Source organism: Oryza sativa, chromosome 2 (assembly GCF_034140825.1).
Source record: "Oryza sativa Japonica Group chromosome 2, ASM3414082v1".
In the NCBI taxonomy this organism is placed as follows: Eukaryota; Viridiplantae; Streptophyta; class Magnoliopsida; order Poales; family Poaceae; genus Oryza; species Oryza sativa.
In genome coordinates this window covers 33422986-33490916 of record NC_089036.1, presented here as the reverse complement: position 1 = coordinate 33490916, position 67931 = coordinate 33422986, and the positions used below count along the sequence as shown (strand labels likewise).

The 67931-nt window shown below is 44.3% G+C and overlaps 9 protein-coding genes, 3 long non-coding RNA genes and 1 pseudogene across 15 annotated transcripts in view; 3 read left to right on the top strand and 10 right to left on the bottom strand.

Moving 5' to 3' along the window:
* Positions 1-1243, top strand: part of LOC136355392 (uncharacterized) — a 2024-nt gene extending 781 nt beyond the window's left edge. The window contains exon 2 of the long non-coding RNA XR_010739632.1: positions 932-1243. This is a non-coding gene — a long non-coding RNA (uncharacterized lncRNA). The remainder of the gene's footprint in view (positions 1-931) is intronic.
* A 2114-nt stretch (positions 1244-3357) lies between these two features.
* LOC4330917 (uncharacterized) lies at positions 3358-4224 on the bottom strand. Its single transcript, XM_015769244.3, has one exon. It carries the CDS (start codon positions 4036-4038, stop codon positions 3652-3654), a length of 387 nt encoding a protein of 128 aa, XP_015624730.1. The 5' UTR covers positions 4039-4224; the 3' UTR covers positions 3358-3651.
* Positions 4225-7759: 3535 nt separating this feature from the next.
* Positions 7760-10356, top strand: LOC4330916 (subtilisin-like protease SBT1.4). Its single transcript, XM_015770661.3, has one exon. The coding sequence runs from the start codon at positions 7793-7795 to the stop codon at positions 10139-10141; it is 2349 nt and encodes a 782-aa protein (XP_015626147.1). The 5' UTR covers positions 7760-7792; the 3' UTR covers positions 10142-10356.
* Positions 10357-11787: 1431 nt separating this feature from the next.
* On the bottom strand, positions 11788-14616 carry LOC4330915 (subtilisin-like protease SBT1.4; annotated as a pseudogene).
* A 134-nt stretch (positions 14617-14750) lies between these two features.
* Positions 14751-18729, bottom strand: LOC4330914 (subtilisin-like protease SBT1.4). Its single transcript, XM_015768611.3, has 2 exons — positions 17875-18729; positions 14751-16023 (listed from the first exon to the last, which is right to left on the bottom strand). The coding sequence occupies exon 1, from the start codon at positions 18648-18650 to the stop codon at positions 17913-17915; it is 738 nt and encodes a 245-aa protein (XP_015624097.1). The 5' UTR covers positions 18651-18729; the 3' UTR covers positions 14751-16023; positions 17875-17912.
* An 8069-nt stretch (positions 18730-26798) lies between these two features.
* LOC9272552 (protein OXIDATIVE STRESS 3 LIKE 1) lies at positions 26799-29750 on the bottom strand. Its single transcript, XM_015768288.2, has 2 exons — positions 29410-29750; positions 26799-27623 (listed from the first exon to the last, which is right to left on the bottom strand). Exons 1-2 carry the CDS (start codon positions 29694-29696, stop codon positions 27137-27139), a joined length of 774 nt encoding a protein of 257 aa, XP_015623774.1. The 5' UTR covers positions 29697-29750; the 3' UTR covers positions 26799-27136.
* A 1299-nt stretch (positions 29751-31049) lies between these two features.
* On the bottom strand, positions 31050-33605 carry LOC4330912 (endoglucanase 8-like). The gene is made up of 4 exons (NM_001401989.1): positions 33274-33605; positions 32779-33189; positions 32602-32679; positions 31050-32511 (listed from the first exon to the last, which is right to left on the bottom strand). The coding sequence occupies exons 1-4, from the start codon at positions 33520-33522 to the stop codon at positions 31744-31746; spliced, it is 1506 nt and encodes a 501-aa protein (NP_001388918.1). The 5' UTR covers positions 33523-33605; the 3' UTR covers positions 31050-31743.
* Positions 33606-34191: 586 nt separating this feature from the next.
* Positions 34192-38191, bottom strand: LOC4330911 (fatty-acid-binding protein 2). The gene is made up of 11 exons (XM_015770401.3): positions 37862-38191; positions 36613-37204; positions 36281-36491; positions 36005-36080; positions 35800-35902; positions 35408-35476; positions 35256-35292; positions 35099-35173; positions 34974-35025; positions 34845-34889; positions 34192-34735 (listed from the first exon to the last, which is right to left on the bottom strand). Exons 2-11 carry the CDS (start codon positions 37125-37127, stop codon positions 34635-34637), a joined length of 1284 nt encoding a protein of 427 aa, XP_015625887.1. The 5' UTR covers positions 37128-37204; positions 37862-38191; the 3' UTR covers positions 34192-34634.
* A 2310-nt stretch (positions 38192-40501) lies between these two features.
* LOC4330910 (UMP-CMP kinase 4-like) lies at positions 40502-44014 on the bottom strand. Of its 2 annotated transcripts, NM_001416963.1 has the most exons (10): positions 43726-44014; positions 43498-43544; positions 42966-43020; positions 42662-42779; positions 42356-42512; positions 42109-42189; positions 41898-42005; positions 41576-41647; positions 41416-41474; positions 40502-40861 (listed from the first exon to the last, which is right to left on the bottom strand). In NM_001416963.1, exons 2-9 carry the CDS (start codon positions 43540-43542, stop codon positions 41466-41468), a joined length of 645 nt encoding a protein of 214 aa, NP_001403892.1. In that variant the 5' UTR covers positions 43543-43544; positions 43726-44014; the 3' UTR covers positions 40502-40861; positions 41416-41465. The 2 variants fall into 2 exon arrangements, with proteins under 2 accessions (NP_001403892.1, NP_001403893.1); NM_001416964.1 differs by lacking the exon at positions 41416-41474.
* A 757-nt stretch (positions 44015-44771) lies between these two features.
* Positions 44772-49908, bottom strand: LOC4330909 (protein FIP1). 3 transcript variants are annotated; one of them, XM_015770407.3, is made up of 15 exons: positions 49525-49670; positions 49270-49308; positions 48902-48989; positions 48568-48676; positions 48391-48440; positions 48190-48256; positions 47876-47948; positions 47631-47686; positions 47248-47350; positions 46621-46702; positions 46300-46362; positions 46102-46161; positions 45631-45723; positions 45456-45518; positions 44893-45380 (listed from the first exon to the last, which is right to left on the bottom strand). In XM_015770407.3, exons 4-15 carry the CDS (start codon positions 48617-48619, stop codon positions 45282-45284), a joined length of 861 nt encoding a protein of 286 aa, XP_015625893.1. In that variant the 5' UTR covers positions 48620-48676; positions 48902-48989; positions 49270-49308; positions 49525-49670; the 3' UTR covers positions 44893-45281. The 3 variants fall into 3 exon arrangements, with proteins under 3 accessions (NP_001403889.1, NP_001403890.1, XP_015625893.1); NM_001416960.1 differs by lacking the exon at positions 49270-49308 and having other exon boundaries at positions 44772-45380; positions 49525-49908; NM_001416961.1 differs by having other exon boundaries at positions 44772-45380; positions 48902-49904.
* Positions 49909-50433: 525 nt separating this feature from the next.
* On the bottom strand, positions 50434-61422 carry LOC4330908 (isoleucine--tRNA ligase, chloroplastic/mitochondrial). Its single transcript, XM_015770781.3, has 22 exons — positions 61264-61422; positions 60990-61149; positions 59673-59827; positions 59492-59593; positions 58991-59060; positions 58730-58842; positions 58469-58537; positions 58030-58137; positions 57418-57562; positions 56603-56834; positions 56226-56512; positions 55992-56128; positions 55412-55559; positions 54484-54615; positions 53712-53840; positions 53245-53372; positions 53004-53168; positions 52492-52617; positions 51918-51991; positions 51545-51794; positions 51025-51204; positions 50434-50951 (listed from the first exon to the last, which is right to left on the bottom strand). The coding sequence occupies exons 1-22, from the start codon at positions 61285-61287 to the stop codon at positions 50709-50711; spliced, it is 3177 nt and encodes a 1058-aa protein (XP_015626267.3). The 5' UTR covers positions 61288-61422; the 3' UTR covers positions 50434-50708.
* Positions 61423-61864: 442 nt separating this feature from the next.
* Positions 61865-62693, top strand: LOC136355067 (uncharacterized). Its single transcript, XR_010739133.1, has 2 exons — positions 61865-62211; positions 62281-62693. It is a non-coding gene; the product is annotated as an uncharacterized lncRNA (long non-coding RNA).
* LOC136355066 (uncharacterized) lies at positions 62591-63227 on the bottom strand. The gene is made up of 2 exons (XR_010739132.1): positions 63083-63227; positions 62591-62996 (listed from the first exon to the last, which is right to left on the bottom strand). It is a non-coding gene; the product is annotated as an uncharacterized lncRNA (long non-coding RNA).
* Positions 63228-67931: the final 4704 nt, after the last annotated feature.

Here is a 67931-nt window from a genome sequence, read left to right as displayed (position 1 = left end):
GGAGCTAGGCAGTTACAGCTAGCTGAAGTGAAAATCTAGTGGATCTCCTGATATGCAGCAGTTGATGCTGAAGGACATCATGTGATGCTTCTATTTGAGCAGTTTTTGTCATCTTACAAGCAGAGTCACTTTCATTTCAATATCTATTTTCATTTAAAATTACTGAGCCTATAGAATTTTTCACACCAAGCTTCACTACTAAACTTGACATTTGGCATAATAGAACCGCTTCAGTAATTAAAATGTGATGCCTATAACATCTTATTGCTTTACCTTGATCCGAAAATTGGTTAATTTGGACTAATTTGCCAATTCTTAGAGTGTGAAGACAGGTTGGGTTGTACTGCACTAATTTCTTTATTGTTGTTCCAAGCATAATATTCCTCTCACTAGATGTAATGCACTGGTACATATAAAGTACCAACTGGTGATCCTTGTCCAATTTAAAATAACTGTCTTGTTGAAAAGCATAACATGAAGTGACAGACTTGTTGCAGAGACATATGCATCTGTGTATGATGAGAAGTAGAGATGGAGCTTAGGGCTTCTTGTGTACTGCAATGAATTTACAGCATTCACTGCAATCACCATTGCTTATCATCTCCCTGGTTCCATGCCCTCTCTTTTTTGTTACTGTTAAATTCTGATGATCAATTGGCAATTGAGGTGTCTGTTCCTTTTGAAGTTTTTATAATTGATATAAGGACAACTGCTTGATATTAGTATATAAGCATCTCTTCTTGGACTTGCTTGTTGAATCTGTACCTACAACTTTCCTGTCTAGTTTTTGCTACAATGCTTTCATAGATGTTGTACAGAAGGGAAAATTTGGTTGTTATCCACTGCGCTTTTGCATACTTGTTTACTGTGAATACTTGTTTACTATGGAGCTAGTAGTGCCATCTTATTAACTATTGGTTATCCTTTTCAGTCACAGAAGGCTATAGTTCGTCATTTGGAGCAATCACTGATGTTGGATTTTATGTAATTAAAATGTGATGGTAGCAGCTTCATGAAGTACTTAAACTCTCATTTTGGGAGATCCTGGGAGAAGTTTGGGTTTTGTTGTGTATTTAGACTTAGCTAGTGCAGCCTGTTTTGAGTTTGCTATGTGAGATATTTGGAAAGTGAAAATAATTGTATTTATTACGCAACCCTCCTACTACACGAAGTAGTCTAAGAGGGTCCCATAATCGTATAAAAGTGGAGACACAAAGTTTAGGGGTGAGACTCTCTTTCACTATTCAATCATCCAATCAACTGTACAAATGAGTAGCCCCCTCCTCTCTTTATATAGTGCATTCCAATATATGGAAGGTTTGATGATAGGCCCAATAAGTGTATTTGGGCCAGGCCTTCATGGGCCAAGCCCAAAGTTTCTTAACAGTATTATTACCATTTGTCTGCTGACAAGACATGTTTGTGATGTGCTTCTTGCTTGAAGAAATAGACGCATACACTGTTATCTTCAGTGTTAGCAGTATTTTTCATGACATCAACAACTTCTGTGTATGATTTTTGCATAAGTCAAATTTAATGCGCTATTTATTGGAGTATTCAGCCGCTTCAGTAGTTTCTTGCTTGATTGGACTTCTCCATGGGTTAATTCCCAGCCAAAACCGAACACAGGTTTTAGGAGAGGGATTAGGAGAGGCAAAGGGAATCATCCCCACAGGGTTTGAGTGAGATGGGAATTGGGAGGGATTCACTCAATCCTAGGATCCCTTGGGGATTAATTCCCAATCAACCAAACAAGCCCTAAAGGAGATGTGTGAAAGTGCAAAACTCAAACCCCGGCGTCCGCGCGCGCGGCGCCGACGAGCGCGGAGCCCTCGAGGACGTCCCTGATGGCCTTGGCGTAGCACGCGCGCAGCCGCCGCAGCGCCCGCCTGTACATCGCCGCCACCACCCACCGCAGCCGCAGCCTCCGGAGCGCCCCCATAAACCGCCGCGGCCTCCTGCTGCCGTCGCCGAGCCGCACCACCGCCATCTTCCTCCTCCTCACCCTGCAGCTTCCGTGCAGAATCGTCAGAGTCCGCCGCGTCGTCGCGCGGAACGCAGCGTCTCGCCGCGGCGCCACAGCGACGTGGCCGTCCATCTGCTCCGGACTCGTGATCTCCAGCTTGTTGAAACGCTTGTTAATTTGCTGCTTGTGCTTGGTCGCCTAGCCGCGTGTCCACCTGCAGCTGCGACGACTTACGAGTAGTATTTAAGCGTGATCTCCGTATGAGTTGGTCTACGAGATCGTCGAGATGTGTCATGCTGATAGAAGTATAGAACTCGCGTCAGCTAGTAGCAGTTGGTGTAGCACGTACTGTGCAGGTGTGACTCGTGAGGTCAGGTGTAGTTGAAGCACCGAGCAGCTGTGCATGAATCGTGCGTTCATGCTCCTTCCAGCTACCTAATTACTGATTTAAATCTGCTTAAACTTTGAATTTGCCATTTCCGTCAGACACGCGGCCGGCCGATCCCGGTGTTGACGCTGGTTGGCCGGATGATCCAACCAAAACAACGGAACGCAGCAGTGGAGGCCCAGCTCGAAAATTGTTGGCTGGGCTGGCGGTGTAACGACGGCCCAGGCCCTTTTCTGTAACTGAGCCAGTCACGGCCTCACGGGGCCGTAAACACGCCATGAATTGATTGTGATATATTGGGCTCAGGGCTGTCTCGCTTCGTTGTCCTCCAGGCTCCAGTAGGATTTGATCGGGATTTTACTTAGCATCAGTCCAGAGAGTATACCACTATACCAGATCAGAACATAAACAAAAGCAACAAAACACATGCAAATCTTGAGGCGCAGTTGGACTTTATTAACGCCTGAACGTACGGTAGGATGTCTGCTCTGATGGGAATCATCTTAGACTGAAATTTTGTCCTTGTGTCCATCCTTAAGCCTACTATTTGCAATAGCTTCAGTGAGTTACTATTGCGTATTACTGCTGGCTACGAAAAGGGAAGTGACAGACTGTTACTTCATCCGTTTTACAATGTAACTTATTCTAGCATTTTTCATATTCATATTGATACGAATGAATATATATAGATATATATGTCTAGATTTATTAATATCAATATAAACATGGAAAATGCTATAATGACTTACATTATGAAACGGAGGGAGTACTCGTTATTATATATGCAAGCCAACTACGATTAGCGCTTATCTTAGTTCCAGCAGACGGCAGTTGAGAGTTGAGACGTGAGGAGGGAACAGAATCTCGACAGACTAATTATTCGATGACAAATTGGGACAGATGCCCAGATTGATCTGAACTCTACTGTAAGACATGTGCAAGGAGTAAAATTCGGAAGACCAGCCTACATAAAGTACTAATTACTTCATCGAACAGACTGATCTGAAGCAATCAAGCGAATATATTTTTTTCTCTTACTATCTTCTCTCTTCTTTAACATAATATAATTATTTTTTTCAGATCCGGAAAGTTGTACTACATGCTAGCTAATTACGAACAGGATGAACACTGATCATTGTCGAGAACTCGAGATCCATAAAATGAAGAGAGAAAAAAGATCAGCACTGGAATTCATCATGGACAGTTAACCACGTCTATACACAGGGGTGCTACTGCTCCATGGCTTCATGTTCTTCATGCACAGGCCAGAACGGTGCTGCAGACATGCACGCGCTCATCAGTAGCCGACGGCGACCACCGGCGCGAACGCAGTGCCGAACGAGCAGTCGGCGGCGGCCTGCGAGCGCAGCGTGCTCATGGCCGCCGCGCCCTCGAGGAGGTCCTGGACCGCCTTGGCGTAGTACGCGCGCAGCCGCCGCAGCGAGCGGCGGTACAGCGCCGCCAGCCACCGCACCCGCAGCCGCCGGAACGCACCGAACAGCCGCCTCCGCCCGCCGGCGCCGCCGCCGAGCCTCGCCACCGCCATCTTCCTCTTCCTCCTCTCGCCAGCCGGTACCAGCGGCGCCCCCGCCTCCTCCGCCGCCCTGGCCGGCCGCCGCGGCACCCGGAACAGCTTGACTCTCCTCGCGCCGGCGTGGCCGGCCGTGTGCTTCACATCCACCATCTCCTCTCTCTTCTCTCTTGCTCTTTGCTTGCCGATGAGAATGTAACAAGATGCGTTTAAGCCCGTGATTAGTGAAGACTAACTAAAGAAATTGTTTAGCTCGTAGCATCTTGCTTGCTTTTTATATAAGAAGTGATTACGGGAGATCGTGATGGCGATATCTCTTGGGAAAATGGTGAGAGGTTAGAGCTGAGAAGCTGACGTGCTATATTAAGCTACACAGTACAGTACTACTACGAGACACCCTTGCTTAGTTAATCAGTAACCTGTCATGGAGGTTAAGCTAAAAAAGTTTTTACTGTCGTCAAGAAGAGAGAATTTTCAGTCTACTCAGGAGTATATCTTTAAATGCACAGATGCAATGATGCATCACTGTTTCACTTATTGTGCTGCTGTTCTTCCGTGTGGAAAAGGGAAGATGAATATGTTTAGCATTTCATTTTTCAAGTTTGTTCGTTCACGGATTGTGACGGGTTTGTGGATGATAAAATTCTATACGCTAAAAAAGCATGGGCGCCAATTTATGTTGGTTCAATCCTAGCCACCCCTATAACCGTTTGAGGGACTGACATACTGACAGTGACAAACAGCTATACTTGATTATATTTTACCGACCATTCATGATCACCACATACTGATAATAATAGATACAATTGATAAATTTAGGAAATGATATCGTACGAGTGAGTACTTTGGAATTGTACATGGGCTCCTATTTACTTCCTCCGTCGTACAATGCAGATATTCTTTATCTATTTTCTTTTCGACTTATCATAATTTATATCATTTAATTTTACATACTCCTTAAATTTCTGCAAAAGTTCTACTAGCAAAATACTTAGATAGTCGATTCAATTGTTCCAAAATGGCGTAACTGCACGGCTACGTGAGCAAAAAAAAGCACGCAGAGGTCAAAGCTTATTACTGATGGATATGGGAGAGATGAGATTCCGCTGCCATCTGCTTTGTACTCGTGTCCTGACTCATCTTAGAGCTATCAGCACGGAAAAAATAATTGATATAAAGAAATTATAGGCAAAGTATGCGTCAGAGCTTACCTCAGCCGGCATGGAAGATTTTCAATTTGCATGCTACTACGATTCGCACTTGTGCTTATAATATTGGCCATTCGTCTCCAGAGAATCACAGGTTTTATTATATTTGGAGCACATAAATAATTAAGAAACACATGCTGTATTGTTTTATGGAGCAAAAATCAAGAATTCGTGTAGTGTTTTCTTGATTTGACGTCGGGGATACTGTGGTACAATCAATTCGTATAAAATCGTTAATTGGACCACCGAAAAAAGCATCAGCCCAAGACTGCCAAGTGATACAAGTAATCAAGACACTCAAGCTGAATTGGTTTGTTGATTTTCTCAACTCAAATTGTTAAAAGGAGTATTTTTTAAAAAAAAATTATATACAAAAGTTACTTTAAAAACTATATTAATTCACTTTTAAGTTTTTAACTAATACTAAATTATTCCTGAGTTAATTTATCGTACCGTTTTACGTGCGTATTAGTCTCAAGGCGCATTTCTTTTGCTAAAGTTCGTTGCTGTAATCCCTTCCCGGCCGGCCCAACTAATAACGGCCCGTAACTACGTAAGCGGGGATCCCGTTCCGACCCAATTTGTTGGCGTTTCATACTTCCATTACTGGGCCGAGTGGATCGATCAGCCTCCCGGCGGGCTAGCTTGATGGGCCAGATGCTATAAAACTTGGGATTTTTTTTATTTATACATTTTTTTATTAAAATATTTACAAAAATAATTTTTTTTCGAAAATTTACAAATCTAATCACCTGCCGCCCTGGCGGCAAGGGACCTAAATGCAAAATTTTTATTTGTGTTCAAACCCTTTCTACCGGTTTTAATTGCTTAAAAACTAATAATGCTTATTCGATACTCTAAATGATTTTAAATGAAAAAGTGATAAATTACAAAGTTATAGATCTCATCAAGATCTACAACTTTTATATAAAGTTTATCTCCATCCAATGTCGTTTGAAATGTAGATCTGAGATTTTTTTAAATGTGTTTTATATTTTGTAACGAATATTTGGATATCTAAAACATCTTAAATGAAAAATTTGTTAACTAAAAAGTTGTAGATCTCATTGAGATCTATAATTTTGATATAAAGTTTTATTTCATCTGACTTTATATAATATAATTTTAAATTGTAAAATCATAGAGCTAACAAGTTGTGCTGAAAAATTTACATTTAGATCCCTTGCCGCCTTTTGGAAGGGCGATTTTTAAAAATCCCAAAAGGCGGCAGGCGATTAAATTTGTAAATTTTCAAAACTAAAAACTATTTTTGTAAATATTTTAATAAAAAAATTCTAAAACTTGGTGCGCTTGCGGAGAAGATATACGGCGACGAAGCATGTGGCGCAGCAACGCTTCTGCGTGTGAAGATCGTGCAGCACGGATGTCGCTTGGGAAGAGCAGAAACGCTATTGCCTGAACTCGACATCCGGTGTTTCTTCCCAACTACGCCTGGACTATTGATGATAGATCGCGGTAGATTGCCGGTGACAACAAGGTGGCATAGTGACAAGGAGAAAAATCCGTCGCCGCTGTCACCACTGAATTTGTTGCCGTTGCTTGCAGTGGACATGAAAATGGACATATGTCCAGATACATTGTATGGTGTCCCATTCACTTTAAGTAATTTTCTATGTAACGGACATATAAAACCAAACTAATATCAAATGTGGCACATATCAATACTATAAATCTGAAAGTATATCTGTCTAAATTAATACTCCATCCGTCCCATAAGAGCAGGTACAATAGCATACTATTAGCCAACTATAAACATATTTTAATGAGATAAAAAATGAGAGAGAAGAGCAGCGGGCTATAGATATGTAGCTAGCTGCAGCACGGACTCCAAGAAGCAGAGTGTGTATGACAGGTGGGGTCATACATTAATAGTATAGTAAGCAATTATTGTATGAAATAGCTATTAAATCGGCTATAGATGAATTGGAGGTAGTAGTGGACTATACTATTAAACTTGCTCTAATATAGAAACCTAAGACCGGATGAGAAAATTCATAGCACAACGAATCTGGACAACATGTTTGGATTCGTTGTACTATGAAGTGTCCCATTCGGTTCTAAGTTTATATATTATGGAACGGAGGGGGTAGAAATTAATAGTACTACGGTGTGTCACATCCAATCCTAGATTTTCTTTTTGAGACATAGGGAGTACTACTCACAAAAACCCCACTTGTAGGTTTGTGAGTTTAACATTTGACCGTCTATTTTATTTTAAAAATTTATAAGAAAATTAGAAAAATTAGTCACGCGCAAAATACTATTTATATTTTATTATCTAATAATAACAAAAATACTAATTTTAAAACGTTTAAATAAAACAAAAACTCAAACGTTATATCAAAGACTGAAAATGGAGTTTCTATGGACGGAGTGAGAGTACATCCTGATGAAAACGAGCACGAAACTGGTCCTAAACTGGAGCAGCAGTCACGGATAAACCGGAGAAAAAATCGATAAAAATGAGATACTTAGACTTGTGAGGCCCGACGTGTCCAATCCGATGCCGCAAAAGTAACCCGACGACCGAACGGGTAAAGAATCCCACGAGCCCACGCCGGCATCGCCATTGGCCAATCCAGATCCAGACCCGGTGAAAGGGCCCACCACTTATTTAGTTCTCCAGGCCGCATTGGCGTCGAGTCATCGACCAATCCAATCCGCTCCCCCGGTGCGCCATGGCTACCCTCCGCCATCTCGCCGCCGTGCTCCTCATCCTCTTCGCCGCCGCGTCGCCGGCGGCGGCGGCCGCGAGAGAGCAGTCGACGTACATCCTCCACCTCGCGCCCGAGCACCCGGCGCTCAGGGCCACGCGCGTCGGCGGCGGCGGCGGCGCCGTGTTCCTCGGCCGCCTCCTTCGCCTCCCGCGCCATCTGCGCGCACCGCGGCCACGGTTGCTCTACTCCTACGCGCACGCAGCGACGGGGGTCGCGGCGCGCCTCACCCCCGAACAGGCGGCGCACGTCGAGGCGCAGCCTGGGGTGCTCGCCGTCCACCCCGACCAGGCGCGCCAGCTGCACACCACCCATACCCCGGCGTTCCTCCACCTTACCCAGGCTTCCGGGCTCCTGCCCGCCGCCGCCTCCGGTGGCGCGTCGTCACCCATCGTCGGGGTGCTCGACACCGGGATCTACCCCATCGGCCGCGGCTCCTTCGCGCCCACCGACGGGCTCGGCCCGCCGCCCGCGTCCTTCTCCGGCGGATGCGTCTCCACCGCCTCCTTCAACGCCTCCGCCTACTGCAACAACAAGCTCATCGGCGCAAAGTTCTTCTACAAGGGATACGAGGCTGCTCTCGGCCACGCCATCGATGAGACGGAGGAGTCCAAGTCGCCACTGGACACCGAGGGCCACGGGACCCACACCGCCTCCACCGCCGCAGGGTCGCCGGTGACCGGCGCCGGGTTCTTCGACTACGCGCGTGGCCAGGCGGTGGGCATGTCCCCCGCGGCGCACATCGCCGCGTACAAGATCTGCTGGAAGTCCGGTTGCTACGACTCCGACATCCTCGCCGCCATGGACGAGGCCGTCGCGGACGGCGTCGACGTCATATCCCTCTCCGTCGGCGCCGGCGGCTACGCCCCGAGCTTCTTCCGCGACTCCATCGCCATCGGCTCCTTCCACGCCGTTAGCAAGGGCATCGTGGTGTCCGCGTCCGCCGGCAACTCCGGCCCCGGCGAGTACACCGCGACGAACATCGCGCCATGGATACTGACCGTCGGCGCATCTACCATCGACCGCGAATTCCCGGCTGATGTGGTTCTAGGCAACGGTCAGGTCTACGGCGGCGTGTCCCTGTACTCCGGCGAACCCCTGAACTCCACACTGCTCCCGGTGGTGTACGCCGGCGACTGCGGGTCTCGGCTTTGCATAATCGGCGAGCTCGATCCAGCGAAGGTTTCCGGCAAGATCGTTCTGTGTGAGCGTGGGAGCAACGCCCGTGTGGCGAAAGGCGGGGCAGTGAAGGTGGCCGGCGGTGCCGGCATGATTCTGGTGAACACGGCGGAGAGCGGCGAGGAGCTGGTTGCCGACTCCCACCTCGTCCCGGCGACAATGGTGGGGCAGAAATTCGGCGACAAGATCAAGTACTACGTCCAGAGCGATCCGTCGCCGACGGCGACCATCGTGTTCCGGGGCACGGTCATCGGGAAGTCGCCGTCCGCGCCGCGCGTCGCGGCGTTCTCGAGCCGGGGCCCCAACTACCGCGCGCCGGAGATCCTCAAGCCGGACGTCATTGCCCCCGGCGTCAACATCCTCGCGGCGTGGACCGGCGAGTCTGCGCCCACCGACCTCGACATCGACCCGAGGCGCGTGGAGTTCAACATCATCTCCGGCACGTCCATGTCGTGCCCGCACGTCAGCGGCCTCGCCGCGCTGCTCCGCCAGGCGCAACCGGACTGGAGCCCGGCGGCGATCAAGTCGGCGCTCATGACCACGGCGTACAACGTGGACAACTCCAGCGCGGTCATCAAGGACCTGGCTACCGGGACCGAGTCGACGCCGTTCGTCCGTGGCGCCGGCCACGTCGACCCCAACCGCGCGCTCGACCCTGGCCTCGTGTACGACGCCGGGACCGAAGACTACGTCTCCTTCCTCTGCACGCTCGGCTACTCCCCCTCCATCATCTCCCTCTTCACAACAGACGGCTCCGTCGCCAACTGTTCGACGAAATTCCCCCGCACCGGGGACCTCAACTACCCCGCCTTCGCCGTCGTCCTATCCTCCTACAAAGATTCAGTCACCTACCACAGGGTGGTGCGCAACGTCGGCAGCAACGCCAATGCCGTCTACGAAGCCAAGATCGACAGCCCGTCCGGTGTGGATGTCACGGTGAGCCCAAGCAAGCTGGTGTTCGACGAGAGCCACCAGAGCCTGTCCTACGACATCACCATCGCCGCGTCGGGTAACCCGGTGATCGTCGACACCGAGTACACCTTCGGGTCGGTCACCTGGAGCGACGGCGTGCACGACGTCACTAGCCCCATCGCCGTGACATGGCCGTCGAACGGCCGAGCAGCATCCATGTAGAGTAGTGTTGGAAATTTGGGTGTCTTCTGGTTTGGTGGCAATGGGGACAGCTTGTATAGGTCCTTCTTGGACAGAGATCTCCACGCATGAGACCAAATCCTTCCATGAAGCTTAGTGCTCCCATGGCTTCATGGAAGGGATCGGTTGCCTGTTCATCGCTATGCACATGTGTAACTCACTGGATTGGAGTGGTGAATAATTTTATTTATGCTAAATTACCTGGATTCCCATGCTAGAAGTTATTAGACTTCATTTCATCAGATAGGTGTACTGAATAAGATGTAATTCCCTTCATTTCAAATTACTTGTCATTCTAGTTTTACCATAAATCAAACTGTTGTAGCAAGGGGTCACCACCGTCCCTCCATATTCGGCCCAAAACACTATAGAGGAAGAGATTGGGTAAGATTGAGTTTTTATCATAAGTATCCTAGTGGCAAAGGGTCATTCGAATAGGGAAAACGGTAAAATGCCATTCGAGTTGGAAAACACTGTTCGAGTCGGAAAATACCGTTCGAGTGAGTTCTTCTCACTAAGTCTCATTATCCGTTTTGGGTATTTCCTAAGTTAATAACAGGTCAGCTACCAGGTAAATCGGAAAGGATGATCGAGATGGAAAAGACTACATGCCATGGAAAAGACCCATGGTGGTGGAAAAGACCCTCGGTCGTGGAGAAAACCCATGGTGGTGGAAAAGACCCTCGGTCGTGGAGAAGACCCATGGTGATGGAAAAGACTCTTGGTCATGAAGAAGGCAACTTGGACAATAAAGATGCCAAGAGAATATTCCTGGGAACCACTCAACCACTCCATCTAGCTGGCACCAAAAACTATAATGACCCCTATAATGTACCAAAATGCCCTTAGAGTTTGCTCATATGGCATGGGCACGATTGTAATTTCATGTGGGCCCAACGAAGGGCACAATTGTAATCTCATATGTAAATCTATGAACTATATAAGGCTGACAAAAAAACCTGTAGCAGACAGGACATATTGGAATACTAAAAATCTTGTCAGTAAAAGTGTGTGTTTATTTTGTATTCGGGCTCATTTCTCAGGATAGGCGGGAAAAGGGTGTTTTCCCGTCTATCCCTAATCTTGTCCATGACCTTGGGTCACGACACAAACATTTTTATCATTGACAATATAAATTTGTCGAATTCAACAACATGCAAAATATAAATAATATGAAAGTTATTCTCGCGGTAAACTATCAATTTATTAACAATTGATGGACAGATATACAAATGATCGATTCAAGATAAAACTAGAATGCAATAATTTGAAACGGTGGGAGAAATAGTGTATTACTAGCAAATAAATGTTGGGTAGGCTGCCATTATCTGTGTTGCTTCTAGGCTGGACCATATGGTACCATGCATTTATTTCTTGGGTTCAGTTTATTGTCTTTTAACTCTTTTATGCTTGCAAGACATTGAGCTGGTACCCGCATTTTCAGAACGTACGCTTTTTTTTAAAAAAAAATTGCTTTCATGCTTGATTTTTGCAAAGTTGTAATAACGTAACTAAGCAAACAAAGTGTTGGAATAGTTACTTGAACAGTATAATTCGGCTGAATACTCCATTGATTTATTGATATATATTCTCGATTTTATTTATCATGCATGCACGATACAAAAGTGTAGGATTACACCACACCGGGATTATTGTACTAGCGAGGAAGCAGCAAGCTGCTTATTCGGAAAAAAACATTACACACTGCAAAGCAAAGCTGTAAACTAGATGGACATCGTAGCCAGATCATGCATGCGTATTGATCGAGAGGGTTAGAGCAGCTGCTCGATCAAATGGCCGCGACGGCGGCGCTCTGAGACGGCGGCCAGGTGACGGCGATGGGGCTCCTCACCTTGTGCGCGCCGTCGCTCCAGACGATGGAACCGTGCGTGTACTCGTCGAAGCTGCCGGAGGACACCGTGCGGATGACGACGTCGTACGTCCTCGTCTGGTGCTCCGCGTCGAACACCAGCTTCGACGGCCTGATGCGGAGCTGCGTGCCCGGCGGTGGCACCCCGCCGACGGTGTACACGGCGTCGACGCTGCCGCCGACGTTGCGCACGGTGCGTCGCACCGTGATATCGTCGCCGTACGCCTTGACCGCCACCGAGATGGACGCGCGGTTCAGGTCCGCCACGGTGGTGCTCGCCCGCGTCGAACAGTTGGTGATCGTTCCGTCCCTCAAGAAGATACCGACGATATCCTCGTCGGAGTAGCCGAGCGCGCACAGGACGTCGAGGTAGTCGTCGACGCCGGCGTCGTAGACGAGCCCCGGGTCAAGGCCGCTGTTCGGGTCGACATGGCCGGCCCGAGCTCGAACGGCCCGGCCGGCTTGCCCGTGGCCATGTCAGCGATGGCATTGCCGGAGCTGTCCTGGACGTACGCCGTCGTCGTCAGGGCCGACATGATCATCGCAGGGATCCAGCTTGGCCGTGCCATCTTGCGCAGCGCAGCGACGCCGCTCACGTGCGGGCACGCGGCGGATGTACCGGACAAGATGTTGAACTTGACGCGCCTCGTGTCGACGTCGAGTTCGGTTGGCGAGACGAGGCCGGACCACGCGGCGAGGATGCTGACGCCGGGGGCGACAAGGTCGGGCTTGAGGATCTCCGGCGCGGCGAGGCTCGGGCCACGGGCGGAGAAGGACGCGATCCTCGGCGACGAGCTGAGCACCGTGCCAAAGAAGAGGATCTTACCAACTGGATATGGTGTCCTGGCCATGTATCGCAAGATCTCCAATGCGGCAGCGTTAGGCACCGTGGTGCCTGGGTTGAGATGGGCAGTGGCCTTAGCATACTCACCATAACTACTACGACTAGACACGATGACACCGAATCCACCAGCCTGAGCAACGGCGACTCCTTTCTCCGCATCCAAGACCTGTCCTGCCTCGCACAGGACAATCTTGCCAGCGACTTTGGTAGCATCAAGTTTCCCGATTTCACAAGCGGCTGAGCCGGCGAAACCACCAAAGACAAGCGATTTCATGGAGCCATCTGTATCGCCGAGATAGAGCGATGTGCCAGAAAATGTCTGGCCATCGCCGAGCACAACGATCGTCTGGAATTGGCGGTTCATGCTCGATGCACCGACTGTCAACAACCATGGCGCCGTGTTGGTGACGGTTGATTCCTTTGGACCGCCGCTACCAGCGGATGCAACAACAACTATGCCCTTACGGACAGCATTGAAGCCGCTAATGGCCGTGGGATCTTGAGCAAAAGTTCTTTTGCGGTTGACAGCCAGCGAGAGGGAGATGACGTCGACGCCGTCGGCGATCGCCTCGTCCATGCCGGCGACGACGTCGGAGCCGAAGCACCCCATTTTCCAGCACACTTTGTAGACGGCGATGCGTGCACCGGGAGCCGTGCCCTTGGCAACGCCATTGGCAAGGCCAAAGAGGTTGGCATCCGACACAGGAGAGCCAGCTGCAATGGCAGCGCTGTGGGTGCCATGACCCGTCGTGTCTAGTGGCGACTTGGAATCCTCCGTCTCGTTGATCGGTTTCCCACTCGCACGCTCGTACCCCTCGTAGAACATCTTTGCACCCACAAGCTTGTTGTTACAGTAGATGCTAGCATCAAACTCTGGAGTCGACACACATTCGCCACGAAAGGTAGGAGGCGGTGTTGGGGACAAAGACGGGTCTGATACGAAGGACGCATGGTACTGTTGATGACAGCGATCACCGCATCGGTGGCACTGTTCGACTCCGCCTGTAGCCCGGAAGACGGCGAGAGGCGGAGGAACGAGGAGGAGAGGGTGGTGTGGAGCTCGTAGGCCTCGTCGCGGACCACGGCGGCGACGCAGGGGTGCGCCTCGAGGTGCGCGGCCTGCCGCGCCGTCAGCCGCGCCGCGAACCCCGTCGCGGCGTGCGCGTAGGAGTAGAGGAGGCGCGGCGGCGGGCGGGCGACGTGCGGGGGGAGGAGGAGCTCGCGGAGGAAGGGGGCGTAGTGGTCGCGGGCGATGCGGTGCGTGGCGAGGCGTGGCGCGTGCGCGGGCATGACGTGCACGATGTAGGTGGACACGTCGTCGTCTTGCTGATCGTCATGTCCTATCCATGTCGCTGCTGCTGCGGCAGCCACGGCGAGATGGCAGCATAGGACGAGCGTTGTTGTTGCTGGTGGTTTGGCCATTGGGGTGATCATGCAGTGATGCAAATGTTGGTAGTAATTAAGCGGTTTAGTGAGTTCTTGTGTGTGGAGATCAGTGGGAGGCGAGGGCCAAGCAAATTTATACATCTTACCGGCCTTGGAAGGCCTCTGGCTAGTAAGACAAGTAATGACGGTGGTGTGTGTAATGTGCTTAGTCCACAGAGTTGTTTGTACTCCCTTCACCTTCGTTCCAAACTACAAGACATGCGTATTTTTTATATTATATTTTAAACGTTAATTTCTTTCACAATATATTATCGATAATTAATATTAACATTATATGAAACTATTTTAAAATATGAATCTAAAGATATGATATGCATGTTTCTACATATACATATTATTAGCTTACTATTAGTTAATAGTTACAAATGTTATTTTTTCTAAAATTGTGGGCAGCTTATCTTTTGGAAAGGAGGGAGTAAGGCTAAGGGCAATCCCAACCCATAACACTAGACATGGTTTTCATAAACTCCACATCATCAAGAAACTAGTACTAGACACTACTCTTCCAATGCAAACACCACTATTCCATACTTCAATTTAATGCTATTTATCTCACATGATGTCTTGGATATTGTGTAGAAACCATGTCTCATGCAAGACATGATTTCCTTCTCTTTCCTCATTTATTCACTTGCCACATTATTTTTTATCCTAGGTGGTAACTTATTTAATGCTATGGACATCATCCTAGTCATTGGGTTGGGAATGCCCTAAAGCAGAATTGACAAAAAGCAGGACATTACCTGCAATTCACGGGTGTATTTAGACTTTCTTTTAATTTGGATGGCAATATCTTCTATTATACATTCTAAATTGGTGCCTCAAATAGAACCGTTCAAATATTTTTTGTTCCAAGACTTGATGCTAAAGGCTTAGGTATTCCCTTGACCTTATATTATCTGCTTTTGTTATACTATTAAAAAACATTGTGAAATTTGATCTAGCCATCAATCACGTCCGTCTTCAAAGGTGGAGGGCTTCTTTGCAACACATCAATTTTGTATTATTCTCATACAAATCAGTCAATTCCCGTAAAAATCCTTTACTCCAAAGGATGACTAGAATTCACCATCGATGGCATTCCGACGCTTGAGGTGCACAACAGGGACGGATCTATCATAGGGACAGAGGGGCTCGAGCCCTTACTTTTGACGTTGGGACTATAAGAGCCTCCATATAAGCCCTATCTTCCTTTTGTCATACATCCATAGAAAAGGACCGGGCTAAAGTTTTTCAAGTTTGTTCAGTCCCACATGTTATGTCTTATTAGATCCGCTCCTATGCACGATGATGGCAGAAGGCCACATTAGTGTTCCAATCAAACATGGTACATTGCACACAACTCGTTATCTTCGTGGTTAGTACACGTTACAATCTATTATATTACAAATACATGGCTAAACAGACGGCCTCACCCGACCCTGGGACGTGCCAGACCTGGAGAGGGACCAGATCGAACTGTCCCCCTCACTGCCATCACTAGCACCGCTGGCCATCATCGCAACAGGGGATCTGGCCTCTCGCACCAGAGAGAAACCTAGATCCCATCAGAGAGACGCCAGATCTAGACCTAGGGTGGCCAGATCTGACCGTCCCCCCCACCATCTTCAACGCAGCCGCTAGCCCGGGATGGGAGGCCGTTGGCGTCGGACGTGGGGAGGAGAGCCAAGCTCAGGACCGACGTCCACATGAGTCACCTCAAATCTGGAGAAAAAGAGGAAATGAGAAAGATAGGGAAGGAAGAAGGGGAAAGGAAGAGAGAGGGAGGAAAGGGGAGGAAGGAGGGGACGATGCAGCCGCCGGCCACCACCGCAGGGGGCAGCGTTGTCGGCGGTGGCGAGGCAGGCGAGCCGCGCTGATGAGGTGGGGGAGACGTGCCTTTGCTTCCCAGATCACCGAGAAATACGACATGGGAGTATGTCATTGTTCACAATCTCATTGTAGATTAACCAGGGAGCATGTAGATTTATAGGTCGTCATGTTACAAACTCTTAATGGGAAAATTCTACAGCTATTCCCTCCGTCCCATAAAAAACCAACATAGTATTGAATGTGACATATCTTAATAATACGAATCTGGACATACATATGTTTAGATTTATAGTACTAGGATATGTCACATCCGATTTTAGATTCGTTTTTTATGGTACGGAGGTAGCAGATATTTAGCATTTTTTTTTCTTTTTGATATTCCCCCATCCGCATCGCCAAATTCAATCATTCACTAATATTATTTGATGCGATATGACGCAAATAAACACGTGCTTGGAATAATAATCATTCATAGCTAGCTGACAGGCAGGTTGGTATTACTGGACCCGTCGGATTGATGATCTGATAGTGGGATTTTTCATGCGTGTCAATTGCAGATGGAAAATGCTACGCAGCCCTCCATTGGTCGCTGTGGTTGCAATCCTCGGTACAATCTACAGTGCGCGATACGATGAAATTGACTCGCAGGGACGAGGATATCTGGCCCTAAGTTAATTACTCGTGTGAAAACGAGTCGCCCTAAGTTAGAATTGAAATGGACTCGCGCATCAGAATTAATTTTACGTGCTTGTCAATCTATCTCTGTTGCTACAGTAAAAGCCAACGAAAAATGAAGGCACGAATGTGCGCGCCTCTACTCGTTGTAATCCTTTCGAACTGACAACGAACCAACGAAAAATCCATGGCACTCGCTTGTTCGAGTATTTTGAACGTGAACAGCTAATGACTTTTTGCTCCCCTGACGCGAAGAAACAACGACATGAACTGGCCAAAGAGACGAGTTGTCGTGTGTTATTGCCCATGTATGTGACCGTGAGTAGTACACTAGCAGTGATTACTTGAGCCTAGTGGCTGCATTATTATCAGGTGAAAATTTCTCAATATCTTCGGATATATCGTCTCTCCTAATCATCACGTTTGTTAAATAAATATAGAGATAAAATTTAGCCGGGCCTACCAAGTGAGATGGAGATGACATCAACGCCATCAGCAATCGTCTCATCTAAGGCCGCAAGGATGTCAGTGGTAATGCATTCGGGTATGTAATATTCCCAACATACCTTGTACATGGCTATACGCACACCTGGGGCCGTGCCCTTGGCAATCCCATTGGCCAAACCAAAGAGGTTGGCATTCGGGACAGCATGACTGTAGTGGAAGAAGTATGAGTGCCATGACCTATGGTGTCTAGCGGGGGGTTGCTAGCTGACGCGCGCGCGCCAGCTGCCCCCCCCTCCCCCAGCCCACAAGGCCCATCGGCCTTTTTTTTTATTCGCGATTTTTTTTTCGTTTTTTTTTATTTTTTCTTTTAGCTTTTTTTTTCTTTTTTTCTGATTACTTTTTTAAAATCTTTAGCACACGTATTTTTTTTTCAAAATGTTTTGAGTTGAAAGTTTTTTAATTATAACTTTTGAAAATTTTTAAATCTGATTTGAAAGTTTTCGAATCTCGAGTTGAAAGTTTTCGAATCTGAGTTGAAAGTTTTTAAGTCAGAGTTGAAAGTATTCAAATATGGGTTAAAAGCTTATACATATATGAAAAAATTCGGAAAAAAGAACTAACCATGTCTTGGGCCGTGTGGGCCGGCGCGTACGCGTCAATTAGGATTCCTGGTCTAGCGGTGACTTGGTCTGCACCCTCTCATCTATTGGCCCATTTTGTGCCTCGTATCCCCGGTAGAACGTCTTTGCTCCCACAAGCTTGTTGTTGCAGTAAGCGCTGGCATTGGAATCACGAAACGACGACACGCAACTACCACGGAAGGTGGGAGGCGGTGTTGGGGGCAGAGATGGGTCAGGTGCAAAGGACGCACGGTCTTTCGGATATATACCCGTGTCTATGACACCAATCACCGCGTCTACGGCGCCGTTGGACTCCGCCTGTAGCCCAAAAGACGGCGAGAGGTTGAGAAAGTCGGAGGACCATGTGGTGTGGAGCTGATAGGCCGTATCGCGGACAACGGCCGCGATGGAAGGCTGCGCCTCGAGGTGCGCGGCCTGCCGTGCCGTGAGGCGCGCCGCGAACCCCGTCGCGGCGTGCGCGTAGGAGTAGAGGAGTCGCGGAGCCGGGTCGGCGATGTGCCGCGGGAGGAGCCCGCGGACGAGCGATGCGTAGCCGCGGGTGAGACGACGAGACGCGCGGTGCGTGGGAAGGCGGCGTGGCGCGTGTGCGGGCATGACGTGCACGATGTAGGTGGACACAACGTCGTCGTCTGGCTCGCCTGCATGGCCTGCTGCTGTTGATGACGGCGGCGATGCTGCAGCAGCTGCAACGGCGAGGAGGGAGGAGGATAGCAAGAGTATGACTACGAGTGGTTTGCCCATTGGTTTGATGACCATGAGAATGTTGGCAATTAATTAAACTTAGGTTTGATGAGCTATTCTGTCATCTGTGGGGAGGTAGTGGGGAGGCCAGGGCAGCCGAATATATACAACTTACTGCAGGGTTTGCCTATCTGTGCGAGGGATTCAATTATTTTTGTTCTAGTACTATGTGTCACTGATACCATGCAAATATACTCCCTCCGTCCCATAATATAAGAGATTTTAATTTTTTGCTTGTAACGTTTGACCACTCATCTTATTCAAAATTTTTTAAAAATATTATTTATTTTATTTATGACTTACTTTATTATCTACAGTACTTTAAACACAACTTTTCATTTTTTATATTTGTAAAAAAAATTTGAATAAGACGAGTGGTCAAACGTTGCAATTAAAAACTCGAAATCTCTTATATTATGAGACGGAGGGAGTATGAAATATACGCCTCGTACTGGTTGGTAAGCAGATTTTTAGTAGGTAGAGCCTGTGATTGGATATCATCGTCATCGTAATTGTATTCACGTGTCTGAAAACTATTTATATATTGACACATAGTATCACTATCCGGAGATAAAAATTTATAAACCATCTCAATTATCACTCTTGTTTTAAAATTCCACCATCGGAGAGATTAAATCGGAGAGATTAAAGGGGACCGCGAAATAGAGCCACCACAGCGCTCCGGGGCTTTTTTGGCTGGCGTGTTCGCTTCCGGTGATATCCACGTCACCCTGTGCTAGAGCTGGCAATTTTGCAAAAAAACCCTCACTTTCTTTGATAATCATTCCTAACTGCCTGGTCATACTTCTCTGTATTTTATATTCTTACGTAGTGGTCCTCTATATACTGGTATTATTATATGTGAAAGAGAAGAAATTCCGAATATAGGGGGCGCGCTCTAAAACAAGAAAGTAAGAGGGTTTTCTTGCAAAAGAAAACATCCCCATCCTCCATCCCCTCGCTTCTCCGAAACCCTAGCCGCCATTGTACCCCACCCTTCTCTCGATTGCTCTTCCCCTGCCTTTGCGGCGCCGCCGGTGCTGCATCGTCTTCCCTCCCCCTCACCCGCTTCTCCTCATCGCAGATGACATCCCTCGCGCTCTCCCCCGCCTTCCTCCATCTCCTGGGCTCCTGGCGCTCCCCCCACCTTTGCTCCCTTCTCTTCCTCTCTCTGTGAGGTCAAGCAGGGGATTGGATGGTGCTGCGCTAGCTCCGAGGATGCTGTGATGGAGATTGATGGCGTGGGGATCGATCTTCTGGCCCCGACGCTTGATTTGGGAGATTATGAGAGGAGCCAGAGGCATCGGGCCGACGGAGGGCGCCGGCGCAGCAAGGCAGATGGCGGGAGGCGGCGGACGGCGGGAGGCGGTGGAGGGAGCTCGTGCTCGGTGAGGGCGGAATCCGTCCCCCCTGCGGCGGCGGTGTCGGGGCGCCGCCGGGAGCAACGCGGCGGAGACCGGCGGGCGCCCATCGTGGAGTCCCAGGAGGGGCAGCGAGGAATCCGGGCAGCGGCGACCCGCACACGTCGGCGGTGGAGGCGAGTCCCCCCGCAGCGGCACAGGAGACGGCGAGGCAGGTGCCGGCGTCATCCGGCCGGGTGGAGATGGTGACGACGGCGAGGCCGGAGCTCGGCGAGATGGGATTGACCGCAACGACGATGACATCCAGATCCGGGCGGCAGCGTGGATGGCGGAGGATGCATCGACGGTGAACCGGCGGCCTGCAGGCGTAGGCGGCTGCGGCGGGCACGAGCTCCCCAGGCGGCGGCGGCCGCAGAGGAGGAGCCGGTAGGGACGGGTTCCCTCGTACCCTGTGCCGCACCGATGACGCCGCGACGACCTTGACGACGCCGGCGGAGCTTGATGGAGATGGCACCGGCAGCGTCGGGGCGACCTCGCACCAGGTGAGGCCGACGACCAGCGGGCGGCGCGGCCTACCAACGACGTTGGGGTGCTGGTGGAGATCGGGTCGGCCATGCCCTCCAGATCGGCGACGACGATGTGGACAATATGATGCTACTGCTTGATTGCTTCACAATGACGCGAACGAAGAACAGCCGCATGTGTAGATCGACTGCAGAAGTCCGAATCACAAATCAGAACAAGAAAATTTCTCTGTGTTTTATTTTTGGCTTGGGATTGTGCACCGAATACCAGATATTCAAGCAGATATTAGTCTGAAAAACATTCTTTGTAAGCTTGTATGATTGAGGGAGATTATAACTGATAATTCAGTGGCTTGATGTAATCAAAGAGGTTTAGTGGGTGTTGTACGTTGTTAATGTGTATGTGTCCTCTATGCTCCTTTCAGCTTAAATATGCATTGTATTTCTATAGCTCTTCATCGGATATAATTTATTCTCTACAAAGGTATTGTTATGCATGTAGATAAGTGGAACCTTTTTTTAGAGAGTAATAAGTGCATCCTATTATAAATATCAAATCTGATGACTCCTTTTGTCTTATTCATGTAAAAAGGGTTGGTTGCTACCATATATGGTGCTCAGGTATGTCAAAACTATAGGGGGCATGTTTCTTCCTAATATGTGAAGTAGATTTGGCTATCTAGCAACCTTGTGGCTATGCTTTCTCATCTTATACTATGCTAAGCAGTTGCATTGCAGTTTAAGATGTATCATTTTATACCCAATCTTTAGAAATTTGTGAACATGATGTCAGATTTTGTGGCCACATACTCTTTAGGACACCCACATCTACGGTAGTTTAACTGATTACTTCTCACATTATATTTCAATAGATGTATTATCTTTTTCTTTTGAGTGAAAGAAGAGTTTTGGATGCCACATTTAGTTCTTTGAGGAGTATTTTGGATGATCAACTGACCGTTCTATTGCCAAATCTAGAAATCATTTAGTTTCTTGGGAATTATTCTTAGCGAAGGTTGTTCTATAAATTCCTTTATCTTCATTCACATAAGCGGATGCTTCTATCTTGGTATTCATGCTTTCAGCTACACGAGATGCAACATATAAATTTAGTTTTGCATATGATGGAACTAAATTAGCTTTTTTTAAAGAAACTGAATCTCACTAAAATCATCTTTGATTATATACATTGATATGTCTTTCTCTGTTAAGCATGATAAGTTTTCATAATTTCTGAACTAACTCTTTAGTGATTTCTATCTTGAAGAATTCAACCACTATTCCTAAAAGTGACACAAATGTCAGAATTCAGGTGTTGTGACAATCTGTGTTGGAATGAAGACCTCCAGAACTTAATATTGAATGATGTAAATGCTGTGACACTTTGAGCTGACCACTTACAATTGAAATTAATCAAAAAAATTATCGATTGATCTGAATGACTATCTTTGGACTTGATCTGATTCTAGAGGATACTATGAGCCTTATCATGAATGTCTGATTTTTCTTCAGGTTTGAATAGCATTGTTATGTACAGTCATAGATATGATCGTGGGCATATAAAGTTTGTTATGGTACTCTTCAATTTATATTAGTACAATATATACTTCTGGTTTATATTGCTCTCAATAAATGATAGGACGCTGTGAAGCAAGATGCCATTGATTTCATGACTAAATGTTGAGTGTCTATTTGTTGCTACCTCCACAAGGCAATTGGGATGACATTTCATATTTTTGAACAGGTGATCTTCTTCTGTTGCCTTTGCCTTTATTTTCTTTGCTTCTTCCAGATTTCCAAGTTCTTCTGTTGCTTCTTGCCTTTTTCGATGCAGCATAATAGGAACTTACGTGCATTTGTTCACATGAACATCATGTGATGGTTCATAGAACCTTGTCCTAAATCCATTATCCTTAGCTATCCTCATGCACATACTCCATGTTATTGCAACTGTCAGTGACTGTTCTAATGTTCACTGTTGACGTGATATTTAGCCTTTCTAAAAATTTACCATGGGTGCACAGTAGAATAAACTAATTAAGCTAAACTATTCATGGGAGGATTAGAGGCTGTAGCACCTGTACAGATCATTTGTTAATATGATAAAAAAAGAAATCCTCTTTTACTGCACGCACTTTATCATATGGCCTCATTTAGATGTCTAATTGATATTCTGAAATTGGTCTTACTTTGGATATTCTTCCTCATTAACTAAGTATTTTCTCGATGGGAAGGTCATATACTAGCATTACAAGGCCACCTGAATCATGGAACAAGAAGGCCATAACAAAGTTGCTTGACATTAGTTGCAAGATTGAAAGAACTATTGCAGAGCACCATATCAATGTTTCAAAGTAGGAGTTTAATTAAGTATGCAAGAAATGGTTTATGTGCTTTCATGCAATTATATTTAAGGGACTTACAATTTCATAGTTGCTGTTGATTTAAATCCAAAAAACTTCTTGCCTAGAAAACACAACTTACTCTTTTTTGCTGAGCCATTTATTTTGCATCATCCTAGCTCTGTTAAAATTACCGTCCTCATCGGCTAATGAAAACGTTGATTAATGTACATCACAGTTGTGTTTCTATGTACAAGAAGGTGAAAGATTGTTAAAATCAATGTTTTTCTCTTCAGTTTGCCTTCTACTCTAGGTGATACTTTGAAGTGTTGGTCACTAGATAAGTGGAATCTTTTTTCAAAAAAGAGAAAAAGAATGCAATCTAATTATAAATATGAATATCAAATATGATAATTGATTTTGTCTTATCTGTATAAAAAGGATTGGTTGCTGCCATAGAAGGTGCTCAAGTTTGCCAATATTGTAGGTGTTGGTTAGCTTGAAGCTCCGTCGGCCGTGCGGCACCACCACTGTTTAGCGATTCCATATCTGGTGATATTGGAACCATGTGTTGTTGCCTTGCCCAGGGTCCATTTGCAGTTTGTTTCCCATGGTCAATTTTGGTGAGTTAAGCCACAACCAGTTCCTTTCTACACTCACTTATGTATGCTTGGCATGTATCTTCCCTTTCCTGCCTCCAGTTCCCTCGCTAGCTTTGCTTTTTCATATACCATTATTCCCTTGCAAATGATAGTCTACCCTTTTTTTTTATCAAGAATGCTACAGTATTTCTGATTTGTACTGCATATCTTTTTATTTGGTTGTGTTTGTATATAGTTCCAACAACCAAAGCTTAGATGTTCACTTCATGAAACCACTGTGGGTCGCTCTGCTCCATTACATATTTTAAGGAGGTGGTCAGGACAGGGTTTGGATGGTTCTGCTTCATTGTGTTTTTTAAGGTGTCATCTAGCTGTTTGATATAATCTCAGAGAATCAAATGCAAAATCTGAATATTCATGACCTCTTTAGATTTCAGGTCAATCTAATCTGAATTAAGACTCAAATTACAGAACATAGAAAATATTTTCTTTTTTGTTTGGATTATGTTTAGTAACTGCAGAAGTCAGAATCACAAATCAGAACATGGACAATTCTCTCTGATTTTTTTCTTAGGCCTATGTACCAAATACCAGATATTCAAGCAGAGATTAGTCCGAAAGACGTTTTTTGTAAGCTGGTATGATTGAGGGAGCATCTAGCAGTGGATTTTAGCTGATAATTCTGGAAAAAGGGATTTACCATTATACCTAACTCTGCCATTTCCACAGTGTGCTGCCTGTAATAATCTCCATGTCACATTAAACGTGCGCGCGTGCACACCAGTAAAGTGTCTACTCAGCTTCCAGGATTGCTAGCAACTTAATTTTGCAAGCAACGAAAACCAGAAACCTGGTGCATACAAATTCTGAGAGTCCCCATGTGCGATTGAAGAATATTTATTTTCTTAAGTGATTGCAAACACAGTCCTTCACATTACAACTTGTGATTCATGCCCCGTAATGGAACTGAATTAACCTCTTTTAAAAGAGGATGAATGATTAAACCGTTTTTTAAGTACATTATTATACCTTTTCTTGCTCTTTTGGGTATGATAAATAATTGTGGTTTCTGAAATTATTAGGTATTTTTTATCTTATAGTATTCAGGGTCTATTTCAAATCATCATGTAACATCGGAATTCAAGTTATGTCACAGCCTGTGCTAGAATGAAGTCCTTTCGTACTCAACATTTACCAATATAAGTACATACATATTCTGACTTGTGATACTTTTTACCAATAACAAACGGTAGGGCGGCCCGAAGCGCGCCTAAAGTTCTAGTAAAACCAATTTGTTGCAAAAACCCACCCACCCAAACCCTCCACGTGTGTAAATAGCTGAGTCAGCCCGTGACTTGTACCCGTAAAAGACCAGACCAATGGGTCACGTTTGGTTTCAGGTGCATCCATTTGAACCTAGTCCTAGGTGTAGATCAAAGAGAGAAGACGGTCTCGAACAACGCGAGGGCTGAGGGTAGCGGCGAATCAGTATAGGCAATTACTACATCCGTCCTAAAATATAATAACTTTTGGCTATAAATCTAAATGTACAGTTATCCAGATTCATAGCTAAAAATGCTTATATTTTGGGATCAGGGGCGGAGCTGCAGTACTATCATTGGGGTCATTAGACCCTGATGACATTCGATCAATCAAGTGAATTGTTCATTATTTTGTAGCTAATGACCCCAGCAACAAAAGCTTAATGACCCCGGCCAGCCTGATAAACTGCTGGAGCTCAGGAAGGCTGAAACAATTGTACCGTTTATTTCTTTGGAAGCATAATTTGTTAGCTGTGTTATGCTACTGTCAATCCGCTACTAATGCTGCAATTAGACATATTTGATCTATTAACCAACTACTTATTTTAGCTATGTGCTATGTATATCAATGCATTAGGCCTGAAGTTTTGCTAATCAACTACTAGATGTGTTTTTTAAGTTACTCACTCTATCTCAAAATATGTTACTTCTAATATTCAAATTTGCTTTAAAATATAGCTATTTTCTATGAACCATCCCATCTCCAATCACAAAATTCCTCGATATAATTTTTTTCACCTACTTTTTTTTCCCAACCAATCACAATAATTTCACACCCTAACATTAATCTCTTAAAAAGACGTAGGTAGTTGTATTTTGAGACAGATGGAATAATAAACAACTTTCAGAACATACTTGTATGTCTGAAAAAACACATGGTTGTTATGCCCGGTTATATGTAGTCATAACTTTTAAAATTTTGGACCTTAAAAACCTCAGAAGTTCTTATAGAATAGACTTTAAATATTTATTTTTAGCAAAATGGAACAATCCCAACTTACTCATAGCTCTAGCTCAAAAGTGAGCTAAAAATATCTAGCTTCGAGAATAATTATAGTTTCAAACACGACATAAATACAAGTAAAAGCCATGACCCCAGTGATTCAAAATGCTGGCTCCGTCCCTGTTTGGGACAGAGAGAGTAGCTAAGGTCAAGCTCTGTTCCCCTGTTGCGACTACACATCAGCGGGGTCGGGCTGACTTTATATTCATGTGAAGGGGTTTGGTTGGGTGGGCCTTTGCAACGAATTGAATTTTTTAAGGGAGGAGATTTTAAAACGAGTGATAATTGGGGTGCTTTATACAATTTTGCCTTATCAAGATTTGTGGGCTTTAAGATTTAGTCCATGTGGTCCAAATAGTTAACTAAAATCTTATAAAAATTAAATAATACAAAGTGAAGTAGGTCTTAAATGTCCTTACACAAATATGAAAGATCAGTTTTGATCTACGCATAGAGAAAACAACAAATTTCAGCTGTGAGTGGGAGGTTCCGATTACCGAAGGCGTCAGATTAACGAGAGCAGCAATCATGTGCCACCAAATCGCTTGTGCTGCTTTGCAGCTTGCTCGGCTGTGGCGCAGCTGGGCTGTATCTACAGTACAAAGCCGTAGAAATTTTGTTGCGTTTGATGGAGCTGCTGCGGCTGCACAGCCACTGCAATCTCTTCCGAACACGAAAACAGAAGATGAAAGTACGAAACCGACCAACAGGATTTGCCAAGGCGTTCACACAATCTGCGTGTGTACTGCAATAGATTATCTTCTGCCAAAAAAACAAAATCCTTGCGCTTTGCACACCAGTACCCATAAGAGCAGAATGATTTATCCAAAACTATGTGATGGATCTGCATGTTCTAAAAAAAAAAGTGATGGATCTGCACAGATAAGTTCATCGGAAGAGGTTGCTGCTACTTGTACAGTTGTACTAGCAACAGAAGAACACCAACAGCTCAGGACATAATATGCATACTGATACAGTTCCAAGGGTGAGATACCACAGATCAGAGAGGTATACAAAATGTAATAGAGCAGGCCACATGATTGAATTATAATCGACAAAAGCAGAGTTCAGCATTTACAAGTCAACCTGTAATCAACGCATGCAGCCCACCAACTCAGGTAACGACATCAGTTTCTCAGGTTCTCTGTATGTATCCCAGTACATCAAGTATAAGGAGAACAGCAAGCTCTATGAATACGAGTCCATTTGACCTCGCAAAACACCCCCCACCCCCCTAAAGCATTGCACGCGCCCTACCACCACGACGGCATTCGCCACTGGATTCCGCAGTCTAAAATGGGCACCAGCGGTTGGACCAGACCGACAACACATCAAGATCCACCCTTCCTAGTTCCTCCTTCGCTTGTCCCTGGGAGAAACCATGGCGGTCGACTCTGTCACATCCTGCAGATCAAGCATCGAGTGTGATCTCATATGAGCTGATAACACCTGCGGTGGACGAGGTGCAGGTGGAGAAGCAAAGACACCCATGGCGGCATTGCTGGGCCTTCGGAGTGGCTGACGGGTATGCAGCTTCGGAGAGCGGTAGTGTTCATCATCACTGCCGCTGTTGCTCCCCGAACTGCTTGTTGCAGCTGGTGACAATGTCATTCTCCTGCAATTTGTAGGGCTGATGATCACATCATCTTCAGGGAATACCTCTTTGTTCTGTGGCTTGCCCCACTTGAAACTGAACGGAAGAAGACCTTTCCGCTTCCTAGGGGATGGGTTTTCTGGCTTTGGAAGACTTTTCTCAGGTGGAGATGGGATCACGGAATCTTGAAGCTTTGCAAAAGATCCAGACTTGCCATTGTAGAACTTGCATACCCCTTTCCTGCAATAGATAAGAACAGAATTACTCAATAAAACAGAAGATTGTAAGATGCTGGAGCAAAGACTTGGAAAACATCAGCAGTACACATGCTCCTCACAAGGAACAGACAAACAAGTTTGCCAGATCAACGATAGAGACAGGCTGCGGAATATTTTAATGTTGCAGATCAACAAATAATTACACATGCTACAAGATAGCTAACAAAAGCATGTGAAAAAGATTGTGGTGTCTGACTGATCCTGTTCCTGTGTTAATCATGTTAGCCATATTGAATTGTGTTCAAGACTTCAAGTTCACAATACCCAATCTCTGCTTCCATCATATGGCTAGAATGCACAATTCTATGCGACTACAAGTGACAAGGGCCAATAGGTACTTGGTAGTATGAACTACAAACCCACTCAGCTACTAAGTAGTTGTGCTAGACTTACACTAGTACTGAAAGAATTCAAATAGCAGTAGCGAAATTGTACAGTAGTTGTGCATGCTCAAAAGAAAAAAAAAATGTCCCTATGCAAAAATTATAACAATTCATGATATCTTCATGACAAAAATATTACTGCCTGAAGGTAATATGCATCAACTGATCTCAGAGCTATGCCTACCCCCCCTGTACACAATAGTCAGGTTGCAAGAACACAAACGAACAAACTCAAAGTCATTACTACGACCAACCTAGAAGATAGATTATTCATTGCTTTTGTCAAAGATGCACATATCTGCAATTTACACCATCTATTGTATTGATCATTAACAAAGAAACCCAACCATTAATACACCATAGAACTTTTTGTAATTCTGATAAAACCCGTTTTGTGTGATTTCATCCCATAATACTGCGCTTATATAGTCAATATCAAGTATCAACACATACCAAAGGAACTATGAATCATGGAAATTGGTCTTTCAGTGTTAGTACAACTAATGTGCCCTTCTGAAATTATAAGATGGCATGGACTTCAAATGAAATATTCAAGTGCTAGGATCCTTTGATTCCTCGGAGTAAGAATGAAGTGAAACACCAACAAAGTAGTACTAATCACAAGTCATTCTTGCTGAAGCCTATACAAACGCATTAGAAATTGTCTAATCAGAACCTTTCGTGCTCAGAACATTCAGCATAAAGATTTTAAGGGCATGGCAAGAACATTAAGGACTACTACTTACAAAAATATAATCGACCCCTAATGGGTTATGGGTATAACCCAAACATGAACCAACAATAAGCAAGCATGACGAAACCATACGCAAAAGTATCCCGGCATCCAGTGCATTCGCTGTATTCTTCCGACCTCAAATATCCCAGCTTCACGAATCGATCGAAACCCATGTTCACAAATTTGTTGGATGTAAGGCGGCACAAAGAATCACCTAGAACCCTAAATTAGCTCTTTCTTTCTTTCTTTCTTTCTTTTAACAGTTTGACTTCAGTCCGACCAATAAATCCCCCAAATTCCAAGATAAGCATCGACTCAAGGATAGATAACCAAACCGCTCCATACAAATTACTCCATGACCACTAACCGTCCACGAAGAACCAAGAATCTTGCCTACATTCCCCAACTAAAACCGATCAAGAACCAGTATTTTCCACTGCATTGGTCCAAACGAATCAAGAAACCCCCGAAATCTCTCTAGAGGAACACGCGCACCGGGGGATCAAGAACAGCGGTTTCTACCCCGCATTACCCCCAAATCACCCAAACGAAACGCAAGAACACCTCGGGACCGATCAAGATCCGTGGGGGTAACGACGAATTGGGCGGGGAGGGGAAGCCAGCCATACCTGAAGGGGAGGGCCTCCTGGAGCGCGTCCATGGTGTCGAAGGGCCCCTTGTACGAGCTCTGCACCTCGCCGTCGCCGCCCTCCACCTCCTCGCCGTCCCACTCCCACTTGGCCGCCGCCGCGGGGCTGTCGCTGTCCCTCCCCACCGACGACGAGCTGCGCGCCCCCACCGACGCCGGCGGCGGCGAGGCGGCGTAGGCGCAGCGGGCGACGCGGCCGAACCGGGGCCCGCCGCCGCCCCCTCCTCCTCCTCCTAGCCCGGGCCCACTCTCCAGTGCGATCGACATGGCCCCCCTCACCTCACCTCCTCTCTCTCCTCACATGCAAAGGAGGCCGCCTCCGCCTCCTCCTCTTGCTGCTTGCTGCTTCTTTCGCTTTCGCTCGCTTGCTCGCCTTCACACGCGCACGCACACCGAAAGACTAGGGAAATCGCGAGAGAGTGGCTTTTTTTTTTCTTTGTGGAGTGATGGGTTGGGTATTTATGCTGCAAAAGGAGGGCAGGTTGATTCCCTTTTTTATTTCCCTTTTCTGCCTGAGTTTGCAAATGTGCAAAGAAAGATGGAGTAGTAATATATAAGTAAAGATTTGCCCCGAACTTTTTTTAGCTTTAAATAATTTCTCATACATTTAGATAACCCGTAAAGAAAAACAATGATATGCACTCCATTTGAGAGATTATATATTAAACAAGTGAAAAGAGACATGACTCTAGATTGGTACCCAATAGCCGAAAGGACACGACTTTAATAGAGAGTTGTGCCAAATAACAACATGCCAAGCTAATACCGTTAAAGTAGAAGACGATGCAATTTTGGACATAGAAGCGAAATTGAACCAATCCCATCCAATCCAATAAATTCGTTACGACAAATCGACAACCAATCCCAATCATCCACCAATGAGTTAGTTCTAAAATAAATCGAGCATTTTTATTCCAACATCTATAGTTTGACTAAGCTCGGTCGAATAAATATATGTCTATCTCAGCAGAATCTAACGTATGCTTAAATCCAAGAGTTACTTACATTACAACTTAAGTGCAAACAACATATAGATTATTAAGAGAGTGATTGTCTTCATTGCTACCTAATGTTTTCTTTGCGGTACATTGCTAACTAATGTTCATCAAGGTCACCCACCTTTGTGATTTTAACTTTTGTAAGGATAAATTGGTACCTGCCTTTGCGCTGCATCACTGCCTCATTTACCACAAGTACACCTATTCCCCTAATGGTTTTGTTAGTGGTGTTGGTAAAGTAGGCATTATCTGGTGGTGTTGGTTACTGATCTAATGGTTGCAGATGGGGTTGATTTAGTACAATTTATTATTTGTGCTAGAAATGATAAAAATGAACTCAAAAAATGGAAGGTTATAGTTCAAGACAACTGGACAAGGACCCCTTTTGTAATTCAGAAAACCAATTGTCAAATAAATACATGTATTTTTTTTCCTTCTCTCCAAAGCTGATGTATAATAAAGGGGATATCAAGATATTGATCAACAATGTTTTTTTTAGATAATGAGAATTCGGGTCTTTACTTTAATAAAAGCTACAACCAATTATTATAGTTTTCACACATCATACACAATGTTACGAATAAATTAAAATTTTGAAAAAACGAGAAGGACACAATAAAATGATAGCACCAAACTAGATAATTTATTGTGCGTGTAGTATACATCACAAAGATATACAGCATCAGAGATGTTCTTCTTCGTACAAGATAGTACACCATATAGCTAGCTAGATTAATTAATTCATACCTGAGCACGGGATTTGAAGAACCACAAATACATTTATGCATTAACCAAACGTACCACGTACGTACTTGACATGTTTTATGTTCGGTCCAATGAAAAAAACACGTCGTACACGCTCACCGAAAAGCTCGGCTGCTGTACTACGTGTATACGTGATCACTTCATCACTTGGAAAAGTTCGTATTCGCCCGTGCGCGCCGCTCGGTTGATCGATCCATCACACACGCACTTACACACGGTTGCGCGCGCCTGCGTACGTACGTGCGTGCGTGCGTGCAACGAGAAATAAGCTGGCCAACCTAACGACCAGCCGAGACCTACCCCAACAACTCGCGCGAGCCCTTTCTCGCGTTATTAATTGTTCGTTCGTGTCATCGATCGATCGTGTGCCCGATCGATCACCTCACGTGTCCATGCATGCATCAGCTCTAATTTCGATTCCGATTAATCAACAAATTAATTTGTATATATCGTCGAGATTTAATACAGGGGAGGAGGAGTAATATAGTAATATACTCAATATCTTTAGTTAATTTAGCAGTAATTAATCAGTGTATAATAATGGTGATTAATTACTGGGTGGCGATGAGGTTTGGGCCACGGATGGCGAGGGCGGCGAGGGGGCCAATGGAGAGGGAGTTGATGTACGTGCAAGGCTCGGTGCAGGACGAGTTGCCACGCTTGTCGGAGAAGTTGTCGCCGCCGTCGGGGCCGCCCATGATCGCGCCGGTGAGCTCGTTGGGGTTGGGCCGGTCGGGGGTGAACCACTCGCTGAAGCTCATCCCGCAGTTGACCTGGTAGCCCGGGGGGAGCACCGGGGTGGAGGCGCCGCGGTGGTGCGGCTGCGTGGGCGGGTTGACGCCGAAGCCGACGACGTAGGAGCGGCCGCGCGGGTTGGCGCCGAGGAGGTAGTCGATCTGCTGCTTGGCGAACTGGAGGAGGCGGGCGGGCTGCACGGCCTGGGCGCCGCACATCACCGGCTGGTTGATCCGGCGGAGGATGTCGCTGTAGGCGACGAAGAGGAAGGCCGTGCTGGTGACGTACTGGGAGTTGGCGCCGTCGCGGAGGTGGATCATGCCGCCCGGGGTGATGGACACCTGGTGGAACGGGGTGTCCGGGAGCACGGCGCACACGAAGTTGTCGGCCTGGGACTTGAAGCTCTGGAGGCCGCCGCTGGATGTCATGTTGAGCTCCGCGAGGAGCACCTGCGCGCCCGGGAACTTGAGGTCCCAGCTGAACTCGGCCACGCTCGACGAGATCGCCTCGTGCCCGATGAAGTCCGCGTACACCTGCCTCTTCGTCGCCAGGTACAGCCACGTCGCCGCCCACAGCAACTCATCCTGATCGATGCAGTCACAATCACAATATATATAACGTGTCAAATTTTTTACGTTGATAAATTTTGCATGCATGCATATGCAGAGACGTACGTTGTAGCCGGAGTAGGAGCAGTAGAAGGGGCACTCGCCGTCGTAGGTTCCCTGGTGCGTCTTGGCGAACTGGAACAGCTGTGAATTTCCATTTGTCATCAGGTAGTAGCTAATTAGATGCAAATTAACTATATAAGAGAAATTAACAGATGAAAATCAATGAATATATATATGTACCAGCTTGGCCTTGTTGAGGAGGCGGCGGGAGTAGGGCTTATCCTTGCGGAAGACCATGGAGGAGGCGGTCATGGCGGCGGCGGTCTCGGCGGCAATCTCGGAGCCGGGGGTCTTGTCGTTGATCTGGTAGAGGGTGCGGGGCGTGGGCATGTTCTCCGGGCGGACCCAGCACTGGTGGTCGGCGTTGGGGTCGCCGACCTGCACCCACAGGTGGTCCTTCTTGGTCGCCGCCTTGAGGAAGTAGTCGGTGCCCCACCTGATGGCCGCGTGCACGTTCTCCAGCTCCCTCGCCGCCTTCAGCTCCTTCTCGAACGCCATCGCCGTCCACGCCAGCGTCGTCACCGTGAACGCCAGCGGCAGCCCGTACTTCACGTTGTCGCCGGCGTCGTAGTACCCGCCAGTCAGGTCCACCTGATCGAGTGATCCATTTCACAAAATTAGAAGATGCAGCTAGCGAGATGTTCGAGCTAGGGCGCGAGGCGAGACGACGTATACGTTGGCGAGCTTGCCGTCTTCCATGCCGGAGTCGCCGCGCCACTTGATGCGGTTGGTGGGCGGCAGCTTGCCGGAGCGCTGCGCCTCGAGGAACATGATGGACTTGGTGAGCGCGTCCTTGTAGTTGAACGAGGGGGCGCCACCGGCCACGACCGCCGGCAGGACGTCGCCGGAGAGGACCAGCGCCGCGAGGAGGAGCGCGGCGGCGGCGGCGGCATTATGGCCGTCGCGCGAGGAGCGGGGCTTCATATGTGGCGCGTCGTCTGGCGGCCGGGCGGGGAGACCGATCGAGCACCGGAGCAACGCGACGGACGGAGAAGGCAATGCAATCCAAGGAGATGGGGGTATTGACTATTGAGGAGGTGTAATGGAGGAGGGAAAAGGGAGGGACGCGCTTGGATTCAGGAGACAGGGAGGAGGCTGCAAAGTGTTCGGCCCAGAATTGCTCTTCAGTTTCAGGGTGGTAGCTGTTAGCTCTGTTTCTGTCACGCAGGCGAAAACGACTTAGGTTCATGTCAGAATTAATTGACAGTTGATTCGCACGTTTTTTTTTGTAAAGTGATTAAGTTTTTGTTTTTGTAGTATCTTCTTGAGCGGTACTGTAAATATAGTTCTAGAAAATTTAGCATTAGTCCTTGCCATTTGCCAATGTGACAGAGTAACTACAGAGCTGCACATATCTGAACCCGCCCCCGCCCCCCCCCCCCCCCCCCCCCCCCCCCAAAAAAAAGTGCCCCTAGAAAGCTAGCATTTCGTTTATATCTGATCTTGCATAATTCCTTCTGAAATGCAAGTTTTCTTCGATATAATATTCAGTTAACGGTATGGTTATGTTGAAATGGATTTAGGTTTTAGAAAGTTCAATCAATGCTGTAATGTAATCCTACGGGCCTCTGCAGTGTTCGCAAGCAAAATGGGTTATCTAGAAGCTAGTTTCTCTTTTTCTCATCAGAGAGATGTTCAAGGAAAAGTGACACTAGTACACTACTTGCTGTTTAATCTCAACACTAGTACACAATTTATATTCAGCACCACTACTATGGCCTAATCTAAACCAGCAAAGCTGGTGTCCCTCATTTTAGATGGGGGAAGGAAGCATTCTTTTACATTGTCTGGCTGGATCATTGCACATGATACAGTGGCCAGGAAATAGCCAAAGCCAACCCATATGAAAAGCATGGAGGCAATTGCTCCGGAGAAAGATGCTAAGGCTCTGTTTAGTTTACAGGTTGATCTATCACTATACATACAGTTCATCCTCTCCTCCTAGTCCTGTCTTTGTATATGCTTCCCCCTCACCCTAGTATCCTTGTATCGAAGAATGAAATAATTCCGACCAGTCTGTCGTTTAATTATGCCTTTCAATAACATCTTCTAATGAGTCCACCAACATTCTGTGCAATGTCTTGTTTGGTCTCGACTGAAACAGGTGGATCACCAATATACATATCGAAGAAAGCCCCTGTTCATAAAGACAGCATAAGGAATTTGCCAAATAAATAATGACAGATAACAGTAATTCTGTCTTTTTTTTTTTCTGGAAGTTAGAAAGAACGAATATATATACTTACTGCAAAGATCTTTGCTCTGGACAGCACCAATTTGTTTGCCATCAACTGCACAAAGACGTTCCATGTCAACATTTTTGTCAGGTGTAAAAATTCTAACCATGCAGAACCAATCAGGCATACGATACTAACTTTCAGTTATGAGCTGGCCATCAGAGGTTTGCCGGAAGTCGATCTTTGTACCCTGCAGTCATATTGACTTCAGTATCTTATGATGAGAAGTACCAAGTTAGGCCAGACGTAATATTGGAACTTACCGCAGGTATACAAATATCTTCACTAAAATAAGAACCAAACGTCTTCAAGCAATGATAATCAGTATTAGGATTCATCTGGTTTGAAATGGTACAGAGAAATTATTTTAGACCTATATAATTAGCCAAGAATATTTTTAGCTGCCGAATTAACAAGTACCTTCTGCAATCGGAAGCAAAGGGACTTCTCAAATGCACTGAAAAGAGTGTTAAAGAAAATGATTAGCTTGCATATTGAGAGATTGTATCTTCTGAACTACAGCTAAAGATAAGAATGTGCTGATATTAGCACAAGAAAACTAAAATACATACTCCCGCACTGTGCCAATGCTAAGACCATTGTAGCTAACTATCAGCCTGACTGTCATATGAATATTTTCCCTGTACAACATGACAGGTACAACACAAACCTGTTAGATCAGAGCGAAAGGAATGCAGATGGGGCAAAAATTAAGATTCCTCTTGTTTCTTATGCAGAATACAAAAAACTACTCAAATGAAGTCCTCAAAAGCACATCAAATGATTGCAGGTTTGGAATAGTCCCATTAACCTCTAGCATAAAACAGCCAATACTTTTAATGATCCATATAATTTCTGCCAAATTACTAAATGAACACCTGGCGTTACACAAGTACTGCATAGTATGTGTTAAGTGCCAGAACCTGGGAAAGATCTGCATAAAAGATGAATAGAGCATGCACACCTCAAAAGATCTTCATAGAAATCTGGGTGGTCCTTCAGTTCAGAAACTGGAACAGAAGCATACTTTGGGCTCAGCCTTTTGCAAATAGAATCTGGTTGTATATCTACAAGAATACAACATTAGTAACCTAAAGAAACATCGTTTATGTGGTATGCTAAAAGGTTCATAAGTAATAATATTAAACATGACATTTTATTATACTCACATAATCCAAAGGCATAGAGATTCAGGTTTTTGACCCTCATTATTCGCATGCTTCTAAAGCCCATCCCGACGAGCACCTGTAAATTTAACCGTTAGTTGAACTCGTTAAGGGCCTAAGGGGGTCAAGATCAAGCAACATTATGGATTTGGAATAAAACATTGTGGTATTATTTTCGAAATACTAAGTTGCTAACACAATGTCAAGAAGCTATTTATCAGCATTCATGAATAAGGAAAAAAAAAGAACAGATCAATTATATACAAGATTGAAAAATACCTCTGAAGTTGGATTTGAATTATCCTCGAGAAGAGTAGGGAACTTTATCCCAGTTTTTGGTTCAGTTGCGTCTTCTGGTAAAATTATTCTTGGCACAGCAACACAAGTACAGCCTGAATGGTTTTCCTCCAAAGAATGCTGATCAACAGGTTCTCTGGTACGACCATTATCTCTTCCCAATGTCATTGAGTCTGCAAGCATCTTCGGCGATCTTGTCCATGCAAGAAATGAGCAGTCGATAAAGTACACATAGAATGAAAACCAAAATACAGGAATTAGCCAAATGGAACAGGCATTGGAAGTACAAAAACAATATAAATAGAAGAACCTACATGTTTTCAAATGGTGGTACAGTAGCAGCAGCTAACATAAGAATGTTACAGGCATGGCGCTCCTCCACCTCGTTCCACAGTCGCCCAAATGTTGCATTAGCAAGCTTTGCTAAAAGAATTTGTATAGCGTGCTCTTCTCTAACTTGAGAACCAAAACGCAATCCGGCCAAATGCTGCATGCAAGAAGTCACTTGCTTTATTTGCGACTGGCAGGCTCTTGAACTTGAGCCTGCAATAGCTGACAACCTGTGGAAAATCTTGGGATTTGATGCTCTAGAAAGCCAGAAATAGAAAGCACCAGCAAACTTGTTGAAGCAACTGAATGCTTCCTGAACTGCTCCATTCCCTGTAGAACATATATGCCTTGGATGCTGAAAGGAACTCTCGACTAAGGTTCCAAAATGTGATATCAATCCTAATCCAATATCATGAGATATTGGAGAATCTATTGGGAATTTATGCAGGTACCCTCCATTGTGGTCAAACTTGGAGAAAATTGACCAGTCCGGTTTCATAGTGAGTTCACTTGGAAAACTATGGCAACACCGAATGTCTTTAGAACGAGTTTATCAGGAGGAAAGCCCAGTATAACCTGCCAATAGAACAAAGTAACCGAATAAGAAGACAGTACTAATAAATTACTCAATAATGATTTTGCATCGATTTTTACTCCTGGAGACGTTTGCTACTAAGACAAATATGTAAAAGTCAATCTCCAACTTGTCTGCTAGGATGTGTTGCTAAAAACAGTTTTTACATAAATTCTGATTTCTACTCCCTAAGCTATTTACATTAGTTCATATAGTGACACGATAAATAATCATCTGAAAACAACCGTGAGAACTCTGAAGTCCTTTTTTCTCCTTAGCAGGCGTTCACAAACTGAAACTCACACACACAAAAAGAGAGAGAGAAACATGGTATGATCTCAATATTGCCAACAAAAGTAGCGATCGAACACACTAGTTGCTTATACTTTTATTTCCCATCATCAAAGCCTCACCCCCAGCTCAGAAAATCACCTAAAAACTCGACCCGGAACTCCCGAATTAGCACCAAAACAAACCACGATCTCACTATCCCCACCAGATTCACGCAGAGCACCAAACCAACCCCCAATGCAGCACCCAAATTCCCCCAAACCCATCCCCACCACCCTCACAGAAATTCCCCCAAACCCACCCGCATTCGCGATCCCCACCACCCGAAGACTTCACCACACGCGCAACGAACGCCGAGAGCGCCTCACCTGGCCTCCCTCGCTAGCTAGCTGGCTGGCCGGCGGATCGGGGACGATGCAGGCGGCGGCAACAACAGCAGCAGCAGCAGCACGAAAGGGAGCGGGTGCGTGCGTGCGGCGGCGCAGCCAACCTAGGGTTCCCGTGCCTTCCCCGGCTGGTGCTTCTTCTCTGCTCGGATTCGAGAGCGTGGAGGAAGAGGAAACCTCGCAAAATCCAAGGAAATGGGGGAGGAGGAAACCGAAAGCAAGCGGCTTCGTTTCCGTATTTACTCGCCCTCTCTCTCTCTCCTTCTCTCCCCCAACTAAACACGGCGCGGGTCTCCTTCCGCTTCCGCCCGTGCGAAGGCGAGCAACACGTGCAGCCGATTTATGCCTCGTCGACGAAAAGGTTATTACTACGCAATTTTAGACGCTTTTTATTTTTCATCCAAAGTTAAAAAATGAGCTTGTGTCAACAAGAATAGTATATCAAAAAATATGATTTTCTTTTATAAATTTAGTTATGTTGTGGTAGTATTTTTCAAATGTCCTGTGTGTCCATGAGACTTGACAATGACGTGCTCCAGAAAATTCAAATTTGTCAAGAAAATAGGCCTACCAGCTGGGCATCTCGACCCGGGGGAACCGTGGAATATGCTGCTTTTGGTCGGACGTGGAGCGCTACTGGCCGTTGATGCTGCAGATTCCGGCGGAGGTGGGTTGCGCCGGCGAGCATCCGCACGATTCGCGGAATCTGCAGAATCAACGGCCAGTACAACGTGTTGACGCGAGCGCACGGCCGGCCGCCGAACTCTGAAATTTTCTTCATTCCCGCTCTGTTTTTCTCTGTACGGCCCATCTGCTTTTTTATTTTTTAGCATACACCAGTTAAAACCATCATGTTTCACGTTTTCAGTCAAGCCCAACATGAAGGACGATAAAACAGTGTTAACAGCCAGCCAAATTATTATTATTTTTCAACAAAATTAACCAACTGTAGTCAACAGTAGTGCCTGAGTCGTAATCGTTGCAAATTAACTAATCGAAATGATGCAATCCCATCTGCGCCCTGTCTGATTAAGATATAAGAATAACAGAATGTGTATGTCTGACGCGGAGATTAGGAACAAGATGCTGAAAGGGCCCTTGTCTGGCAAATCTAGAACTGTACTAATTGTGTCTCTTCGTATTTGGTGGCATGCATTGCACGGGCTTGTGTTGTGGGGGGGGGGGGGGGGGGGGGGTGATCCATGATTCGATCAACGGAACGGATCCTATCCTGAAGTCGCCCAACATACAGTAGGGGTACAATGTGAGTATGTGACCACTGGATGTAAACTGGGGACCATAGCAACCTTCTGATCATGTGATTTTATTTCAAAAACCAAAAATCATGTGAACTTACATAGGCTGTGTTTAGTTCAGCGTAAAGTTTGGATTTTGGTTGAAATTGGAGATGATGTAACTGAAAAGTTGGTTGTATGTATGACAGGTTGATGTAATAGAAAAGGATTGAAGTTTGGATCCAAACTTTGGATCTAAACACAGCCATAGTGAAACCGGATAGCTCGGCGTCTCAATCCTGTTTAAGAGAGCAGGAGATTCTTAGAAATAACCGGTGATACTAGCTGGTATAAAATTATGAGTTATAGTTCATGTTCTATATTCTACGTAGGACTATATAGATTCTTAGAATCTGAATTGTTTAAAGAAACTACAAACTTACAAGAACAGCTGCTAAAAGGCAAAAGCTCCTCCATGGCCATGACTTTCTTGGCGGTAGGCCGGCCGGCGAGAGGATGGCGGTGGAAAGGGCGGAAGCCGGCGGAATCAGGATGGCCGGTGTGCCGGCGCTGGTGCCTGCCAACTGCTACCTGCAACCTGCTACTCCAGCTGGTAATGCTATCCTGGCTAGTTGCGTGAATGTGAGCATGACAGCGCGTGGTTCGTTGCCGCTCACATGGATTACTTGCCAACCATCTTGCAATGCCACATGCCTAACTATCTCGTTGAAGCCTATAATTGTGACGCTTCCAGGCCCCAGACGAAAAAGGCAAGAGAAAAAGAAAGGGATGAACCGGGGACGCTTCTTTGCTTTGTTCTTCCCTGTCCCTGGACATGAAACTGTTGTCGCTAGGATATTCTTTTTAAAAAAAGAATACACATATTTTGCATTTGCCTTGTAGTGCTTGTCATTGTTTGTTCACTTGCTCTCTTCCCTCTGCATGGGGTAACCATCAATCAAGCTTGCAGGTTCCAAATCACTGAAAAGGGCCCCAAGAGGTAGAAGCCTGATGGCATGGCATCCTCTGCTTTGTCTCATAGCAAATAACTATATTCATTGAACCTGGCCAAAAAAACTGCAAATAGCGGGAAGGTGAAATGAGGACAAAAAAAGGAGTCATTTTCTTATGGACATGCTGCAACTGTTTATGAGGTGAAAAAAAGAAGTTGATTTCTCGACCGGATCAACGTTGACCTCAGATTTTAAAAAGAGAGAAAACGAGAGAATAGTTACATAACATACACCGAACAGAAATAATCTTGACTCTGGTGCTTACACTCATTAAGCTGACCAAACAAACAAAAATCTGGTCAATACTGCAAAGAGATGAAACAAGGAAATATGGATACTATCATATTACAATGTGCAATCAAGTTAACACAGTCTGCAAAGGCTTGTCAATAACAAATTGAATAATTATTAGCTGTTCAGTGAACATTGTTTTAGAAACTAACCAAAAAAAAATTCGGAAGTTCCACTTTCTGTATTATACCACCAGAAACTGGCGGGAGGACAAAGTTTCATCGTCCATGAGGTAAATGATACATTGGTACAAGTACAGCATTACATACGATACGCCAACTCTCGTAAAAGTTAATCTAGCAGGAAATGGGGATCAAAATTAATTATTGCAAGTAACAAATCAAATTGCCTACGGGTATGCAGGTAGCTCATATGAGCCAAAACTCTCTTCTATATCAACGGTTTCGTAATCACAGATTTGTAGTCACACCTGAGAGCAAAGCCTGCAACAGATATATTACATGGTGTAAGTAATAACAGAACAGGGGAAGATTGAATGTGGTTCAGAAATGGCATAGCAGAAGAGCTTGTTCATTGCCAACAGAAAAACTGGCATAGCAGGGGCTCGTTTTAGCACCTGTGGTTCTAAGTATTATCATTTGACTAAATGCAAGCAATTCACATAAGATTGCTTTGACCAAAAACAAAAGGAAAAGAATCAACATACTAGGAATTAATTGGCATGGTTTGTGTTTATCATTATTTCATTTTGCATATTATGATCAGATATGCTAACCGGCATAGAGGTGCAGAGAAAGAAGATGTACTCCCTCCATCCCAAAATATAATAACTTTTAGCTCTTAGGATTTGTCCCAAAATATAACAACTTCTACACCAACATACTCTTCCTAACCAATCACAAGCCTCCACCATTCACTTTTCCCACCTATCTCTACTACTCGTCCAATCATAACCCTCCACCACTCACTTCTACCTACTTTCTTGATAACCGTGTCCAACTCTAAAACTTCTTATATTATGGGACAGAGAGAGTACCTTTTCTAAAGTTGGTGCAATTTATCACTCATGTGGTCCTTTCTATTGCTCTAAGCGGCCTGATAGATAAGATCATAATGTGAGGTGCAAAATGAAAATAGGCAATGATTATGTGATACACGCAAAAGGAACATAACAAACCAGAAAAGTGGAAACATACATTTGGCGCATATGGAGCGAAAATGGCTTTGACATCTTCAAACACCTCAGGAATTGGTTTTGCAGCATCAATCTGATAAGATAACAAGTTTTACAATAGGTGTCAAAAGTCATTAGAAAATAAGTAGGCAGTAATTCATGTAAGTGTGCAAAGAAAATCGTGGTCAGAAACTCATAATGATCATGGGAAACTTTAATATCATGGTAGAATAGTCTTTCATATTATTATACTCCTACTACTTCCACTTCGAATGTATAGCATCTAATACCTATTGCTATCCATCCTTTTTGTTGTTTTTGCATCATTCAAAGAGCAATAGTACCTTTTTAACCTTGTCCTTTGCATTATAGTACTCAATGACAGGCAAACTGGATTCAACAAAAACTTTGAACCTTTTCCTGATAGTCTCAATGTTATCGTCAACTCTTCCCTGCAAAAGAAAAAGTTGGAAGCAGAAAACAGGTTATTCATGTGGCGATAAGGTGGTAAGGTTTAAAATGGAATGGAGAATACACTTAAGTGATGAGGAAAACCTGATTGCGTCCCAAAAGACGTCTTTCCATCTCTTCCTCAGAACAATCGAAGAATAGCACAAACGCAGGAGTTATTTTTGTCTGAAACATTTGACACATTAATGCTATTAGTGCATTGTCATTGTGTGTGTGTGTACACAGGCTGCGAGTGGCCCCTGAAGAACGTTCTACTAAGGAGTCATGACTGTTTGCTACCCAAGAGTGAAGTGATCTAAAATTTTGAAGTACAAGGAGAAGATGTGCTTACAACGTTCTCAAATGCAGCACGATTCTCTTCGTTCCTTGGAAATCCATCAATAAGGAACTTATCATTTCCACTTTTAATCATGGCTTCCTGCAAGAGTTTTATAGTTACCTCAGATGGAACAATCTTTCCCTCCTTTATCATGTTCTCGATCATAGTTCTATAAAACATGGAAGTGTAACAATAAATATTTAGTAGTAACAGACAGAAATTGAACAAAGGAGGAAACATAACCAAATTGAATTTTGGAAAAGCTTGTTCCAAACAAAAGGAAACAGTTGGGTTTCTTATGGAATGAAAATAAGATACCCGTTCTCAGAGCCAGATTTGATCTCTGCACGCAAAAGGTCTCCAGCACTAAGATGAATGAATCCAAAGTGTTCAACAATGTTGGCACACTGTGTGCCCTTTCCACTCCCAGGACCACCTGTGTAAATTTTTGGTTAGAAACAGAAGATAATATATCTCTTTATTTATATATAATATATAACTATGTAAGTACTTAAATTTTATCATGTCAATTCATTGCATATCTAAAGTTTCCTATAAGTTCGTTTCCTCTCATATGAGACTTACATTATAATCAAACATAAAGTAGAAGGTAAGCAGTTACCTAGAACAAATACAACTGTAACTTTCTTGTCACCCAACATGTTGTCAGTGACCTCCTGCATGAGGGGCAGATTTCACCCATAAGACAAGCTATGGATGGCATAAATTATAGTACAGTATGAGGCAAGGATATGAACTGAATAAACAAATAAATGAGCTTACGTTGTGACTCAAGGAGTCAAAATTTATATTGGTATAATAGTATACATGAAGATTAAATGAATCATACACAACAGAAATACATCGACATATTCTAGCCTAAATAAATGGTTTTTAAATTTATAAACAGAAAGGAAGCAAGATTTCAAGCTCCAGCCCTTGACTGTAGCGAAACTCACAGCCAAAGGATCAGGAAATCTAATTTATAATCTCTGATGCCTCAAGGAAAACATGTTGCACATTCTCAGATAACAGTTGTGTTCTAAAAACATACTCAAATAATATAGGAAACTATCTAGCAGTTCATTAAGCTCAACCAATAAACAGTAGGGAAAATTATTACTAAATTAGTACACCAATAGCATTATGCGTACCTCCTGTCCAGCCACAACTGTTGGAGCATCCACAACCGAACCCATGGCTGCAAAATCATTGCACTAATCAGTTTCCACAAGTAATCTCACACTCCATACATTGCACAACAAAATGAAAAAAAATCCCAAACACCTAAAAACCACAGGAAAACACAACAGATCCGGCGCTGAGCAGCCGCGGCCGCAACATTTCTGAACTTGCAAGCAGCGATCGCGGGGGATCCGTACCTTAGCGGAGGGCGAGATCGGCGAGACGAGATCTGGGATCTGAAATTTCCAATTTCCAAATCCCCCGGGCGCGTGTGCCGTGCGGTGAGCGAGGTGCGAGGAGGTGGCCTTGCTGCCGCTTTAATGCGCGTGAAGCACGGGCACGCGGGTTCGCGGGTTCGGGTGGGGGTGGAGGATCCGGTAAGGCTGCCGCCGCGTGCGGTTGCGGTGGCGGCCGGAGTCGTCGGCGAAGCGAAGCGGAGCAGGCGGAGCTTCGATTCGATTCGAGGAAGGAAAGGAAGGATGCAGTGGAACGCGAGAGGAAGGTGGCCGGGAAAGAGAGGATTCGTGGCTCGTACGGTTGGAACCCGGCGCGTTTTTTATTTTTATTTTTTTGGGAGGAATATAGCCGCTGGATCTCGATCGGACGGTCCAGATGAGGTCAATCCTACCGTGAGTTTGAAAAAGGCGCTTCAGTAATCCTTCAATAATCAGTGCTTGCCGTATTTCAGACGCAGCAAATTGCTTATTGCTTGAGGCAACTTCAGAAGTTGTTCAGATGCAGAACTACAAAATTTTGTATGGTGAAAATTATAACAAATTGGACTCGTGCACGAAGTATGTGATATTTGCTCAAATGTCCCTATTCATTTGAAGCACCTGGTTGTTCAGGGTCGTTTGTTGTTGCATTTTCAACAACCAAAGGCCCCACAAGTTTCTTTCTAGAGATTAAAGAAGACAGCATCAAGCATAGCAGTGTCAACAATAGTCAAGGATGGGGGCCTACCGGCCTAACGTCCTAACGACATGTGGAATTCCACCTTACAATTTGCAAGTAGATTAATAAAGAATGGGACAACTCGAGGTAGAATTTTAGCAAAATTATTCTCAGGAACATTCCTTGGTTCTGTATTGACTTGTCGGTGTTAACTTTCTCCCTCTACCAGTTGTCCAAAAGGAAAAGGAGGGAGAAGAACGCTTTTGCACATTGGTTGTTGGTCATGAGCTTCATTGCCCAAGACATATGTAATATAAAGCTACTAAACTGTGAAAAAGAACTAGCCAACTGAATCTAAGATAGCAAAGCAAACTGAATCAAAGGGTAGCAAAGCATCTCAGACTGCAGTACAGATTTGATACTCTCAACTCAGAAGAAATTAGAAGTCTGATATACCTTTTTGGGGGAGCTTAGGCACAAATGCTCACTTTTCATTTCGCAAGTGCTCAGAAAACAATGCACAACTCTTGCCATGATAAGATGTCATTGTAGAAGCATCAGGTAGAAGCACAAAAAACCAGTGCTGCACCATACTCTCGAACAACATTTACAAACATCAATCTGTACATTCACGAGAGAGGTGTAGCAAAGGCATTTTTCCTTTCCTTGATGCATATCAGATTGAGTGATGATCTTGTACCTTGCTTTGTTGTTAGCGAAACTGGACTGTGTTGGCACTCTTCTTATCACTAGAGGTTTGGAATTCAAGGATATCACAGGTGGCACCTTTAGCAGCTGAAGAGTTGATAAACCTGCTCAAACATCGCCATAGGTGAATATATCCTGAAAACAAGGGAGATCAGGTGTTTTGATCCTTGTAAGTCTGCCCTCGGAGTTTTGCAATGTTCTTCCGTAATTCAATGCTCGATATTTGCTCTGCCTCCAGTGCTCTTTCAAGCTGTTGAACACATGCAAAACAATGAGAGATAATGCTAGTACAACTCAACCCACAACAGAACTTTAGCCAGTGTACCTTTGCTGCTCGAGCGCTCCATTCTCCAAGAATGGCTCTGAGTCTATCATTTTCTTCAATATACTGCATCCAACATGTTTGTAATCAAGCAGGAACAGTTTGGAAGACGATATAAGTAAAATAAGCATGATCCACGTGCTAAGCTAAACCTCTTGATGGTTACTTGTGAAAATACCTGATTATTGCTCACACGAATGCGCTGGATCTCTGAGTCCTTTTCATCAATCAGACTACGTGCAAGTTGAAGCTCTGAATGCACTTGATTCATCTGTGAATTCAATTAGTATGGTATTAGTAGAAGATGAAAATTTTAATAAAGACTTTACACCTTTAGTTATGGTGCTAAAGATGAACAACTCAAATAGATGGTTCTCAACTTATCATTTACAGCTACAAAGTTGAGCTATAATATAATTTTAAGAAATTATCGTGCTATAAACATCTATAGTAATAGCTTTTGCAAGAGTTCATAAAAAGTAGGCCAAAGACAGGTGAGATTTTGGAGACCTGCCTGGCCAGAATATAGAAAATTGCTTGGCTTAAGATAACAACGCGGTCAAAATAACAAGGACTGGAGTGTAAGCAGGCAAGTTAATTATGTTTTGTGATCAGAGGCATTATAGCATTACAATATAGGTTTAATTACCTCAGCGGAGAGTGCTCTAAGTTCTTGATCACGCGATGCTAATAGATGAGCAAGATCGGCCTGTAGAATTAAAAGGGGGTTGATGCAAGTCCATCAATTCACATAAACATAATAGCTACAAAGTTCCTTTCTCTAATTTTGCACCTACGAAGCTGGTCAGTTAATTAATGCAACACAATCAATCAGTGTTGTGCAGACCTGAGGAGTGCTCCCAACATCAGTTCTCTGGTATTTGCTTAAGCATTCTTGCAAGCGGAGCACCTTTCAGGAAAATAAAAGGTTTGGTTATTCAACAAGAAATTTTCTGGAAGTTCCAACATATTATTATTGAGAACTTCAGCACTGACTACAGAACTGGCCAATTAAGTTAATGTAGAACTAAATACAAGGATCAGCTAATTCCTCCATGAAATAGTAATGCTAGTAATCTACTGTTGTCTTGTACAAATATTTAAATAATAACACAATCTAACATAATCAAATTTTAAAATGGATATACTGCATTGATCTTCCAAGTACCTCCTCACTCAGGTAATGAATATTCTCCCTTTGGTACTGAAGCAGAGCCATTTGCTGGTCAGAAAAACGACCATCATAATACCTGGTGAAAAGAAAAATAACTTGTGAAACTCTACTGGCAGTATGCCAAGTACACATATGACATATTCGGCAACATATCAACACTTGTAACTCATGTGAAGGCACATCCTTCTAGATATAGGTTCAATACAGATGTTTCTGATAAACATGGACTAAAGAATGCTTTTCCAAACTGCCAGAAAATCAAACGCCAAGCCTGAAGTGGTAGAAACTGTGCATAGTACATGTTTATACGTGTCTTCAAACACTACTCCCTCCATTTTTTAATAGATGACGCCGTTGACTTTTTCTCACATGTTTGACCATTCGTCTTATTCAGAAATTTTATGCAAATGTATAAGATATAAATCACACTTAAAGTACTATGAGTGATAAAACAACTCATAACAAAATAAATTATAATTACGTAATTTTTTTGAATAAGACGAATGGTCAAACATGTGAGAAAAAGTCAACGGCGTCATCTATTAAAAAACGGAGGTAGTATTTTATTGTAAATTAAGAAGGAAAAGTTCAATGCATTTAATGTACACCCTTATGTTGTACCTTCGTTCTTCCAAAGAACTAGATGGTTGGAGTTGGAGTGCAGAATATAAGGACCGCAAAATATCAGGGTGCCCATTCAGAGAGTTGTACTTGTGGATATGCCCTGTAAAAAGAACCGAGTGGGCATTATATCTTAGAAAAAACAAATAATCGGGCTTGAAACTTTCATTTCTAAGGAAAAGCAACACTGTTCTTAGTGGGAGCAAAAAAAAAAAAAGAATGACGAGATCGAAACTCATGATGACAAGGCTTTGAACCCTCCAGCATGCAAGGTTTGTCCTGCATGGCTGAGGATCTGCTTGGGGGAAGCATAACTGCTGCAATTGTAGAAGTCAAGATGAACTATCTAACAAGGACACAAATGACTTGAGTACTTGACTCACATAAGTATAAGCTCATGAAACATCCAGCACATATAGCTTCAACCACAATAGCAATCCTGCATAATAGTAAATGAAAGAAATTATACATGCACTGAAAGGATGAGAAGAGAATAATTCATGTTCCCAAACTTGTTTGGGAATCCGCAGACCAAACCTCATGCCAAAAGATGCCGGATAAACCTCAACTTCCGTTCAAGACATAACAGAGAAATTTGCAGAGGTTAGCTGCAATTACAAAGGTGTACCTTAGCAATAAAGAAACCGATAGTATGTGTACTAGAGGTTGCCAGACTATGATTAAGAGCATTGAAGCAACGCCTGCCAAAAGAACAAAAAGAATATGGACAATGGGTCATTTCAATGCCAAAAAAATATTTTACATATGAACCTCTCAAAATCTCAATTCCTTAACAGATCCTTAAATAAATACCAAAGACAATAGTTTAATCATGTTGAAACAAGTGCAGTTAAGTAGGACATACTTGTTATAAACATTAAAAAAAATGAAGAACGCACTAGTATTACAGCATCGGGCAAATTTATTTGGTGCTATACTTACCACTAGCAACGGTGGCAAATGGAAGTTGAGCAAGGCGCTTCAATTTCTCACTAAAATCGTAATACCCCTGCATCCAAAGCAGAAATGTGCTAGTTAATATGCAAAGTTTAAAGTAAGAGTCCACTAAAGAATTGTATCAAATTTTGGTGTTAACAGAGTCCAATTGAAGTAAAACAAAAGGCAGTTGTTTCATTTAAATACCTGCAATCTCACTTTTCTGACCTGGTGAACCCAATATTGTTGAAAAATACCTATGTTATGTTCCATGCAAACCATAAGTCATAGTAAGTGATAAAACATGAACCAACAAAATAACTAAATAGAGTAGCAAACAGAAAACAGCAACAGAAACATGCCACATCTGATCTCAAAGAGAACCTGTTAGAATCAGAATGATAACATTGGAGCTGCATAGCAATGGGGGGATCATGTCTGGTACAAGGTAAAATATCCATGGGGCTGACACTGCCACAGCAGCATAACCTGCCTAGAGAGAGAAATAAAATACAGCTATTACAAAATGGACAAAGGAAGCAAAACAAGGACTTGTTGGGTAATGACAGTACCATAAGGCAATGGCGTTTAGCGATAGAAAGAGATACATATGTTTTAGCTGTTGTAGATAATTTATCAAATGAACTCATACATTTGAAATAATTTTCAGGCATAATCACAAATAAAAACAATGGGTAATTAAGAAATTTGCACTAACCAACAAGATACAGTACAAGGTGCCACCAACAATGCTTCTAGGCTCTCGATGACCAGAGAGAGGAGCTTCATGTAGCAAGTCAATAAACCTACATGAAAGAAGAATTATACATCCTGAAGGCATCGAGACAAATCAACATTAGAACAATGTCATAGAAGAATCATGTGAATGCTAAGTCAGCTCAACTAAGTGACCCTGTATTAATGCCTTAATGGACACCATGTCACCCTTGCTTATACTCCTCATTTTATGAATTAAATTTTCTACTAGAAGATGGATTAAAACCTGGCCTCTACATCCGGTTTGGATGTACACGGCCAATTTTATGAATTAATACCAACTGGAGGGATACCACAAGCAAACATCACCTGTGCTCTTCTCTTCCCTTCTCTCAAAGTCTCAATTCCCTGCATACGCCCAAAATTTAGTACTACATCGCAATGCCAGAGCCCAAGTGAACCACCAAATTTTCGACTACACTGAACGCATCACGACACTAACAAGAGAAGGACCCTGAATTTCGCTGCAATCGCCACGGCCTTCAGATCAAGTGACACCAGAAGCGTGACTGAAACGTCTACTAGGAATACACGGACCTAGGGATTTGGGCAACACAGACTCACAGCGCATCCTCCTCGGTGGCGGGAGCCGCGGCGGACGACGCGGCGCCGCCACGCTCGTGCGCCATCAGAGCCGCGCCCGCAGCCGGCCGGTGCAGAGGGGACCTCCCGCGGGTGACGCCTCCGGAGTCCGTGCCCTCCAACTTCTCCCGGTCTCCGGATCCAAATGGTAGTAGAAGCTTAAGGCTTAAGCGTGCAAAGTCTCGCGAGGGATAGGGGATTGGGCGGTTGGGGGCAGAGAAGAAGCGGCGGTGCGGATCCTGCGTGGAGGTTGGTGACAACGGGGGAAGCGAGCGCGCGGCTCGGGGAGGATCGCCGGGGAGAGCGGGCGACGGCGGGTGATGGATCTCCGGCGACCGGCCACGAGAGGGGGAATGGCCTAGACTTGGAGATCTAAAGATCCAACGGCCATAATTCTCGCACCCTGCGTTATCCCCTCCGATTGACTTTTACCAAACAAAACTCGTTTTTTATAGAGGAATAGAATATCCCAGCCTTTCCAATTTATTACAAAGTTACACTCAAAAAAGAGTGTAGTTCAATAAATCATTGAGAACAAGCATTTAAAATAAAAAATAACTCATCTAAGATAAGAAGAACACATTATTGAAATCTATTTGTGAATCTCCAACCATAATTGATAAAAAGTTACATAATTATTGTCTCAAGCCTATCGTATACAGCCTTCATAAACTCGTCATCTTCATTATAACTTTGTAGCTAAGCCCAATACAGGAGCCGATACGTTCTGTAGAGAAACAAAACTCTCGTTTGGGTCGCTAGGAGTAGTATTTGGTAACGTGATTCGGAATTTCGGACCGTCTCGTTCGTTTGGTTCCTGATTTTTGTATAAAAATGCCCCTTCGTTTGCTAGCGCTCTGACATTACGTCAAGTAAGGAGATGCGAGTTCGTGTGCAAAACTGTTTCCATCTTTAATCCGTGTGAGTTCTGCAATACAAATATACAATTACAGCTCCAGGAAGCCAAGCAATGGTCAAAAATCAAGGTACAACTTATTGTACGCAACAAATGAAGTTAGAAACTAAGTTTCCGAAACCCTCTTCAAGTTTCCCCTTCCTCTAGCATCATCGGTCAGAGGGGAACAAAATTGTAGAACAAAAACAATTAATTCCACCTATAATCTTCAAATGAAGCTGATAGTGGTCCTTGTCACTCTCGAGCAGCCTCAGCTGACAGCCGCGGCAGCAGGAACTGGTGGCAGATCAATGACACCGTGGCACCGGGCACAAAGAGTAGGATGGTCAAGGAAAGATCCAACGTCTCGGGTATAATTCCAGCACCTCTCACATTTTTCGCCATCGGCGCGAGTCACACCAATCCAGATGTTGCCGGTGCGCTCACTGCTAAAAGTTCCAGTGTAGGATACACCAGATGTAGTTTCGGAGCTTACGGAAGGAAGGATCTCCACCTGCAGAAACAAAGAAAGATGGTGTAAAAAAAAAACTTGAATGCAGAAGGGCAGCCTCTAGTTTTGAATTTACCTCAGATGTGATAAACAGGCGGTGCAGAGCATCAGCGTCATTGGTTGCCGAAACCAGCTCCTTTAGTTTGGACACTGTGTTAGCATTTTCCGCGTGGAGATAAACTTTTGCCTCTAAGCTAGAGCCTATCAGCTTTCCTGTTCGAGCACTCTCCAAAATTTTGTTCACCTCTGATCTCAACTGTTGCCAAGTAATGGAATTTTTTAATCATGAAATTAATCTTAATACGAAATCATAAATGCAAGTTCGCTCATCACCATGAAATCAAGAATAGCCGCAATGTCCTATAAACTATAGGATCAGGTAATTTAGCAGAAATGATGCTATTTCAGATCATAAGTAGTAGTTACTCGTGTATACAAGAAATCTTGTCTGAGTTGCACGTCTCCAAGTTGAAGGCAGAGTTTTATTTTTTAACGTAAGTTTGATATTCGACCTATAGGAAAAAAACTGCAAAGCTATATAACCTATGAGGTTGTCATAAGTGAACGCTTCAAAGTTATGCAGAAACAGTGCATACCTCGAGGATAACACTCAGAAAATCAACATCATCCTTTGGAACCGAGAGCCATTCTTCATTCTTAACTGGCCATTTTAGATTAAAAACAAACTCAGCAACAGATCCATCATCCAGTGTGTGTTGAAACGGTAGGTTCTGCCATACATCCTCAGCTAGATGTGGCATAATGGGGGCAATGGCTCTAACAAGATAGAGCAGATGCGCACTGAGGACTGTCTGACAGCTTTTCCTTGTAAAGCTAACTCGGCCACTGATAAGAAGATAAAAACAAAGTTGTGAAGCTGGCAAGCTAAATTAATAAATGACATTGACTGAGCTTTCAGTGTAACGAAACGTAATCAGATGGCCAATGAACAAGATATCAAAGCCATACCCAACATAGAGTCGATCCTTTGCAACATCCAAATAGAAATTGGAGAGATCAACAATAGCAAATCTTTGGAGGATCTGAAATAGAAACACAAGTCAATAATCTCTTGTTACAAAAGTGTGAAGAGGACAAACAAATGATGCAGCAGGCATGCCGTTATCTAGAGATGATGATAATGCAGCTCTTTGCCAATCATGGATAGAGATTTAGCAATAGGATTTGCTTTTAATAATGTATGCATATCATACCATTCTGAGCATATAAATGGCATGATATAATCATTCAATGTGCATGTGATTTGAGAATCCAATAAACATATCATTCAAGATCCAGAATGGAGAACAGAAAAGGACAGTAATTAGAAAATGAACATTCCACTTTCAAGCTAAAAGTTTTCACTTTTGACCATCAAACTCTTATTCACTAAATCATAATCATGAAGCGCACTTCCCATTTCTCAGAAAGATGACCATTGACCAACATACACCAACTACGATCACACAATCTCAAAAAGTATAGAAGAGATCACACACATTGTAAAATGAAAGTAATGAAGCACAACAAACTCTTAACCCACCTGGTATATTTTATAGAATTGGTAGTTCTCGTAGCTATCCTTCATGGAAGTCACAACATTTTCCAGTTGGAAAAGTGCATACTTGTCAATTTTCGGTAGATCACTGTAGCGCACAGAATTTTCTGGCTATTGACAGGAAAGAGAGAAAAGGATGATAAGAATAAAGAGCAATAAATGATCATTGAAACGAATGTGCAAACAAAACATAAGAAGGGAAAACAGATAGATAATTAAGAGATTAAAATTATGTGCAGCAAAAGTATTCAACTAGGCTGTATAAAATATTAAATTCACTGCAATATGTTATCTAAACAGAAATAGCTTCAGTGCTTTGCATCGATAAAGGAAAGAATAAAGCCAATAGAAAGTTAAGCAAAATGTAAAACTAGTAAAAGATGGCATTTTGATATGGGTTTGAAATATTGAAAACATATAAAATGGCCTCTGCTGCCTGGTACTGAATCTTCCTTATCCAAAACCTAAATAAATTTTAGTTGTTGAACTGAACATACTTTCCAATCATGGAGATTCGACAATAGGAATCGCATTGTGCCTCGTAGCTTTCGGTACATGTCAGACATTTGGCGCAAAATTTGTGGACCAACCAACACATCTCCAGTGTAATCAACACTAGAAACCCATAGCCGAAGAACGTCTGCTCCATAGCCAGGTTCTTGCTACAAAAGGTTGATTGATATTTCATTAGGCAAAACTAGAAGTCCAGAAAGAACGGAAGCTTTTCTAGGAACGTACCTTTGAATTTTTACCACCAACAATTACTTTCTCAGGATCAACCACATTACCAAGAGATTTGCTCATCTTGAAACCCTTTTCGTCCAGTACAAAACCATGGGTTATAACACTAGAATATGGAGCCTTTCCTGTTTTTTAATGGAAAAATTATAAATAGAAAACCTATTGTGTCCACCAGCAGAATATAATGTTCCAAATATATCAAGAGAAAACACACATGTGGTTTCAGATTATGCAACTATATCAAGCAATATTGTTCTATTGCCTTTGCCTACAGAAAAATTTTCACCATTTGCACAACTAGTGGTTGAAATGTCAGACACTAAACCGAATATGGCTCAAAAAACATCTTATATATCTAGAATAAATAACATCATGGATGAACCATGATTTGGGCAATTAATGTTGCAAAACAACTTGCTTTTTCAAAAAAGGGATTTTCATTCGAGTTTCTAGCCCACAATTACCTGTAGTAGCAATGCTGGTTAACAATGAGCTCTGAAACCATCCACGGTGTTGGTCTGAACCTTCAAGGTATATATCCGCTGGAAAATTAAGGCCATCTCTTTGTGCCAAAACAGCAGCCCATGAGGAGCCTAAATTAGGAAAATATGCAGAAGTAAAAAGTCAAGGACACAAGAAAAGATGGCAAAATAATTAAGAAAACACTATAGCAAAGCTCTATCTTTTCCTAGAACATTGTGACACTATGCAAAGCTCTATCTTCGCCCAGAAAATCATGACAATATGCACGCCTTGAGCCCTTAATAGAGTCAATAAATAAAAGTTGAGGTCTGTAAACAAAAACTATATGGCAAACTATACAATGCATGACGACTCAATAACAAGTAATTACCTCCAGTCTTTTTCATTTGATGTTTTAGAGTTTAATCTTATCCCTACTAAAAGTGTCTATTGCTACACCTTAAAAATAGTTAATTTCCTAAGCGGCGCCACACTGTGACATACGTATGGCCAAAATCAAAGCAAACGGTACACTACCACAGTATAAAAAAGAGAGAATTATAGCACATGGCTTGGGCAGTTTGGTTCAATTTGAAGGTTAAAGCAGTTAAAACTACAAACATCTGAAAACTGCCAAGGTTCAAAGAGGGAGAGCAGAGCAAGACAAGATGGAATTCTCCTAAGAACATTGATTTTGGGCATTGTGACCAGCATCAAACATTGAGCTTTGTTAACAAAACCATTAATAGAGGAAGAATGAAAACATAATCCTACCAGAGTCAAACCAAACGTCCATTGTATCAGTTCCCTTGCGATACTCAGATGCTTTATCACGATATTTTTCAGGAAGAAGTTCCTCAATTGTCATATACCACCAGGCATCACTCCCTTTCTTTGACACTATACCTGAGTAACAAGCAAACTATATTTATTAACATATGTTTTGGGATTCTAAAATCCAAGCAGAGGAAAATAACCCAGAAATTCTATTATGCACACACAAAATAAAGAGATAACTGGGCCAATGAAATTAAATTCCTGGGAAGCATTGTCAAGCATAAGGCTTATCCTATGCTAATTCAGAAAAGTGCAAACATAAATGGTTAACAGCTTCATGACAAATGGTATCACGACGTTTGGACCAGGTGGCGCAGGAGTTTTTTACCCAGGAGCACGGGTGGCAGTCTAGTCTACGGATTGATAACCACTAATTTTATGTTTCCTTCACACTCCTGTGCTTGGGATGGGGTTTTTTATGGTTCTTTTTTGGCTGTGTGCATTCAATGCAGAGGCCGGGGGTGGGCTCAGTTGGATTGTACCATCTTGGTGTAATTGACTGAGTCGTAATAAAGCTTCCATTATCTAAAAGGATCACTTATTGGATACAATAACTTCAGGCTTTTTCCTAGAACAGAAATTTTCTAAAACCTCATTGTGGAAATACAAATCAGAGAACACACTTAGATGCGACAACTTTAAAAGATGGCATCTCATTCTAATTCACTTTTTATTCTTTTTATTAGAAACAAGAATTTTATATTGCTTAAATAGCTCGGATACAACCATGCTGCAAACCCATAATGTGACAAGAACTAGATACTACCGACGTTAGAACTACATGCTTGTTTGGCAGAAGGTGAGCCACAGTAATGTTCAAGTACTCGATGGTTTCAACCAGTAAAAATCACAAGCGTAGACATACCCTTGATGTGTTCAATAGTTTCTTCAGTTATAAGAGGTTCATTCGAGTCTACATGATAGAAGACCGGAATAGGAACCCCCCAAGTTCTCTGCCGCGAAATACACCAGTCAGAACGGCTTGAAGTCATGGCCACAATCCTATTTTCAGCCTGGGAATATTAACACAAACTCAGTTATTATCAAGTTACATAAGATGATGTACCGAAACTAGCAGACAGTACAATTAGGTCATTCCATATCAGCATGAAACTATAACTTACAACTTACAAGGGTCTAAAAGGATATCTATCAATATTATTACATGAACCAGACATGCAAATATGCAATTGCTTGACCATAATATGTGAAATCAAGCAAACGTTTCCAGGATCCAAAGCAACAAAAAAAAAAGCAAGATTAGCATAGAGAATTTCATGTACCAGTGCAGAAGAGAAATAGCACTGAACAAAAATGCTAAACACTATCAGATAGCAGTTTGTGTTCTACTGAACTTTGTCGCCACTAAAGAGAACAAAAGTTCAAACTGGGAAGTTCAGTGAAACAGTAAGAGTAAAGGAAAATAAAGTATAGCAGTTACAAACCTGAGAAGGAATCCAAGATACTCGCCTAATTGCATCCATTGCAGCATTACGGAAACCATCCACCGAGGCAAACCATTGTTCAGTTGCTCGGAATATTGTTGGTTCTTTAGACCGCCAGTCATAGGGGTACTTGTGTTCTGTGAACCAAGAGATACAATTGGAAGACAAACTTAATAAGGTTTTTCGTATTCACAAGTGAAACCAGATTGTGGAGGTTATTGTCAATCTACTCACTGTAAGGCTCCTCTAAAATGAGAGAACACTGTTCATCCAGATAATTCACAACCGCGGCATTACCAGCTCCCAGAACAGATAAACCACTGAATTGTCCAGCTTCAGCAGTGAAGTTTCCTTCATCATCCACAGGAGACACAATAGGAAGCCCATATTTCAAACCTGTTATGTAGTCTTCCTGACCATGGCCAGGGGCAGTATGAACAAGGCCAGTGCCAGATTCAGTTGTTATGTAATCTCCTCCAAGAACAACAGAACATTCATTGCCATTCACAGGATGAATATACCTGAAAACACCAAATATAATGTAAATAAACACAAAACAATAAATAGGTCAAGCACAATCATAATGAAGTGAGAAGTGCTAAACAAAATACCTGCAGTGCTCCAAGGCTGACCCAGGAAATGATTTCTGGATTATAAGCTTTGTACCCCACTTGGACTCTAGAGCTGAGACAAGATCAGCAGCCACGATGATAAATGGTTTCTGACTCCCAGGGCTCAAAATACTCCCAAGCTTTCGTTGATTTCCACCAGATGTTGATTCACTTTCTAGTACAGATTGCAGCTCAACTACTACATAAGTGAGCTCAGGGTTCACAGCAACAGCTGGTTAAAGAAGAAAGGGCTTCTTAGACAAGTTAATATGTAGAGAATACCAAAGAGTTGAAGCGAATCCATACAGTATGCGCAGCAGACACATAAGAATAGACAGGGACATAATGCTATCTACTACAATTCCAGAATAGCTGAGACAATAAGACACTGTTTCTGCTGGTGAAACAAAAACATGAAATGCTGTGTAGCATACCAGTATCACCTATTCGATCTTACCCATACTTGAAATGAAGCATCTTCTTGCTATGGAGGGATAAATCGGCAAAGAGCTTTCTTTTTTTTATTGGAAGCAAGATGTGTGCCATGATTTACAATCAAACTATGTTATATCACTGTAACGTAGATATTACTTAGTATTTCTTAATCAAGTTCTAGCCTTCTAGGAATTACAGGTTCTAGGAACTACAAAACATGTGAAGTTTTCTGTTTCTTAATATGCTATTTTCCATGTACAGACGCATATAGCTTCAAAATTAGCCACATATTTTGAAATTAATTACGTTGGCTCTGATGAAATCCAATTATAAGAGTGACACTCACTGAATACATTAAAGCAATCAAGGCATCACCTCACCAGCATTAGCAGGAATCGTCCATGGAGTAGTGGTCCATATGGCTAGGCATAAATTAGGGAGAAATTCCTCCAGCAACCCAGGCTTAGACAGATTGGTGATCTTGAATGCAGCATACATGCTTTTGGAAATATGATTTTCTGAATACTGGAAGAACAGAAGGAATGCATGTGATGATATGAGGAATCAAATTCAAAAGAAATCTAAAGAACATAAATGAAAAGGGAGAAAAAAAATAAAAGATCACCAATCATGAATTAAGTGAAAGACTACATGTACGAAGTAATGTGCTTTATGTAATAAGACACATAAAGCGCTCTTATGGTTGGTTAGTAAGAGAAGTGTTCTTAAACATGAAAGGACTTCATGAAAAAAGCTCGGTAGTTTTTCTGCAGCAGTGTAGGCCTAATATTAACAGGAAGAAATAAGTGACACATCTAGTGGCTTTTCACTGAGAAGACATACTGAAGCACAAGAAAATTATTGAAATTAAACAGGAAACAAATCGGAATTGTCAATTTTTTATTCGAATATTTAATAGTCACTTAAAAATTAATGCACAACAAAGCCTTTGACAGCAAATTAATAGCATCAAGTAGAAAGTTCAAGCATACCTCCAACTCAGCTTCTGCTAAAGCTGTACGTGATGACGGACTCCAATGAACAGGTTTTCGCCCGCGGTAGATATATCCTTTCATAACCATTTGGCCGAAAACTTCTAGCTGGCATATCAAAATGGAGAACAAGAGTTGTTACGGTTAGCCTTGATTAAAAACATATGATAAGGATGAAAAAGAAAACATCAGTATTTATTCTCGCAGCATAAAATTTGCATACACGTTATATATTTTATATCAACGATGGTAAATGGACTAAAAGGAACTGAAAGTAAACAGCTCTATTTTTTTTATTAGAGCTAGCAGCTATAATGTGACCAAGATGATATCAATGATCTAACTAAGGTAATTCCAAACCTCCAAGCTTTCATTCATGTGAAATGGATAAATAAGTTTTGATGCAATGGCAAAATTACTATAAACAATAGGATCAGACCTGAGCAGCTTCATACTCTGGTGACAGAGTTAGATAAGGGTTGTCCCAATCTGCCCATACACCAAACCGCTGCAGGCACAATGTCATTGGTTAATACAATTATAGAAATATGAAACTAAAGGCTAACATGAGACAGAATTCCAGATATTAGATGACTGCAAGTCAGCAATCATACCAGGAAATACCACAAAACATAGATAAGGGCAACTTGCTATTAGATCATGTCACCACTAAAGTACTTTAAAATAAAGAAATGGTTACCTTGAAAGAATTCATTTGTGTAGTAACCGTCGCTTTAGCAAATTTTGCAGCCTTCTGCCTTAATTTTATAGGTGTCAGAGCATTCAATGTTTCCTTGTCCAGTGACTTTAGAACTGCAGCAAATAGTCAATGGTTACATTTGGAAGGATATTCAATAATTACTTGGCTGGTCTAACACATGCAAGCATTGTGTTAAAACCAACCCCTACCTAACTTCTTGTAAACATAGGGTGTTTCCATTGGATATAAAGATGAACTTGCCTTTTAATTCGATTGGAAGGCCATGGCAATCCCATCCAGGAATAAAAGAAACTTTGTGATTCTGAAGCAGCTGCACACAGAAGAAAAGCAAATTTTGGTGTCAGTTGATTTATGTTCCCAATTTTGGTTTGGACCAACATAAAAAGCATAGTCATCCAGCCAAAAAAAGTTAAAGACATTTCAGCGAAGAGAGTTATCAGGAAAAAACTACTAGAATTAGCAAAAAGTTCATTAATCATCCAAATCTCGTACACAATCAACTACACTAAAGAGCTCTACATGTTAAGATAAAGAAATGACAGAAATTGCACTGCATTGGAAAAGACAATAAAATCTATGCACCAATCATCCGTACAGTAACATTGATCTCAGAACAGAGAATATCCTATGGATTGAACTGAATAAGACAACATACTATGACTGCATCAGTAATTGCCCTGAAAAATACATCAATGGTTTTTAAAGAAAAATACTCAGATTAGATTGAAGAGTAAACGATACCTTGTAACGGTTTATAATATCTTTGAGGATTTTATTCAGTGCATGGCCCATATGAAGATCACCATTAGCATAAGGAGGACCATCATGGAGAACAAATGTAGCCTAATCCAACAGTCAAGAAAACCAACAAAGTCAGGTAAATTTTAATTTTACTTTTAGCTTTACTCGAAGAAATACTCACCCCAGTGTTCCTTTCTGATACCCTCTTGAGCACCTGGTTCTCCTCCCACAACTTCTGGAGCTCCGGCTCCCGCACAACAGAATTAGCTCTCAAGCCAAAAGTTGTCTTTGGTAGATCCACCGTGTGTTTGTATTTCCCCTCTTCTTGTTTAGCACCTAGCCAGAATCAAGAAGCTAAATATATAATTATATCTTAATGAATTTAACTCTGCAAGCAGTACTAAATTGAAACTGGGACTCAACCTGTCAAACTACCAACTACTATTCATTATAAAACAGCCAGATAAAATTAATTACATGTCTCTACGAGATTTTCATTACAAAATACACCATAACTTTTGCCAGTAAAAGCTTCAGTATTGACACCTACTAAGTAAGCAGAGGGTCTCACTGCATTTGAATCTCAATGGAATGTACTGAAATAACAAAGTTTCAACTAACACCAGATAACAAAGTTATTTTCAAAAATCAATCTGATTACCGAATTCTGGGTATACAAAACACATTTAAGCTTAAACAGCTTTCATCCTAACAAGCATAAGCATCAAGTTTCGACTTTCGAGCACTAGTTGATGCTACTCCAAATGGAGAAAATGAGAATTAAGCTTAATCTGATACGCAAAACAATAATAATCTTCCAACCATGGTGCTTGAGACCTAATAAGTGCATTTTGGTGCGAACTGAGAAGTCCAATAGGTGTGTACATTCTTAAATCTGAAAAGTACACCAATTACAAAAATCCCAGGTCATAGCATACTTAAGGCTAAACCAAGCAGATTGAGCCTAAGTAACACACATCAATCATAAAAGTACAAATGTAACAGAAAACTGCAGTAAAACAAGTTTGGTAATGAGTTTAATAAGCCCTACGTGCTTAAGCTGAAAATAATTATAGCAATTGCAGAAGTGGAAACTACAATCACATATTTGAACCTAAATTAACCAACCAGTTTAAGCTGTACGTCACACGAGTTCAATATCTGTAATCATGTGCCTCACCCTGTGATCAATCCCATCAAAACGTGAACAGCAAGAACGAAAATCTCCAGGCCATAGACCAGCTTCAACCTCCAACGCCTCACCAGACAAAAATGGCTGGCATCCCCACAATCCACAGAGCAAGTACGATATACATTGACCACAGACACAGAGTAATCCCAAGAAAAATCGGACGCCTAATGCACCTACTCCACAGCCAAAACTCACATCACTGAAATACCAACATATAGACACCAATCCCCCTACTAAAACCCTCACCAAACCCTCAACCTGAACCAAAAATAAGAACAGTACAGCAATGGGATCAAGTCGACTCACCCTCGGCGGCCTTCTTCGCCGCCATGACGGGCCCCCGGGAGCGCCGCTTCGAGGTCGACGCGGCGAACAGCTCACTCGTCGACTCCGTGCCGAACGGCCGCCGCGAAATCGGCGGCGCCAGCCTCCGCAGCGGGAAGCGGCATCTCTGCGTCGAGAAGACCTGCGAGAGCGAGAGAAGCGACGATGGGTCACACCACACGGATCCCCCACCGTAGAAGGCTCTAGAACGTTCGAGAAGCGAGAACGGAAATCGGGGGAGCGCGCCCGCGCTTACGCGGCAGCAGGAGGCGGCGTCCATCCGACGCGGCGGGCGAGCTGAGCTCCGGCTGTGCAGGCCGCCACGCTCCCACCCCGAGGTCCACGGCGAGGAGGGGGTGGCGCCGCAGCGGCGTCTCCGGGGGATAAGAGAAGAGAAGAGAACCACCGGAGAAGCGAGGAGTGGAGGGTTTGGCTGCTGTCTCGCTCGAGCGAGCCGGAGTCGCTGCAGGGTGGGGCCCAGAACGCGCCGTTCTCCCTGGGGCCCGCTGTTCAGTGACACCGATTGACTCGTGGCTGGGCTAGTGCACTTGGGCCAACTTGGGCCGGTCCGCGGTAATGGTCCCCATTGTTGCGCGGAAAAAGTGCACCGAAGGTACCTCAATTTGTCATCGGGATAAAAAAACATCCTCAAATCGCAAAACCAATATACGAGGTCCCTTAACTATACAAAATCGGTCACAATAGGTCCCTCGATGGCTTTAATCCCGGTTTTATCCTACGTGGCTGCTGAGTCAGCGTGGGACCCACGTGGGCCCCAAATGTCAGTATGACACGTCATCTTCTCTGTTCCCCTCTTTTCTTGCCTCTCTTCCTGTTGCTCGGCGCGGCGAACTGGCGAGGCGATGGTGGTCGTGACTCTGGCGATGAAGGGTGGCGGCCGGCCCGGAGCTCGGTGGGGCAAGGCGGAAGAGGAGGAGGGCGGCGCCGTGACGATGGCCGGCGACGGCGGCGGCGGTGGCGGCCGCAGTGGGGCTCCACGGCGGCCAAAGATGGGACCGGGGAGGTGACAGCGAGGGGCAGAGCGCCACCATTGCGCTTCTCCCCTGTCAGCGGCCAGACGCGCCGCCTCGTCGCCGTTCAACCTGACCGCCTCCGCCTCCTACCGCCCGGCGCCATGCGGCTCGCCGCAATGCGTGCTGGTGCCCTCGGCCCTCCTCCTCATCGAGTCCCACCAAGATCTCCTGTATGTCAGGACAGGATTATCATCCATACCTTGAAATTGCTTCTCACCATTTTCTTTCTCATCTTTCAGATCAGGTTTTTATGCAAAGGAACTATCACGGGCTGGAGGACAAATCTCCTGGGTGCAGCAACTTCTTGGCTTTAGTTCCTTGGACGCCACCACAAATTGCCACGGCATCTAATTGGTCTTCTTCAGATTCAGAAAAGAGAGAATTCTTTGAAGTGCCAATGGAGTCTGATGAGACAGAAGTCGATTCTATGGACGTTGAGGAATCTCTTGAAGCAAATGCCGCAGCAATCGATGGTGAAAGCCTTCACCAGTGGGCAGTGGCAACAACACTGCATGACCCCATCGTCACTACCAAACCCTTCAGCACCTGTTATGTGTTCAAGGTGACGGTGAGATGCCATTGTTGTGAATTGACTGCTGCTGTTTACTTACAGGAATGATGAGGAAATCCTCCAGTTAGTTAGCCACGACTAGTACCACACTACCACCAATGGTTGCCATGTAGTGCATAGTGCTGATCATTAGATCGGCGGTGGGGGAGATCGCGTGCGGGCGGGCGATGCCGGCGCTGGCGTCGCCACGGGCGGGCGACGCGATCCGTGCCCGCCGTCCGCCGCCATCGTCCCGCTCCCCGTCCCGACGGAGCTCCGCCTCCAGTACCTCGCCATGGGCATCTCGCCGCCGTCGCCGACTTGCTCCCCTGCTCCCGCGTCGTCTCCGCCGCCGCCACCGGCCGCCGGACCTCCTCTCCCGCCTCGCCTCGTCGGTCCGCCGGCCTGCCCAGAGCCCTAGAGAGAAGAGTGAGAGAGAGGGAAGACTGGAAGAGGAAGGGAGAGAAGAGGGGAAAGAAAGAGAAGCTGACCTGGACAGGCTGACATGTGGGTCCCACGTGGGTCTCACGCTGACTCAACAGTCACGTAGGATAAAACCGGGACCAAAACCACCGAGGGACCTATTGTGACCGGTTTTGTATAGTTAAGGGACCCCGTATATCTGTTTTTGCGGTTCGAGGACGTTCTTGTAACCTGATGAAAAGTTGAGGGACCTTCGGTGTACTTTTTCCTTGTTGCGCAGCAGAAGCCGCTGTATTATGGGCCGTTTCGGAAGGACGATTTGGGCCCAAACATATAGTATAACTGATATAGGAAAAAGTACACCGGAGGTCCCTCAACTTGTCATCGAGTTACAAAATCGTCCCCAAACCGCAAAACCAGATATCCGGAGTCCCTCAACTTCCAAAACCGTTTACTTTAGGTCCTTCGGTGGTTTTGATTCCGGTTTTGAAATACGTGGCGGCTGAGTCAGTGCGGGACCCACGCGGGCCCCACCTGTCAGTATGCCACGTACCACCCTCTCTCTCCTTCCCTCCTTTCACTTCCTCCTCTTTCTCTCTGTCTCTCGCTTTTCTCCTCTACCAGGCCGGCCAGTGGGTCGTGAGGAGGTCGCCGGGGCAAGAAGGGAGAGGAGAGAAGGCCCGACGGCTGGCGACAGGCGACGCGGCGGCGGCGGCGACGACGCGGGAGCAGGCCGGTTGGGGAGGAGGCCGGCGGCGCAGAGGCTGTAGGCGACGGCGGAGGAGCGGGGGCGGCAGGGATAGGGCCGACGGGCGGCGGCCGTGCGGATAAAGAGGCCTCCCCGCCTCTTTCCTCCTTGTGCGCGCTCGCCGCCGGACTCCCCACTCCCTCGCCGAGTCGCTGGCCATCCCGCTCGCAGCTGGGAGGGCGAGGCGGAGGAGGTCGCCGTGGCCGAAGGTGGGATGAGGACCCAGAGCCAACGAGGGCAATGGTGGGAAACGGTGGGGCTGTGGCCGTCATCGGGCGGCGGCACCTGGGCTTGTTTTGGATGAGGGAGGGCCCGCGCAGGAAGGCGGACGGAGGAAAGGGAGGTGAGGAGGCGGACGGAGGGATGGAGGGAGGCGGGCGGGGAGGACGGGAGGATGCGGCGGAGGAGAGAGCGGAGGAAATCGAAGCCGGAGCCGCCGCCGCCCTAGCGTCGACCGCCATCGCCGCCCTAGCATCGGCCACCGCCGCCGGCCGCCCTCCCTCTTTCTCCCGCCTCACGCCCGCGGTAGGAGGAGCCGTCGTGTCCCCTTCTCCTGCGTCGGCCATCGCCGGCCGCCGCCGCCCCCAACGTCGACCACCATCGGCCGCCCTCCCACCCGCCTCGCGCCCGCGGTAGGAGAAGCCATCGTCTCGGCTTCTCCCGTGTCGGCCACCGCCAGTCGCCACCGCCCCAGCATCGGCCGCCGCCGCCGCCGTCGTCGCCGCACCAGCGTCGGCCACCGCCGGCCGCCCTCCCTCTCCCCACCTTGCGCCGGCGGGTTCGGCCTGCCCAAAAGAGTAACTGAGTAGTACGGGATAAGAGAGGATGAGAGATGGGAAAAAGAGGGAGTGATGACGTGGACACACTGACATGTAGGGCCCACGCTGACTCAGTCGCCACGTAGGCTAAAACCGGAGCCAAAAACACCGAAGGACCGAACGGTTTTGGAAGTTGAGGGACGCCGGATATCTGGTTTTGCGGTTGGGGGACGATTTTGTAACTCGGTGACAAGTTGAGGGACCTCCGGTGTACTTTTTCCACTGATAAAAGGGTCGGAAATTGAAACTCCGACAATCCCCTTCAATTTTTACAGGCCTCTCCATCAGGAAAAAAAATCAGGCCAAAGAAAGCTAATATTGTTTTTGTGAGTAAAACAACTCATATACTGACCTATTTTGGGCTCCAAAAAGGGAAAAATATTTACTCAATAAGGTTCAGAGACTGAAACTCCGAACCCCCTAAATCCCTCAAGGGAGTCATGGCTGGGCTGGGAAAACTTGGCTACGGGCCAGTGCACCTACTGCAGGTGCCATCTTGGGCCGTTCCGCAAAAGTGGGCTGAATTGTTGCGCAGCAGAAGCCAATGTATTTGGAAGGACAATTTAGGCTGTGTTTAGTTCCACGCCAAAAATAGAAGTTTAACTAAAATTAAAAGTTTGAAGAAAAAAGTTGAAAGTTTATGTATGTACAAAAATTTTGATGTGATGAAACAGTTGAAAATTTGAAGAAAAAGTTAGAAACTAAACTCGGCCTTAGACCAAAAAAACACCAAATAAGGAGGGTCAGAGATGAAAACTCCTACCACCTACACTTTCAATTTTTCACAGGCCTCCATAAAAAAAATTACAGGCCTATATAAAAACCAAGTATACTGCTTCCGCGAGTAAAAACAAAACATTTACTGACCTATTTTGGGACTTAAAAAGGAAAAATACCGACTCGAGGGTTCAGAGATAAAAACTCCGAACCCCTATACCTCGATTTTTTTACCTTTTTGACAAGGCTACACCGACCCATGACATTGACATGGTGGCAGGGTTGGCCTTGATTTGCTGCATATGCCCCTTTTGCCTTTTTTTTTAAAAAAAAGAAAAAAAGTCTAAAGGAGGTTGGAGAATGAGTAAATTGTATTGGTGATACATAAACTTGTTAGGTGGGTGCAATTTAGTACATGAATTTGTAAAATATTCGTTTTGGTACACGAACTTATCTAATCCGTGCAAACTAGGTCCAAAATGGCTTGGCAAGGTTAATTCCACCTAGCTGATATTGATTAGGATGTAGCGTGAATACGTATAGTAATTACGCATAAAAACATGCTATATTTATAAATTTGTTTTCTACTTTATCTTGAATTTCGTATGTTTCTAACCCTTATATCATTGCTTGGTTTTTTATATATTTCTCTACAATCACTATATCTCATTCTATCTTTTTATTGAACAGGTGTATGTCCAAGTAGCAACATTCTCGTATATATGTTTACGTAGTATCCTAATCAGCACATAAATCAACAAAATTAGTCATGTAATGTCCTTTTGACTTTATTTTGCACGCACAAGATAATTAGTTCATGCACCAAAATGAGCATTTTGCAAGTTCATACACTAGATTTTACATAACTGACAAGTTCGTGTATCGCCGATGCAATTTACTCTTGGAGAATTAACACCCACACAACCCCCCCTCCCCCCCCCCCCCCCCCCCCCCCGACTTTGAATACTCTATACGCTAGAGCGCCGGCGGCCGCGTTGCCCTCTATCAGGAACTCCAACACACTAGATCGAATTTTTCAGGCTATCAATAAAATTCGAAAGATAAACTGCCACCGCCCTCAATGTTCTCTTTCAAGAATTTCAAAAGATACGCAAGATTTCCAGGTTCATTTAAAATGCTGACGTTTTACAGAAACTGAGCAAATATAAAATACTCCTGGAGGAACACATAAACACAAGATTGCTGCTGCGTTTCTTGAGCACACTGCTCATCGGCAAAACTCTCCACGGTTACGTCACATCTTTGACCCCAAAAGGCTCAAAACAATTAGACACGTTTCAGCAATATGAACGGAGTTAGCGATCATACACAGTTACACAGCATGTCAGCACGGTTGATAGTCACGTCCTTTGATTGATAGGTTTTCCTGAAGAGCGCGTGTTTCAGCTTCTATTACAGTTTCGTCAGGCTAACAGAACGTCTTAGATTAACCTTTAAGTTTCTGCCCACGGAATACTGATGTCAATTTTCTCATACCACTCGTTGGAGGACTAACGTCAGCAGCTAAGTATAGAAGTCTAGAACCGCCTCTTAATTTCGACACAACAGCCTGCAAAAGTCTATCTGTAGTGCGAAACTGTCCAGCATACCTGAGTGAGTGAGTTCTACGGATTGATTAACATATGGACGCTGATAAGAATGTTCTTGTGTTTGTAACGTTTTCTGCCGGCTGTAATATGGACTGTTTATGAATGACGATTTGGACACAAATTAATGGGCCGGATTGCATGTCTTGTCTCGTCTCGTAGGAAATATCGACCGAAGGGGTTCGGAGTTTCAATCTGTTCGTCTTGTTTTTGAGGGCTCCAAAAAAGGAAAAATACTGACTCAAGGAGGGTCGGAGATTAAAACTCCGATCCCGATAATACTGACCAACGTGTTCAGGCTATCGGAAATTGAAAAAACAAACTGCCCCCTTTGCCCTCGATGTTTTCTTCCAGGGATTTCAGAAATATACGCTAGATTTTCAGACTCATCTATCTGGAATGCTGACGTTTGACAGAAAACATGCTCAAATATTCATAGGGAAACGCATGAACTTTTTCTCCTGCAGACTTGCAGTGCTAGTTTCTGCATCTATATGGATTTTCTGCAAGCCCATCGGAGAAAATAAAAAAATACCGATCGGAGATGATGCGAGTCGGAGAATAAAACTCCGACCCAATTGCTGTCGATGTTTTTTTTCAAAAACCAAAAAGCATCAAAAATTTTCCATCACATCATATCACATCAAAAACTTTCCTACACACATAAACTTCCAACTTTTTTTTAAACTCCCAACTTTCTTCAAACTTCCAATTTTTTTTCAGGAACTAAACACACCATTTGTTGCAGGGCTTTCAAAAACGCTAGATTTTCATGTTCATCTGGAATGCTGACATTTGACAGAAAAGAGTTCAATTCCTGGACGAACGCATGAACTTTCCTTTACAGTGCTAATCCACGGACTTTTAGCAATGTGAATGGATTGAACGATCATACACAAATTGTCAGCACGTTTCAGAACTTCAGATATGCAGTTCAGGTTAACTAGTAGGTACGTATCCTGACTTCGTGCAATTTAAAGCGTGTTTCAGCTTCTACTACTACATAGTTTCGTCAGGCTAAACAAAA

Excerpts from the sequence above, each read along its gene's own strand:
- LOC4330916 (XM_015770661.3), top strand. The coding sequence starts at position 7,793 with ATGGCTACCCTCCGCCATCTCGCCGCCGTGCTCCTCATCCTCTTCGCC.
- LOC4330911 (XM_015770401.3), bottom strand. The coding sequence starts at position 37,127 with ATGAAACCGGACTGGTCAATTTTCTCCAAGTTTGACCACAATGGAGGG. Across the intron at positions 35,477-35,799 it reads TTCTATGAAGATCTTTTGAG|GGAAAATATTCATATGACAG; the intron begins GTGTGCATGCTC and ends CATGTTGTACAG. Across the intron at positions 35,293-35,407 it reads AGCATTGGCACAGTGCGGGA|TGCATTTGAGAAGTCCCTTT; the intron begins GTATGTATTTTA and ends CACTCTTTTCAG.
- LOC4330908 (XM_015770781.3), bottom strand. The coding sequence starts at position 61,287 with ATGGACGCCGCCTCCTGCTGCCGC. Across the intron at positions 59,594-59,672 it reads TATCAGAAAGGAACACTGGG|GCTACATTTGTTCTCCATGA; the intron begins GTGAGTATTTCT and ends CTGTTGGATTAG. Across the intron at positions 59,061-59,491 it reads ATATTATAAACCGTTACAAG|CTGCTTCAGAATCACAAAGT; the intron begins GTATCGTTTACT and ends TTCTGTGTGCAG.
- LOC4330910 (NM_001416964.1), bottom strand. The coding sequence starts at position 43,542 with ATGGGTTCGGTTGTGGATGCTCCAACAGTTGTGGCTGGACAGGAG. Across the intron at positions 42,513-42,661 it reads AAATCTGGCTCTGAGAACGG|AACTATGATCGAGAACATGA; the intron begins GTATCTTATTTT and ends CATGTTTTATAG. Across the intron at positions 40,862-41,575 it reads TCGCTCCATATGCGCCAAAT|GCTTTGCTCTCAGGTGTGAC; the intron begins GTATGTTTCCAC and ends TATCTGTTGCAG.
- LOC4330909 (NM_001416960.1), bottom strand. The coding sequence starts at position 49,589 with ATGGCGCACGAGCGTGGCGGCGCCGCGTCGTCCGCCGCGGCTCCCGCC. Across the intron at positions 48,441-48,567 it reads TATCATTCTGATTCTAACAG|GTATTTTTCAACAATATTGG; the intron begins GTTCTCTTTGAG and ends AACATAACATAG. Across the intron at positions 46,703-47,247 it reads AGTTCTTTGGAAGAACGAAG|GTATTATGATGGTCGTTTTT; the intron begins GTACAACATAAG and ends TCTTTTCACCAG.
- LOC4330914 (XM_015768611.3), bottom strand. The coding sequence starts at position 18,650 with ATGGTCATCAAACCAATGGGCAAACCACTCGTAGTCATACTCTTGCTA.
- LOC4330912 (NM_001401989.1), bottom strand. The coding sequence starts at position 33,522 with ATGAAGCCCCGCTCCTCGCGCGACGGCCATAATGCCGCCGCCGCCGCC. Across the intron at positions 33,190-33,273 it reads AAGACGGCAAGCTCGCCAAC|GTGGACCTGACTGGCGGGTA; the intron begins GTATACGTCGTC and ends TCACTCGATCAG. Across the intron at positions 32,680-32,778 it reads TCCTCAACAAGGCCAAGCTG|CTGTTCCAGTTCGCCAAGAC; the intron begins GTACATATATAT and ends GGAAATTCACAG.
- LOC4330917 (XM_015769244.3), bottom strand. The coding sequence starts at position 4,038 with ATGGTGGATGTGAAGCACACGGCCGGCCACGCCGGCGCGAGGAGAGTC.
- LOC9272552 (XM_015768288.2), bottom strand. The coding sequence starts at position 29,696 with ATGTCGATCGCACTGGAGAGTGGGCCCGGGCTAGGAGGAGGAGGAGGG. Across the intron at positions 27,624-29,409 it reads CAGGAGGCCCTCCCCTTCAG|GAAAGGGGTATGCAAGTTCT; the intron begins GTATGGCTGGCT and ends TATCTATTGCAG.